The sequence below is a fragment of the Hetaerina americana genome, unplaced genomic scaffold, assembly GCF_022747635.1.
Source record: "Hetaerina americana unplaced genomic scaffold, ioHetAmer1.1.p SCAF_10, whole genome shotgun sequence".
NCBI lineage: Eukaryota > Metazoa > Arthropoda > Insecta > Odonata > Calopterygidae > Hetaerina > Hetaerina americana.
Genome location: NW_027286070.1, coordinates 72404998 through 72477086, shown reverse-complemented (window position 1 = coordinate 72477086; position 72089 = coordinate 72404998). Strand labels below are relative to the sequence as shown.

The 72089-nt window shown below is 38.4% G+C and overlaps 3 protein-coding genes across 4 annotated transcripts; 2 read left to right on the top strand and 1 right to left on the bottom strand.

Annotated features, from left to right (window-relative positions):
• Nucleotides 1–23809: 23809 nt before the first annotated feature.
• On the bottom strand, nucleotides 23810–40629 carry LOC139699123 (26S proteasome non-ATPase regulatory subunit 10-like). 2 transcript variants are annotated; one of them, XM_071598158.1, is made up of 5 exons: nucleotides 40384–40629; nucleotides 40216–40314; nucleotides 36853–36999; nucleotides 30479–30648; nucleotides 23810–24127 (listed from the first exon to the last, which is right to left on the bottom strand). In XM_071598158.1, the coding sequence occupies exons 1-5, from the start codon at nucleotides 40492–40494 to the stop codon at nucleotides 23950–23952; spliced, it is 705 nt and encodes a 234-aa protein (XP_071454259.1). In that variant the 5' UTR covers nucleotides 40495–40629; the 3' UTR covers nucleotides 23810–23949. The 2 variants fall into 2 exon arrangements, with proteins under 2 accessions (XP_071454259.1, XP_071454261.1); XM_071598160.1 differs by having other exon boundaries at nucleotides 23810–24044.
• Nucleotides 40630–46530: 5901 nt separating this feature from the next.
• On the top strand, nucleotides 46531–67337 carry Cda4 (chitin deacetylase Cda4). The gene is made up of 10 exons (XM_071598145.1): nucleotides 46531–46749; nucleotides 52972–53084; nucleotides 56402–56513; nucleotides 58266–58393; nucleotides 60660–60868; nucleotides 61790–61946; nucleotides 62497–62635; nucleotides 63696–63942; nucleotides 66207–66404; nucleotides 66978–67337. The coding sequence occupies exons 1-10, from the start codon at nucleotides 46683–46685 to the stop codon at nucleotides 67078–67080; spliced, it is 1473 nt and encodes a 490-aa protein (XP_071454246.1). The 5' UTR covers nucleotides 46531–46682; the 3' UTR covers nucleotides 67081–67337.
• A 2865-nt stretch (nucleotides 67338–70202) lies between these two features.
• Nucleotides 70203–70948, top strand: ND-B14.5B (NADH dehydrogenase (ubiquinone) B14.5 B subunit). The gene is made up of 3 exons (XM_071598133.1): nucleotides 70203–70461; nucleotides 70540–70683; nucleotides 70764–70948. The coding sequence occupies exons 1-3, from the start codon at nucleotides 70290–70292 to the stop codon at nucleotides 70811–70813; spliced, it is 366 nt and encodes a 121-aa protein (XP_071454234.1). The 5' UTR covers nucleotides 70203–70289; the 3' UTR covers nucleotides 70814–70948.
• The last annotated feature ends 1141 nt before the right edge of the window (nucleotides 70949–72089 follow it).

Here is a 72089-nt window from a genome sequence, read left to right as displayed (position 1 = left end):
ATATGACGCCTAGCAATTTCCACATTTTGGATGGTGAACTCCAATCTGTTGAAATGTCTCCACGCGACCTTTTACTGATGGCAGTAGGCTTTCAAGATATTTTTGTTCAAAAAAGCTGTTTTTATGTTAAAAGTCTTTGCGGAGTTAGTTAATTCCGATGGAGGCCTCCCCTGTGTGTTAAATGCGTCGCGAACACTGCTGTTCTGTGGAGTGAGATGTATCGATCTCTCTCGGGGCTAATTTTCTTTGTTTTCTTGTCAGCAGATCCTCTATGTTTTGTTCTGTGTAACCGTTAGCCACTGTCATTTTTTATGGTGGCTATTTCTTCCTCAAGCGCTATGGGTGTTAAGGGTACAGCCCGATGAATCATACCGTGGAAAGCTGCTTTTTTTGGGTTATGGCGTGCTTGGAAGTGGCGTGAATGACCTGACCCTTGCATGTGTGTTTACGGTAGATGGCGAAATTGTGTTGTCCGTTTTTTATGGAGATTTTTAGGTCCAGAAAATGTTGAGTTTCATTTTCTTGAGTTTCGCTGTTAACTTAATATTTTTGTGTAGTGTGTTGATTAGAGTTGAAAAATTGTTTATTTGTCTTTTCGTTCCTGACCATAGGCATAATATGTCGTCTAAATTTCGGAACCAATAGGACACGTTTTTAAGAGGGGGTTTTCACTCTTGAATAATCCTGTTTCTAAACTATTAAAGGACATTTCGGACAATGGGGGTGACAGCGGGGATCCCATGGCCAAGCCGTCCTTTTGTTGATAAAAGGTGCCATTGAACACGAAATGATTGTGGTTTGCACACACTTGAATGAGGGCCGTTAGTTCATCACTGATGTTCTTCGGTGCCATGGCATCGCCAATCACCCTGCCTCCGAAACTGACGCCGCAACTTTTCGTCTGCCTGTCGTAAGATCATGATTGACTCTTCTTTAATTCTCCAACTGCGAAAAAAAAGCGATAAATTGTGCTAGTTTCCATATTCGATTTATGAGTAAACGACAAATGGCAGAAGGACATTGTTTTCCAAAAATAATTACGTGACCAATCTCCGCATTCGATGAACCCCATCCCCAACCACGAGGGCTGCTCAATGACGGGTGATCATAAAAATTTTATTCGAATAATTTTTTGCGCAAAAATGAAATTTTATGTCGTATTTTTAGCTTCATTTGTAATGCATATGTGCTACAACAAGGGGGATCGAGATGCTGCAGTGGCTATCGTATTGGCTTCCCACCTAGAGGGCCCGGGTTCGAATCCCGGTGGTGTTGAATATTTTTCAGTGGTGTCCCGATTCCGACTTGAGGTGCTTTGTGGAGAGCACTTTGAGTAAGTCCGACGTCCGTCGGATGGGACGTTGACCCCTTGGCGCCTTTCGTAAAGAGTAGGCTAATGCCGACGCCGGGTTTCTCTCCACCCTTCATCCTTTCCTGTCCATCCCTAATGGCACAAATGACCTAAGCTGTCACGTACACTATGTCAGCACCACTACTACTGTGGTACAACTATCGCTGATTTGATCGACTTCAGCATAGCGCCAACGGCTGTCCTTTGGACCATTTTGAACATACTGATTGCTGTATGTCAGTGCGTTTGATATAGCAAAAATGGTTTGAAAATTTAATTTGAATTGATTTTTCTAAACAGTTGCAAATGGCATATTTCAAATGGATTATTAACTTTATAAAATCTTGATTAAAATTATTGACGTTGCGTAATTTTTTTACTGAAGTCTCCTTTTATATATTGGTACATATTTACGAGAAGCGAAAAAGTACGGGTTTTATTTAGAATCATCACACTTTTTTTACTCCGTATTTTCTACCTTCAACGCAATTTTTTTGTTTAAATCTTGTTTTAATTGTTTTTACCGAATATTTTACATTTTTGCATCAGGTGTGAATCCGATCGATCAGTACGCGTATGTAATTTCATTCACAGCATGGGCCATCGTTGAGCACACACATGGGAATGGATTTTCGGTCCTGTGTTACATTCCGAACACGCCCTGCAGTACAGGATATTAGTCGTTACTTTCAGTCTGAGGACCCGTAATGTAATTCCACCTGGCGCTATCACTGGCGTGGCGACCGTCAAGCTAAAGGCCACCCAGAGTCCACAGATCCGGTTTCGCACCTCGCTGGTGTCCACGTTTCTCCTCTTATTCTGAAGGCGTGACTATAAGAGAGATGGACACCCACCTCAAAAACTCCATTTCCACTTCCGGCATGGCACTCGTGAACAGCTTCAGGTAGTGTGACAGGCAAAGACGACCTTGGAAGCACCAAAGCGACTTTCATTAACATTGAGATTCCCGAATTCACGGCTGCGAATTCTTCGTGCACGTATCGTTCACGGCGCCGAAAATGATTTCCGTTACGGTTCTATTGGGGGAAGATGGAGAGAACCATGAGGGAAAATACCCACGCGTCTTCGGAGAATCAAAAGGTCGTCAGCCAAGGGCAGTGGGCTGAAGTGGAAAAACGTGGTCACTTGGGAAGGGGGCAACTGTACAAGGCCAACTAGTTTCGTATGACTTCCTTTTTAGTTTAGTTATGTTTTACAATCAGTGGAAGTATGTATTCCCCGTTTGGAGTTGGTGGTGATCCAATTGATGATTTCATTAAGTTTTAAAATTTCCATAACCCGAAAGTATTTTGACGACACATACAGAGTACCCACGGTTTGAAGTTGACATTAACCTCCGGGTTCCCCCGACGACCCAATTGGACCTGTCTGCTGAGTTGAGCCAACATCTTGTTTTGTTCACGGACTCGAAGATTATGATTCAATTTCGAAAACCCTCCCTTTCCCTACATTTCTTTTTCCTCGGCCTCAGATACTCTCCATTTACCGCTGACCTCGTACCTCACTTCACTGCATTCGTTGCCCCATGTCATCCTTTTGTTCAATGATCCTGAATCATCATTTAAACTTTTACATAATTGCACATGGAAACTCCTATCTACGGTAGACGCGATGGAAGACTGCATTACTTTATATGGTAGCATTTACTCCAGCATAGGAGCTCATTCTTCTGCCATTTCACGGTAAACACTCTCTCCATTACCCCGTATTTTTTTCGACTGTTTTTGAGAGCGGGAACAGAGGGTTTTTTTCTTCAGAGCGGGAACAGAGGGTAGTCCTTGATGGCGCTAGTTCCGACAGCGTTCGAGTCACGTCGGGGGTACCTCAGGGAAGTGTGATCGGGCCGTTGCTTTTCTTGATTTTTGTTAACGATTTGAACCGCGAAGTGAAAAGTAAAATTAGGATGTTCGCGGATGACACGGTGATCTATCGGGAGATATCTGGGGATGAGGATCGTTTTATTCTAGAGCAGGATTTAGATTGCATTACTAAATGGTGTTCTAACTGGGGATTGACTCTAAATTATAATAAATGTTCAGTGGTAAATTTCTTTAAAAGATCAACGGGATTTGCTTACAAATTAGCTGGAGGTGACCTAGCAGTAGTTGATACGGTAAAATACCTAGGTGTCACATTCACAAAAGACTTGACTTGGGGAACTCACATACGTAAAGTCTGCGGTCAAGCATATAAAAAATTGGGATTCATTCGACGCGTTGTCGGAAAAAGTGACTCGAAGGTCAAGGAACGTTGTTACCACGCTCTTGTAAGGCCTCATTTAGAATACGCATGCAGCGTGTGGGATCCGAGTGAAAAAGGTCTCATTCGGGAAATTGAGAAGGTTCAACGCCGGGCAGCCCGTTTTGTAAAAAATTCCTACGATAAAACGCAAAGCGTCACCGAAATGCTCATGGATTTGGGGTGGGAATCATTGGCTGAGAGACGATTCAATGCAAGATTGAAATTATTAAATAAATTTAGATCCGCATGTTTCAGCACCGAGGTCTCGCAAATTATTCGTACTCCTACATACATTAGTCGCTTGGATCATGCATATAAAATTCGGGAAATAGATGCCAGAACTAGGCGACTCAAGGACTCCTTCTTCCCACGGAAAATATGGGATAGCAACTGCAGGGTTATAGATAGCAAAAATTCCACTTGCCACCCTCAGCGTCTAAAAATTAATTAGTTGTATTTAAATGCATGCTCTTCCACTAACCTTATGTGGTTTGCTATAATAACCCATTCTTTCCGAATGACCTCATTCATGTTCTGTTCATCTGTTTTTAAGTTTCCCTTTTAATCCCTTGTCCCTCTCCGCGGGGGGAAATTCCTGCTACCTGCAACGTTGGGTCGCATTCCCTGCCTTTTAGAATCTCCTCGGGGGGTAGAGTGTTTCGTGGTGCATTTTCATGTGGTGTTTCAATTTCTTGCTTGTTGTGTCCTGGCTTGCGTGTTGTAGGATGTCTTTCGTGCTGCATCATGGGGTGCAGTTTTTTAGTGGTTTTGCGGTATGTGTTTGCATGAGTATTGGATGAAGGGATTTTTGCATGAGTGTGTGCGCTGCTGTGGGTGTAATTTTCCGTGTTTTTTTTTTGCATGTGGTATTTTTCTTTTTTACGGTTGGTGACCTAACACCCCCCGCCACACGCCCTTGCGGCGGCTTGCGGGGTATTATGTAGATGTAGATGTAGAAGAGCTTACTCTTTCCTTGAAGTACCTTTATAATACGAATTCCTATTTTAGTCCTGAGCCTTCAAGTGCTAACATGTTACCCTACCCCAGACTTTTAGATATACAAGTACGCCTTTCCAGTATTAATCTTAGATAACTTTCCAATTACCATACAACAAAATCAGAGTGTGGTTAGATCAGACCACAAAGATAAAATAAGGGAGATACGAGATTGTGCGCGTAGATTCCAGTAGAGATAAATAAAATACTCATTCTTTCCCCGAATAATCAGAAATCATAATAACAAGAAACCGAAACACTTCAGAGATATTAAAAACCGTGAATTTACAAGTCGGAACAAAATTAAACATTGCAAAGATACCAGGTATACTTGTAGGTGCATGTGTATGTTAGTTGGTAGTTTGTGTGTTTGCATGTGTGCGTTGGTTGTAAGGTTTTTTGCACGCCTGTGCATACTTTCAAGTCCATGAGGAATATTTAAAGAAATAAAAGTTCTTTGAATTTTTCAGCCACAGCATAGCCGGAAGTAAAAAAAAAGTAGCGAATGAATTTTTAAATCTTTCTGCTAAGAGAGATATTTTTTGGACGCCCGAAAAATGCATGGAACGGATTTGCTGAAGGAAATTTTATTTAGAGGGTAACCAGGAATCCTCTGGAATAATTCTTCCCTCACGACTGTAATAAGTACTAGTAATTTGCAAAAGTATTAGTACCAGGGTGATATCATTTCAAAGCTATATGAAGCCATCCAACCGAAACGAACTCGAGATTTTAAATTTTTCACGCTTAAAACAAATATTATGCATAAGAAAGTGGCATCAGCCGTTCTTTCAAGCCAACCAAAACTCTTTATTTATTTATTTATTTATTTATCTATTTGAAAACATTATTCACATAGAGCAGTAGTGCCAATTTACAGTGAAAAATATAACAGACATGCCAAGAGGACTAAATGCAATGACAACATAACAATAAACAACGAGAACCGAACATGGACAGGGGAAAAAATTTAATTTGTTGAGAGGTGGGATAAAGACTGGGTGATGAAATTGTTGCATGATAAAGAAAAAGGATGGACAGTGTGAGGGAGTTAATTTAGAAGGGAGGAGAGGCGAAATAAAGGTGAGCGCTCGGGGAGAACTATCCCAGGAATAGTGGTCAGATGGAGTAGGGAGTGGGTGCGGGTGGATCGAATTGGTATCCTGAAGTTGAAGAGAGAGAGCAGTTCAAAACTTATACTGTGAACAATAATATGAAGGCGTCCAAAGGATATGGGTACAGGAAACCTCTACGTTCGGGCGAGGAAATTGAAGAGATCTATTTATTCGCGGATGGAAGATGCAAAGACGAACGGGGATTGGCGGGCGCAACAATTATCTTTCCCTGTGGGCACTCGAAGCAACGGCCAGCTTCCGGCAATCGTGGTGGAGTTCAGAGAGGGGGAACATGATCATCAGTCCGTGGGAGTGAAGGAGAAACCCATGTAATGATCTGAACTCAATTTATTCAAAAGCACTTGTGAAATATGCACCAACTATTCAAACATGCAGTCATATGCAGCGTTTAATTCTGCCATCTCATCTCAAATTCGACGGAAACAACACTTGAATATCACTCAGTAAAAATGCATGTGAATACGCCGCAACTAGCCCTATATTTACGAGCTTCCTTAGTGGCCTAGATTGTGGGGCGCTTGTACAGTAATTGTACTAACGCCACGCAAGTATGTACGCACTCGGTTTATTTCAGGTAATAGTTAATTCACAATGCAATGGGGTAATCTAGAGCCAAGGAAGGCTAAGTGGAACATCGAAGTAGGACGGAATAAAACATAGCAAAGGGAAAGTTAACGCATTAGACAAGTATAATGGATGAAAGCGATACGAGTAGTGTGGGCACACGAGGGAGAAACGTAGAAATAAAGGACACTTAAAAAAGAAGGGTATTAACTTGGGTTCAATGCAAACATGAAGAAACAAAATGCACACATTACTATAATGTGACATAGTACGGTTTAAAACTTGGTCTTACGAGGAGGAGGAGTCTGAGCATAGACTGGATGATACTAAGTTTGACATTGGATGGAGAAAATAAGATGACGGAGGGGAAGGATAAAAGTGTGGGGCATTATGAAGGAAGAGCTGGAGGAATTGGGTAAATAAAGTAGAAAAAGTGGATGGATGGCATATTACGAGGAAATAGGAGTTTAAATGACGTAATAAAATAGCGTGCATGGGGATCTAGAAAGGAGAGAAAAACAAAATAATAATTAGTGAAATCGAACAGGTATTTACTTGGCACCATGCTTAAATAAACGTTTCATTTCATAGAAAACCGCCACATTGTGTTATAGAGTCCATCCATAACGTATGTCTGATATGAACGTTTGACTGAGTTCCTATGATAATATAATTCTATGCCGAGAGTACGTACATGAACTCAGTAATTAGAGTGATTTTCGGAGGGTGCGGGCGCTCCGTGGTAAGTACACATGCTGGCTGTGGAGGGGTGGCTTAATGTATCAACCCTCACGGGGTGTATTTTTGCTGCAGCAGGGCTTAAAGTAAAAAAATCCTCTTTATCAATAATGAATCTATTGTACAGTGGAGAGATTTCCATCCCCTCAATTCACGCGCGCTTTCGCATTGTGAGATAACCCTCAAGAAACTTCACAAGTACCAACGAAATGCTTTCAATGAGAGAAGCCAGGTTTTCCAAAAATTGAACCTTTCCCTGGCAGACTTCAAACATGCCATGATGTTTCTTTTGAGAGGTAAAACTGTGGGCTGTGTGAAACGGAGCAAAGCATGACTTCACATTCACTAAAGGCACGTATTATCACTCAAAAGAAAACCCACACAAGCCAGATGGGAATAGTGTGCCATGCGGTGCCATAAGGTATGGGTTTCACAGTTGAATACGATAACGGATAATTTAGGGCATACCTTACTAACCTTTTAATACTTCAAATACAGAGAGATTTACTATCAACACTCAGAGGCCTCAGAGACCATGAAATTACAAAGTTGTAAATGTAATTTACAAAGATAATAGAATATAACCTTAGAAATTTTCATGAATGGGTAAATAATGTGTCAGCACCAGAAAAGTGATGATTGCTACAACTTCTGAACGATATTCTCAGTCATGCAATGCGACTTCATCGCCAAATGAACGTTTGAATGTTTTTAATGTGTTTAAACGCCAAATTAGTCGCCGTAGATTGGAGACTTTCGTGAGGCATGTGGGAGGGGCAAAGAATGGAGGATATGGGTTGGACAGAAAGGAAGACAAACGCTGAAGTCTCTTCAATGCGGTGGAGGAAGAAGGAAGTTACCAGGGGAAAATACGAAAACATCAGACATATTTGAAAGAAGGCAGTGAGTGAGTGAGATGTTGAAGGTCGGGTTAGAAAGGAAGATATCGGGTGGGCTGAGTGGATGAAGGAAGAGGATCGGCTTCGTGGAGAGCAAAAAGGCAGGTGGAAGTTACGATGAAGTGAAGAAGGAGACATAGAGGGCAAACAAGAGAAGCTCCCGTGAAAAGGGGAAGATAAAAGTCGTTATGGACCATCCAAAAATAATAGAACACCTTGAAAGAGATAAAATAATTGAATGGGGCGACGTGCGCAACAAAGACAATAAAGTATTTTCTTTCGATTGACAGAATTATTTTTTACTTCTTAAAATTAGGGCAGCTATAAATCTGCACGGCGGAAAAAAGAAGTAACAGTGGATCCACGTAATTCGGTTCCATGAAGAAAACATCCCTGGTGCAAGTATGAACCTCACAATTTGAAAACTTCTCGAGCACAATTCTGTCAGTATTACAAGTATATATGCTGAGAGAACAATTTGAACGTTCCTACCTGAAGACATCCGGAACGCAAGATAACACTTTGCTTTGGAAGGTGTTAAGCGTAGAAGTCTTTTGGCTAGCTTCATTCGGCAGATAAAGTATGGCGACGCACACATCTTCTGTACGCCACCGAGATGGCCTATGAAATTTTTCTGGTATCCTAAGAAGATAACTTTAACACATTGCTAATGTTTACCGTGTCTTACACGAATAATTACATTCAAATAAATTAAGGGGAAGTAGTGAGTACCCTTAACTCTGGGTGTGCTTGGGCACAGAAATATACGAATGAGAAATTTCACGATTAACTATTGTAACCGTTTAAAATTTTTTTGTAAAAAATCCTCCGAGAAACATGAAGGGCAAAGAGCGCTAAACACTAACATTTTTTACAAGTCATGAAAAATATTCAGCCAAAAATTTCGAACTTCTTGAACCATTTTCTTCGGTCTACTGAATAAAATTCCATGGATTTTAATCCGTTCCTTTGTACTCCACCTCATTGGCGAACTAATTCGATACTTTCGATAGCCCATTCATTCCCGACGATTCCTCCGTACTTTACAGGAATGCCAAAAACACTCAGATAAATTGCGGGTGTCCTCATTAGGATGAAGGAAACACTCTGCATAGAGTTGCTCATCTTCTCCCTGTGTCCTGAATACGTCGGTGCTGGTGGCTACCCCCTGGTGTCATCGAATGGTGGAATATGGAAGAGTTAGAATCTTCAATTAACTTAAGCCACGAAGCTCCTCGGCATTTTCCAGCACCTTTTATAAAACCTCAGTGCGCGAATGCCGAGTTTTGTCTTGTAATTCAACAGAGATTGACCTCAAAAAGACAATAATTCACTAAAAGTGCATGAGAATGCTAAAATATTTTTGCCAGGGTCAAAAACTCTGGACAGGTGGCACAATAACATAATAACGTTGAGACAGCGAGAGCGCTGAATGCTAACATTCAGGAAAATGCGTCAACTGTCAAACTACCCACTTTTTGGCCGATTTTGACTTCCGCTTCCCACACCACACCTTTGTAATGACATCACAGCCCTCTCATGTCTTTTCTTGCGCTTGCTTACTGACCTAAACCAAAATCGTAACTATTTTAATCGATAGATGGAGATATGCGAAAGGAAGTAATCTTATCTTCTACCCTTTTCAAAAGAAAGCAGGTGCGATCCGTGAGAAGCCAATCTAGCTCTGATTTACACATCCCCAATGTCAAAACCTTACTTAACTTCCTTTCCCCATCTCCGAGATTAAAAGAATACATGAAAAACCCTTGAGGAAAATCTTCCGCAGCAGTTTAACACTTTTTGTTCACAGAAAACACCAGCAGTATATGTAACTGATTGAAGGTTGGAAGAGGAGAATGCTGAATCTTTGGGCAAAAATATCAACTCAGAAGTTAATACTTTGTGGCATATAATACAACATTTTTAAACGGTACTACAGGGTTTTGGCCACTGCATAACGATTCTTAAGAGTGTTTAGATGAAAATTTTTATATTTTGGAACATAACCGGAGATTATTTCCGTAATTCCTCCATCATATTATTAAATAATTACTCTACGCACTAAGCCTCTTGTCATATCCATTACGAAAGAAAGGAATTCGAATTTTTGTTTCGCCAATTGGGTAGTCACTTATTTGTACTTCATGGACGCTTGGTTATTGTGCGTGATTTCCGGGATTAAGTTTTGAGAATCTTCGTCTCCTCGGCAACAAAAATAACCTGTTTGCATTTTCGGTCACTCTATTAGCAGCTCATATTTTACGAGAAGCGTTGGCGTGGTCAAGATCATGGACTCTTAATAGTGCCTCAGCCTTCATCCAAAAATTATCGAAGGAAGTATCTCACCAATTAGCTCCCTCTACCTCTTTCTTTCACTTCCATTTTGCTTATTTTACCTAAGTTATTTCCGCTTGCGTGCAACCCTCTAGGAAGAGGTTCTACAGAAACTAATCCAGGATCGTAATCAATTCGTTATGACTTCGTTTCAATCGCACTTTCAAACGCGAAAACAGCGGAAATCTCAATCGGAGGAGGAGGGTGTCTTGGACGCATTTTTCTTCCGCGGCACTTATGTCGGGTGTCCCCCCAAGAAACAGAAGATTTCCATCGCAAGGGGTTTCCCGCGGGGAAAGCAACAACGCCCAACACCAATCCTAGGATAGAAAGCATTCTGCGTCACAATGCAAAAACCGGCAGTTTTTAGCAGGTGCCGCCGTTCATATTGTAGTCATTTGCCATGCAAAATCCAACTCGCAGAAGGTTAATATTTTCTAAAATAAGATTCTGAAAAAAGTCCCTTTAGTGGTAAGTAATACTCCACTTCCTCCCACCGTCGGTCAGTCAAACCCACCCTGATTTGCAGTCCCGATTCACGTTAATAATATGACCCATATGGGTTACCGTTGTCTAGCACACAATTTCATGCCTGTGCATCGACATATGAAACTGATAGTGCCCACCTCTCTTCTCAATCGCATTTTCCCTCCAACATTAATTTCCCACAGCAATATTTCTCGCCATTATTCCGGGAAAATAAGGGGATGACAGAACTTGCTAATTTTCAAGAGTTATAATTAGAGGCTACTTAAAAGATTTTTTAACCGCGAATAAAACGTGCAATGTGCTCTGTTGAATTTGGGTCATGGTTTCAATCTCCGTATTTCAACGAAAGGGACGATAGGCCAAAGGATCGAAGCGCGACACGACGATCACCCGCGGATGGAAGGTTTAACTCGGCCGACGAACGCCTTCCGGTATGGTGGCGGACAAATTCTGACCGACCGGTCTGACGACAAAGCGCGAATCGACTCCGTAGGAATCCGGGTCCCTCCCGTGTCAAGGTCAGGAGATACTACGAAAGAGGACTTGACCCATCGCTGTTTCGGTCTTGAAAGAGAGAAAAATTCAACTTGGTTACATTTTTCTAAAACCCTTTACTTAATTGCAGAAACTAATAGTTACTAGTGTATACAACTCAGTCAAACGAGAATACTAACGGAGAATGTTTAAGACTTTTTTTAATCGCATATTATAGACGTCCTCTCCAAGCGAGGAGATATAGGTTTTATGGAACGGCAATCCATCCTTTCGGAACGATCAGCAAGCACCATTGCAGCACCACATATTGCAATTACACAATTATAATTGCAGACTACAGCTTTCCCAAGTCAGGAAAAAGAATCATGGTCTCAAGGTAATAGTTGACAACGACACTGGCATTGTGTTGACCTTGATTAGCATCGGCCATAGAATTTAAAAATCCATTTAATTTGAATGGCACACTTCTTGCAGCAACAGTTCTGAAAGAGGGTGAGCAGTATTGTTCAATCAGTAAGAGTAGTTTTTTGAGAAAACTGCTTAAGAGGAGGGAAGGAATTTCCATTAATGTATATGGACTAAAGTAATGTTATGGCAAATACATGCAATATGCTGGACCACCTCTATGAGGAGAGGTGGCAACCGTTAACCTGTTCCAATTATGTATTACAACCTGGCAAAATCAGAGGTTAAAGGGCAGAGGGCAAAATTTAAAATAAATTTCAAACTTAAGAATATCGTCTATTCTACCACTTATCTATGCATTATGGGTATTTTGCTTACATTACGGTCAAAACCACATTGGCAAAAGAGCAGGGAAATTTTGAGAATTACCATTAAAGAAATTCACACAGGAAAGAGGCATTTATCAATTTCATTATAACGAATTCCATATTTGATGAACATAATTCGATAAAATTAGGCAGATTAAGGACTTAAAATGTCATAAGCTAAGACACATTATCTAAAGCACAAACCATTTGTGCCCTAGTACTAGAAAAATATTGCATGTATAAGTTCTGGGTGGAGGTTGTCCTGGTTCAAATCATTTGGATAGACTATTGCCAAATGTAATAATATTTATCAGCTATGTTAGTGACAACATTATGATGCTAGGAAAGTTTAACTGTTTTTCAATAAACATACTCTGATGAATCTCTCAAGAATAATAAAAAATAATGCAGTAATTTAGTTTGTGAAAACTACTTTAAATATTACCTTGGATTATTTGGTTTTGGTGATTATCATTGCAAGTATCACTACCTCAGTTCAAAATGATTATTTGACTACAGGGTTCAGCAATATTTTAATCATTTCCATTTGGTATTTTCAGCTTTTTAATAATGGTATTTTGCATTAATTTTTGTACTTCTTGGTACCCTGAAAGCCACCGATAGGGTGTGAGGCAGGGGGTGAGTATACTATACAATATACACCAGACTAATTTTGACCTGAATATTTTTATCCCCACCATGGTTGGACAATGTAATTCTGATCCCTTATCGTTCAATGAAAAATTGAATCCTTAAATCTATCTGTTTTACACTTAATCTCTCTCATTTTATTTGTATGGTCTCACCAACCGCAGTACCATGGGGGTTATATGACATTTTCAACATCATTACTACAGAGACATTCTTCTAATTTATGACAGAGGTTTGATCTGTAATTTAACCTTCGCTCCATGAGTGATTCCCAGGGAAGTGTTATTGGACCTCTTTTATTCCTACTTTACGTCAACGACATTGACTCTGTAGTCAATATTAAGATACATTTATTTGCTGACGACACAGTGGTTTACCATGATATCCTTGATCCTGATGACACAGAAGCTTTATTAGATCACCTTAATGCTATACATTGCTGGTGTAACACTTGGCATATTAGAATATAACTTAAAAAAATACCTAGTGATACTTTTTGGAAAAAGAGCAATGCCCTCCTGGATGCCTACTGTATCAGGAACACCAAAATTATACTTTAAAAATATATTATAAGAATTTGAAGTGATAAAATATAAATATGAAGGTACCAGTTACAAACATCAGGCCATTTTAGAGTTGTGAAAGACTAATTCTATAAGCAACTCCTGGCCAAATGTTTTAGAAAGACACTTTTTAAGAGACCACTGGAAGATGGTGGAAATTTCATCAATTATTTTAAATACATGGTAAAAGTTGGAAATCACCTTATCTCCTAAAGACAACTTCAAAGCATTCAACCAAGCATAACAATTATCTGGATCACCTCAACGTTTGCCTTCTTCTTAAAGATAAGGTGCTAAAATACAATCCAACCCCTGAAATTTCTCTGAGCAGTAGTCTCTGAGCATTAGAATACACCTCCTCCCTTCAGTTCCACTAGGATGAATGGTGTTGATAAATTACATATTACTCCACAGAACTTAGAATTTAAAAAGAGCTGTGGCAATTAAATAGAACGCTATACAAAGAGGGGAGCCCCACCTGTGGCTTCCCTCTATATAGCGTTCTCTAACTGCATAATTCTCACCATATGGCAGGGGAAGTACCTAAATTTCAAAACCAGTCAAGGTCAGTCAGTCCAAAAAAACAGTTCAACAGAATAATCCTAAAAAATAAGCAATAACTCAGAATAATTCTAAAAAAAAATAAGAAATAATTCAGAATAATTTGAAAAGAATAAGTCTATGATGGCAAACCCTTAACCTTATTTTTCATTGACCTTCTGTCATTTAAGGTAGGTTTTAGACACACAGACAGATAAATGATCAATTTCTTTACTCTTCCAAACAAAACACAACCTGACAACCAACAGTACAGAGGTTTTCATGAGATGATGACGACAGAAGCCTTGCTTCTACTGCTACCAGGTGTGACACACGGCCCTGTTGGCCTAATCTCACTACGGCCAAGACTCACACTCAAACCTATATCCAATCTGGCGTATAAATATTGCAATCATACTCAATATTCAGGTATAAAAACTGTGATTCTGACAATGAACATAATCCTGTCATCCCATCACTGAAAAAAAATGCTACACCATTGCAACCAGAAGATTAATACCAACTCCCCCATGACTGGAGACTCAATTAGAGAGGCTCTGAAGATTATTTAGTAAATTGTAATACAATACTAAAAAAACATGAAGAACTAAAGGCTAGGAATGACTTAGCAAGTATTTATAAAATGCCCCAAATTAGATACTTTGTAATGAATTCTCAAGGGAACATGTTAAAGTATCCAGGACATAGCTAAGTTTCATGTGGTGGTTCATTTGTTTGTGCGATTCGGGGGTGTGCCGTGAGGTGTCAGCCTAGGCACGACCCTCGAGGAGGCATCTTGACCCACGCGGAACCAGTGACCTGTCAACAACCAGCCGAGCGTTCATCCCTCGTGTGCACGATGTGCCCATGACATATATCTTACTGCGTTCATCTTGGTCTGTTATGCACAGCACACAAAATAAATCTGCTGTTCATTCAAACGCTTTAAATGTGATTTATTAGTATTTCCTAGCACCGGCCGCCCTAATATAATTTCCAGCAACCCCACATTTCACAATACCTTTAAAATGACTTGGGTATCAAATCTAGGATCCTTCCTGATCCCTCAAGTGTAATGTCTTCTTACAAGGAACCACTAAATCAAAAGCTCAGGAGGCACTTTCATGCTCAATGAGTCAAAATTGTCATCTTCATGGAAAGATTTCCTCCGATTGAACAGTGATGATTGCATTTCAGTATCATTACATCATGAAACTATGTAATTTTCTTCTTTTACATATTTCCTCAATCTATATTTGTTTGATTACACCAGTCATCCTGCTATTTCAACATGAACAGTTAATACTAACACCCATATGAACATACCAGTCCTCTTTGGCATGCATATGAGTCCCAAAATCCTGGACAAAAACTAATGGTTCTCCAACCTATAGAAAAGAGAAACCAATCCATGAAATCATCCTAATATTCCTCTTGTGGTGGATATTGAAAGATGACGGACAAATGCACAAAAACATCTCCTGCATTTACCTCAGAATGTTCAGAAAGCAAATCTGATGATAGAATCTTACAGCCCCATCTTCAGACTATGCACAGATAGACCACAGTCCAAAAGCCTCATTCAAGGTTTGTATATTAAGTATCGGGAACATTTTTTTCCTTGTTGATTATACACCCCAGGTTTCTTGCACTGCACAGGCTCAGTGGTGGGGGGTCTGACTTTCACCATACCCCAAGCGCCAATTGCCTGCGAGCATTTCTTCTTGTTAGATCATGTGTTTAGTGGACCCCTGACAAGTACGAGTGAAAAATGCAGTGAACGATTGAACAGCGGTAAGCCCTCAAATTTTGCTTTGGACTGGGGAAATCAGGTACAGAGACATTGACCATGATTCCCCAAGAGTTCAAGGATTAAACCATACCACAAACTACAGTTTTGAATTGGCACAGGCTCTTCAAAGATGACCGAGGGATTGTGGAGGATGAGGCCCACACTGTATGGCCATTGATGTCCAGAACGGACAACGACATTCAACATGGGCGTGAAGTGCTGAATTCAGACCATCATTTGAGTGTTTGCATGATTTCAGATCTTATTGGCACTGACAAAATGACAGTGCACACCATTATCACTGAAAATTTATTGATGCGAAATATCTGGGCAAAACTTGTCCCAAAGGTCTTTACAGATGACCTAAAGCAGAGCGGAGTGTCGGCTTTCAAAGACTTTCTGCAATGGGTTGAAGAAGACGGCGGGGACTTTTTCATCAGTCCCAACTTGGCACCAGCAGACTATTTTCTATTCCAAAAAGTGTAATTCTACTTCAAAGAACACCACCATGGGACCACCAAGCTTGAACCGCATACCCTTGAGGACCTCTATGAATTCACCGACCAGGGACCCTTCGAGTTGAGGAAAAGCTACTGGCAAAAGTGGGTCAACACTCAAGAGATGGACTTTGAAGAATTTTGATGCATGGTAGCTTTTTCTGAAATAAATTTATAATTCAGAAACCTTTTCCAGTACTATTTATACAACCCTTGCATTGGCATTTAGTAAAACAAAAATTCCTGGTTTTCAATCTAGTGCGCAGTGTTTTAATATGCTTCTTCTGAATTATTCCCTGCGTTAGCTTTTAAATAAACATTCTTCTAATTTAAGTTTTCTTTAAATTACAATACTGGAGTTTAAAAAATCCAAAATACTTTTCCCCATGAAATAATAATAGTTTAATGCTGATTAAATTTCCCTGATGCAGAGTAAAACAAAGTTCTAAAATGGTCACCATTTGATTCATATAACTCTAAAAGTGTTATGTCATATTTAAATAATTTTGGAGCCACTTAATAGCGCGATTTTTAACTAACTTTGGTGACTGTTCAATGTAAACATTTCTTGAGGACATGCAAATATTTTCAAACTCATTCTTCAGTTAACTTGTTAGAGAAAGAATTTAAAAAAATACTTTTTATTTAGGTAACTTTTTTACAAAGGCCTAATGTATCTAATCAAAAACAATGTGGTTTGGAGGAAGGATTCTTTGATGAGGTAGAGGAGTAGCGGTGTTTTCAGTTGATGATCTTGGAAGGTAAATATTTGTGATTCAACTAACATGTCCTCCCGCAAGATGTCTCTTCAATTTTCTACAATTTCCAAGTTTACTTTATTTAAAGACTGCCCAAAAGAACAATTAGAGGGCAGGCCCTTTGCTTGCACAATCAAAAAATGCCAAACTGCCTACTAAAGGTGGGCACTGAACCCAAAGAAATCAGGAGCGGGCAAGGGCAGCCCATGTGATGCCTTCTAAATGGATAGTTGAGGGCAGTGGTTCATTTCTTTGCACTTGACTTTTCAGGGAAACCACATTAAACATGAAACATCATTCCAAAGAAACTGCGGGAGATGCCGCAACAGTAACTTTTAACGGAGTCATCCGCTAATGTGCATTTCAATGCAACAATTTCAGAGCATAAAAATCATCCCAGTCAAGGCGAATGATTTTTACGCTCTGAAATTGTTGCAATGAAACATCATCTAAATTTAATTTTGTTTCATTAATCAGATTGAAAAATATATATTTCTAAAAAATTGGTTTAAAACCAAAATGGGAGACCTTAGCTCTCATTTCGATAAAATTACCAAATCTTGAAAAAACCTGTAAACTTGGACTAAATGAAATGAAAGACACTGGCTGCAGTGGTCTAATCTACAGTTCAATAGTGTTGAAAAGGGCCCACCGATCAGGAACTAATATCATACGAGTTAATATGAGAAAGACCTGTCAAGGTATTGTGGAAATGATCCTACTCTAACCTTGAAAATTCTCTTGATTTTTCCACTGCTGCACTTGATGGTGAATGGGGAAGACAGAGCTTCAGCCATATTTTACAACGTAATGTGGCAAAGGTGAGTAGCCACAGAGTGATAAGGGCCATGCTTTGCGAGTCAACGAGTATTGGGATGGTGATGTAGCTAACGTACTAGCTTCACACCCAGAGGACTCAGCTTTGAATCCCGACAGCTGCAGATGTTTTTCAGTGGTATCCCAATCCCTACTTGAAATTCTTTGTGGAGAGCACATAGAGAGAGTACGCCGTCCGTCGGATGGGACGTTACCCTGCAGACCCCTTGGCGCCTTTCATTAAGAGTAGGCTAATGCCGATGGCGGGTTCCTCTCTATCCTTAATCCTTTCCCTATCCATCCCTAATGGCACAAATGACCTCAGCTGTCAATGGCCTCCCCTAAAAACTGCTAATACTTGGCAAGTCAAGTTCCATATTCAGGATGAGACGAAATGGCATGTTAGGGTTAGTTTGCTATTCATTCCGAAATGATGGCTCTTTGAAATGTCAATCTCCCCAGAGGAACACAAAAAAACAGGAACTATCTCCAATTTTGAGGCATCCCAATGATAAATTAACAGCTCGACAAAAAATGAGAAATTCGAAAGACTTTTCCAAACAGTAATATGGGTGCCAGAGGTTTAAATACTGATTTGAATGAGCAGCCCTTGCCACTTGACTTTTTTTCATTATTTTAATGTTAATGACCGCGTGAGTCACATGAATGGGAAACAAATTCAACCATTGCTAATTATCACACAATACAGTACTTTCAAACAGAAAGCAAAATACCAATTAGAGTGCTAGTATGGTAATTAACAGGAGGGAATGGCCCAGGATATAAACCCCATCCAAAACTGGGAATCTCATGCCAAAAATGCAAATTATCATAGTATGTTTTGCAATTTATATTTTGAGTCTTGACAACACCAAGTGCTTTAGGCGCCATCTGACGTTTCCAACTAAAAGTTTGACCCTTTTAGCGCTAACTTTCCACAGAACATTTTTCTCTTTGATCATAACTTGTGTTGTTTACGGTGATTCGAAAATTTTGTCTCAGTGAAAATATGGGGTTAACTCGTGAACTCGTGTGATTGTTTGTAGTGTCGTCGCGCCAGCATGGAGCGCACCGTCGAGCAACGCTACGCTGTGAAGTTTTGCGTTAAACTCGGGAAATCCGCGTCGTAGACCTTTGAACTCATTTAACCGGCTTGTGGGGATGATGCCTTAAGCCGCACAAGAGTTTTTGAGTGGTACAAAATGTTTAAGGAAAGCCGGGAGTTCGTCGAAGACGAGGCGTCGGACGCCCGACGACCGCTCGAACCGATGCTCAGGTAGCCAAAGTGAAATATGTTTTGGACTTTGACTGGCGTTTAACCATCGCCCTTGTCAGTGAGGAGACCGGCCTTTCAGTCGGAACCGTCCACATCATTGTAACAGAGGATCCTGCGATGAGGAAAGTGCGCGCGAGGCTGGCGCCGAAAGTCTTGAGCGAGGAACAAAAACTGTCGCGGGTGGAAATTTCGCAAGAAATTTTGGACTGCGTCCAGGAAGATGAAGATTTTCTCGACAACGTCATTACCTCAAAGGATATCTCAAAAGGAGCTCAAAGGATATCGGTTCGACTCCATCGAGGCGGTTCAAGCGGCGACGGCAAAAGCTCTCAACAATATTCCGGAAACCGACTTCCAGCGGGATTTTGACGAGTGGCAGACGCACCGAACTAAGCATGTATCGATGCAGGAGGAATGTATTTTGGAGATTATTAAGTAATTGTGATGATAACTGCAATAAATTTAGATTTTTGGAACCAGTCCCGATACTTATTGTACGGACCCTGTTATATGTACGGTAGTTAATTTGGGAATCAATCACACCGAGACCAAATCACTCAGCTCTCTCAGCAAGTGCAGCAGGAAATACAGCCCGGACAGGCCTCCCCAGTGCCCCCGGAACTACGAACCTTCGCTTTCTTACGTCCAAGGCTCCGGCACAATACACCAAGGTTCCCGAAGACGATGATTGATTGCGATTGTTTCATTCATTTAAGAATGATAGAAATAGGGCTCAATTAATGCGACGTGATGTACAAGAATTGGCTAGGGATTCTCGCGATTCCACGGATTGGCTGACGAGTGTCGACCATATTGTGTACAACCGTCTTCGAGAATTGTCAACAGTGGAGTCCCATGGTTGGTAAGTGGCCTTGCGTTGATCGGACGCTTAGGGAGACCAACCCCTTTGTCTCTCTCCCAATGTAATACCGGCTCACGCACCCATGATCATTATTCAAAACTAGTCCCAGCAGCGGTTCCCAGCAAGCGGCGGACGCCATGGCAACACATCGAACTCATCTTTTTTCTATATAATCTCCCTTGACTTCGACACACTTGGTCCAGTGTTTCTCAAACATAAGTTCTTTCCCAGAAGTGAGAGTCTGGAAGGCTGTAGAAATATCCTTATCCTCTCCCCTGTCTTAACTTATTCATTGGACGCAAAGCGCTTCCCAGAAATGTATTCCAGTTTGGGATCAGATGGAAGTCTAAGGGTGCTAAAGGGGAGAAAAGGGGGGATAGCCGAGCAAATCGCACCCTAAATCCCGTAGTTTTCCCATCGCCACAACGCACCTTCGTGAGCAGGTGACACCAGGCTGTCCTGGTGAAAGGTGATTTTTTTTTCTTCTTCAAGCCAGGTCTCTTCTCGCGAAGTTTGGCATCCAGCCGGTCAAGAAGGTTGGAGTACCGTATTTCCCCATCGATAACACTCATCTTATGTATAACGCGCATCCAGAACTTGGTAGTTATCATGAATTTGGGTAGATTCCGCACGGCAAGGGCTTCATAGTTAGCTTGAACGTGTTTAGATGCCGCGAAACTGCACATGTATGTTTATTGTGTGCAAAAATACATCTATATCCACGTACTAATAAATGGTAACAACCAATGAATGCATGGAATCATCATTGCCTGCGGCTATATCTACCGTAGGTACACAGAAGATTAGAGCCAGGTGATTGTAATTAACTGCAAACTACAGAAGGATAAAAAATATACAATATTTACAAGCCAACACAATATACCACCTTATCGCTTGTTTGCTTTCGTAAGTCGAAACGAGACATAGGTTTGCACGCCCTTTCATTGCTACATAAATTAACTTTCAGCAAATCAAATATAAAACATAAGTGAATGAATGAAATAGATTTGTCTTGTTTCCTTCACTTCGCTTTGCTAGTATCGGCGCTCAATTCGAGTGATCTACCTGTGCTATCATACATATATTTATACGTCTAGTACGTGAATTACTGTGTGTTAGAAAAAATGAAGTACATAAATTATACGTGCCTTCTTTTTCTCATGGATTTATGAGATGAAATAACTGTAGCAGTAGCAGATCTATATAAAATAGAATAAAATTAGGAAGGCACGCTCCCAGGCTAATTTATTTTTGTGAGAATCCTCTTTAAAGCATTTTGTGCATAGGCGTGTGAATGTTTGGAGTTTTCAAGTTTCATTTTACGCGCATCGTCATTTTTTTCCATCATATGAACTTTTTTCAATCGATAACGCGCGCGTTATCGATGGAAAAATACGGTAATAATAACTCTATTTGTTCTACCTTATTCAAGGTATTCAGTTAACAGGATGCCTTTCGCATCCCGAAAAACACTGGCCATGATCTTTCCGGCATATGCGATCGACTTCGCTTTTTTTGACGCTGAACCACCAGCTTCCACCCACTTGCTTTGACTGCTGTTTCGTTTCTGCCGTGTAGAGGTCATGCCATGTCTTATCCATGGTGATAAATCGACGCACAAAATCGGTCGTATCGATTCAAACATTGTTGCTAAAATCGTTCTTGCATATGCTTTTAATCGGCATTCAGCAAATGGGCATTCACCTTGCGCATTCCTAATTCTTTGTGCAAGATGTTTCGCTTCCTTTCTTCCGATATCCCCCCACGGTCTTGGCCATGTCCCCAATCAACTTCACTTGCCTATCGTCCGACGCGATATCGTGCACCTTTTCGATGGCTTCCGGTTTTTGGCCATCCTTCTTCACATGGATCATCTTCGAGGGATGTGCGACTACGCTCATTCATTCCGCTGCCCACTTTTTAACGGTTGATATTCAAGCAGCAGACTCCCCGTACACTTTTGTCAACACCGGATGAATTTCCATCCAAAACGAAGACCGTACGAAATTCAACTTTTTCCAGTTTAACGAAAAACACGAAAGACGTCTACCGCAACAATACATGTACACAAACTACTTGAGAGAAAAAGTTGAAACCCAGTCTTACGAACTGATGACGCGTACATCCGGGCAGGAATCATAAATTTTCGCTGATTGGAACACTATCTTCTGTGTCAGGCCGAGAACTCTTCACCTTACGCTTGTACATGGTATTGTCACCGGCAGCCAGATGTGTGTATACAAGCGTGTCAGTTACAGAGGTCTTTCAGGATGGAGCCAATATAACCAAGCTTCCGAAAGTTCTACATACCTTGCCACCTCCAAGATCGATTCCCCTACTGATAAAAAATGGGTGGATTATCCACTGCAGGGCCACGTACTTGCCATGGCCACACCAGTTTGTGCATTTCCCTTGGCAGCTATCCCAAAAACCATTGGTGGTCAATGTAATATTTAGGATTTGTCTTCCTGGACCAAATTCTTTTGCAAACCCACAATTTTACTTAAAGAATGTGGCAGGGCTTTAAAAACAATCCCCCCAGGATCATATTTGGGTAAAAGGTTGATTTACAGGATGCCTTTCGGCCGATTCCCATTCAAATGCTTCATAGAAAATTCTATGGTATCTTGCGCACATACATAAATACAATCATTAAAGTTGGAATCGGTTGCCCACGGGGGAATGGTTCTGGCTACTACCATCATGCAAAGGTGGGCCAAAGCTGTGCGTGACCAAGTCTGCAATTATTCAATGTCCAAATTATTGCTTATTTAGGTGATTGGTTGCTTGCATTGTCTTCATATTAGACAGTGTATGTATGTATTGTTTCTTTCTTAATTTATTAAGAGAGAAACCATTTCATTGATAAAATGGACAGGACTTGGGTATTACAAGTAATGAAAAGAAAAACATTTTAGTACAGACTAGGCAAATGCATTACTTAGGTGTTAAGATTAACACAATTCTTGTGGAGTTAGATCATAGTACTCCCTCAAGAATGTGCATTACATCATCTCAGTCATTACGCAAATTTGACAGCAGGGCATTCCCAAGGCTATCGGATTCATCTCGTGGTGTGTACTCATCATGGCCTTACCTTATTTTGTCAGCAGAGAGATCTTGCTCAGCGCCAAGTGAAATGGGCCCACGAATTGTGCGATGAGTAATTGAGGCACGGCCCTAGGATTCTCCTTCACCATAGATGTCTACTCTAATGAAACACCGCTCCAGGTAGCGTGGGTAATTCCAGCAATGGATATTATGGAAATATGGGGATTACACGAGGAGAAGCACATCTTTAGGACAGAAGCGTTGGCAGCTTTGACAGTAGGGACACCTGCACTGGCAGTGCCTCTGGAATACACTGAGTTAATGGTATTTTGTGATAAGCAGTGTACACTCTTTGTCAAAAAACCTTCATTTCATTTTCCTGATGTAAAAACGCCTGTATCTTGATATACTAAGGGATATGTCCCACAATGCAACCTGGTGGTGGTACATCTCTTCCTCCCTGAATCCATCCCTCCTGGACCGTTCTCCCTCCCTTTGCCAGCTTGGCCTCTCATTTGTCAGCGACCGGGTCGGTATATAGGTGGGACGAAAGCCGAGTCAGCAATCACTCGAATTAGCATAAGAGGTGTGCCACCGGCTCTCTCTCTCTCTCAAGTAAGGGCTTTTAAATTTTGCATCAACAGGGTGAGAATTCACAAAGTAACATATGCTAGGTGTGACGTCAACCGAATCTATGGAGGAATGCTGACTAAGATAACTGCAGTTAAAGAAAAAAATGTAGATAGCCATTCTACGCCACAGCCATTTTTTTTAACAAGTCTGTCTAAAAAGCACGACTGTCAAACTTTGTGGTCTAGCTGAATATTAAATAACTGATTCAAATACGGTTACCAAGACAGCCTAGACGTACTCATATTGGCCAAATACATCAAGGCATGCTTACTTAAGGTTTATTCTCAAATGCACACAACAATTTTTTACTCTCTTTGTGAATAATTAATGTGGTATGGAAAAAGATATTTTTTAATTTCTCAAGACTATTTGAACAATATAAATATAAGAAACATGCGCTGTTTGAAAGACTGATGGCTAAATTTCCATTCCTTTCCTAGAAAAATCAGGATTGACAGAGGGTTTCGGGAAAGTCACCCGGATGAGAACAACGGCTGCCTGGACTCGATCGCCTCCTTCAATCTCTTGGCCAAGGGGCGACTTGCTAGCTGCAGGGGCGTCAGCTTCTCTTTGTTGACAGCATCAACGACAGCACCGTGCGAAACAAGGAAAAGCGCTGCCTCAGTGCGATCTTCCTCGCAAGCAAGGTGCCTTTTGCGGATTCAAGACATAGAAACAATGCAAAGATTAAACGTAGTCTTGGGGGAAATCAACTTTAAACCCATTCACAAGTTATAAATCAAGGTATTGGCACGCAACCATTACATTAGTGCCATGCCGTATAAGGGTGCCGCTCCTGGGATAGGACATTAGCAGAATGGTACAGTGCAATATTTCAAACGCACAATTTTCATGACAGAGAAACCTATCCTAATATGTGACCGTCAGTATCAGAAAGAATTCACTATTTGCCTTAAGCCAATCATGTGAAGTGGAACAGATGACACTAATTGTTATACGCCATGTGTTTTACAACAAAAGTGAATTTGAATTTAAGAAAGGCGTGAAGGATATTTCTAATGGAAATTATGTCATTAGTTTCCAGTCCAGACACATTTTCTCGCATCTAAAACACCTTCTCTTGAAAGGCCTTGATAACCAAAGCATGCTCCATTAGAGTGTACCATAGAAGGGTCCTCTACCCGATTTACAGGTTTAAAACTTCTAGTGTAAAACTTCTATTGTCTAAAACTTCTACTGTATTGCTTGTGAGCAATATTCGATTTTTCTCATAGGGAGAGAGTACAAAATATTCCAGCCCTACGTTCATATGTGCACCAGATATGAAGACAAATGGACCAAAATTGCATTAATTACACCCAAGCACACGTCGGATTGCTTTGATTTGGACAAGACAGAGAAACAACCGTTATCTTGGTACACTCATCGATTCAAGGGAACGATCGAACCAGTTATTTCATTTCTCTCACATAATAACAGTTAACTTTCAACCAGAGTTGATTGCAACCTCGAGTTCTTTGAAGTTTATTTGCTGAAATTTGACCACAAGGATTCCTGTTGAGCTGGTGAGAATGTAATAATCCTATTTCTTATAGTTATGAAGCTCATTGATAATCAACCCGCAAAAATATGACGTGAACGCTGAATCCATCAATGGTCTCAGAATTTGAGAATACCATGAATATTTGAAGGGAATTAGGGCATTGGAAAAATCAGCTTAGTCATGCTGATAGACCTTAAGACAAATGCTATATCATTGGAGAAATGAATGAAAAAGGGAACTTGGAACCTGCGTGAAGCAGGACGTGCTGTGTAGGGCTGAGAATTTCTGAGCATAAAGTTTTTCTCACTAATTTTCTCAGAAACCAGTTTTGCATGTGTGAGATATATACCTTGACATGCTCATAGTATTCCAATACTCTTGAATATGTAACCACATATAGAACGAAAAATGTGACAGGTGTACATAAAATTAACTGAAGAGTTTCGAGGAAAAAAAGCATAAAAACTTAGGCATATAATACTAACTCAGAATTGAAAGAATGGCACCACTATTATACAAGTCTGAAGAAAATCATGATTGCATTTCGGAAAAGGTTTGCTTTACCTGAAAATACATATGCATATGGCACTAGACTAAACTTTTCTTATGCCAGGTCGGTTCAAATGGTGGATATGGCAAGCCACTTGAAGCCTTGAAGAGTCATACTTAGCAGCTAAGGCATGACAAGACTTGAAATTTTGAATCTGGCCCAGTCTGACTTAGAAGTTGGGTGCGCTGGACACCAAGCCAATGATTTCCAACGCAGGACATTGCTATGAAGTATTATGACAAATATTATAGAGTACAGGGTTCGTCCGGAAAATAAGTGTACTGACTCCTGGGCTGGGCACGCCGCTCCAGGCGCACCCAGCACCGCTCTGACGGGCTGCGATTGGAGGGGGGTATGTTGGCAAGCGACGCTGAAAAAGGCAGTCGGCTCTGAGCTCTGTGGTGTAGTGAGGAGCTCTGTTAACGCGAACCTCCACGCTTCGACCCACATCACGGAACGCGATGCCGAAGTTTTTGGAGCAGCGTTATTCCATCAAATTTGCGGTAAAGCTTGGGAAATCGTCTACCGAAACTGTCGGTATGATTAACCAGGCTTACGGGGAGTCAGCCATGTCCAGAAACATGATCTTTCGGTGGCACAAGATGTTCGTGGAGGGCAGAGAAGAGGTCGACGACGAGTCTTCGAGAGGTTCCCGATGATGCCTTCGCGGGAGCGTTCCAGGAATGGGAACGCCGCTGGAACAAGTGTATCGACTCACAAGGGTCCTATTTTGAGGAATATTAGCTTAAGATATGTGAGTGTAATAAATTTTTTTTCCTGAGCTCAGTACACTTATTTTCTGGACGAACCCTGTATATACCAAGGAGATATTTTCCACCACAATCAAACTATTGCAAAGTGAAAGTTAATTGTATTTCTTCCAGTTTCCAACAGAGATCCATCATTTCATCAATGAAAAAGTATCCAATAATAATAATAATTCGATCAAGTCGATTCCTGGGCAAATACAATATGCTGTCTCGAAGTCACAGCTGGTTAACATGAGAATAAATGCTGCTCTAAAAAATACATAAAGCAGGGCTTAGTATATTCCAGATGAGCTGTAGTACATAACGACATATTGAAAAACAAAAGATTGTAAATTAGCTTTTATTTATTATGATTTTGTGGCCCATTCAACTTAAGCATGCATTTAACAATGCAACAATCAGCTATTTTTTATTCACTTACTCCAATCAAGGTGATCTAGACAACATTTTCAAATATAACTGATAAATTGAGCATCAAACCCCAAGTAAACTACTCCAATGAATTAGACAGGGCTGGAAAGAGTTCGATTTGGAAAAACATAAAATAAATATACCTTCTAAGTTAGTGAATAGCTGTATTCATGAACGGAAATGAAATAATACTACTACCTCAAAGGAATAATTACACTTACAATATAAAAATATCCCCCATTAATTGATTATTTCGAAATAAGATTGTATGCATTCACAGAAACTTGCTGACCAAATTGATACTAATATAATTCAACCATTTATGGAAAAAAGATATGATAAATAATTTATAAATACTAGGATTTTTTAAATGAAATGGTTCATGAAAACATAAAATAAGTGAAAATGTAAATAGCGTTTTATAATAAAACACAATTCATAATCAATTATCTCTCGACTGTAACTTTGCTGATCACTTTCAACCCTCTATTGCTAAGCAGAGCAACTCTCCTAATTTAGAAGCCATTGCTGCTACCCACTCGAAGTCCCTATTTCTCTATCCCCTCACAAAATCTGAACTAAAAAATATAGTGAAGAATCTAGGTACAAAACGAAGCTCTGGTTTTGATGGAATTCCCAGTTACATTATCATGCAATCTATCGACTTCATCATGCAGCCTCTTCATTTTCTCTTGAATCAATCTTTCCGATTAGGAGTGTTTCCATCTCCTCTGAAGGTGTCCAAAGTCATCCCACTTTATAGAAACAAGGGCGATAGACATGACATTAACTCCTACCATCCAATTTCTCTGCTGCACCGATTCAGCAAAATATTTCAGAAGGCTTTCTACGTTAGGTTAATTTCTTACCAAGAGATTTCCAATCTCCTTACACCATCTAAGCATGGTTTTAGGGAGCATAAATCTACATCTTCTGCCAACTATCAGTCAATAACCCAGACTTTAAATGCTCAAGATAAAAAAATGGAAGTCCCTGCAATGTTTTTTTATTTCTCGAAAGCTTTCCATTGTGTTGACCACCAGTTACTTCTCAAGAAACTCCAAAGGATGGGTATTCGTGGCATACCTCGTGCTTGGATTAAATCCTACCTATTTGATAGAATACAACACGTGGTTGTTTCTCAAAATGGTACATCTTTTGTTTCCCCAAGTAAGGTCCTTAACCCTCTTAGGGCGGCGGGCCGATATATCGGCTCTTGCGTAAGCTATAGTTTAAATTGCTGTAATTTATGGTTTTTTCTTTAATAATTTATGGTTTTTGTGCTATCGATAGGCTGAATTCCATACAATTACATAAATAATTTTTTAATTTCTTATTAGCAATTTTAAATGCTTTTCAAAAAGTATAATTCTTACTATAATTTTTCGTTCAGTTTTGTACATGTCGGGAAGCTCAGCCTAATAGTTTGCTCGTTTTTTTTCTGAGTGGTCTTTCCATAATGAAAAGCCACTGAAAGGCTACTAATCTGTTTTCATCTGTAATCTCTTGAATGTGTTATGGTATCTTGGTGTTAATATATCACCGCTTATTTAGACTTTGTTGATACGATGGAAATGAGAGCACTGCTTTGTAATCATTTTGGTTTCTCTTTCCGTCCATCCTATCTAATCATTTGCGCCCTGTGTATTGGATTACATTGCCAGCAGTTCTCTGTGAGTTAGAACTTGTTTTTTTTTGCCTTTAGATTGTAAGCACATTGCCGCAGTCTCAAGGAAAGAGGAAAAGTCCCAATTTGACTAAGGTGAGATCAGCCTTTTTCAACCAAATCGAACTATGCAGAGGCTGACAAAAAATTTTGCAATTCACTGGTTTTTCTTTATTTATTTATAATATTTTCTACATGTCTTTTTGACTCGATATTTTATTTAAATATCGTAGTTTTATTGAAAAATGTTTGAAAAAAAATATCAGTATTGAGTCTAAAAATCGAAATATTATTGCTAAAAAAATATTCTTTAAATTTATAATACTGTAATAATTACATTTATTTTTCAGATGATGTAAATGTATTACATCATTATTAACTACAATATTTTATTTTAAAATAAAAAAACTGCATATGGATATCTAAACAAATAACTTCATAATGTATTTTTTTCCTAAGGTGATACATTTTCTTAAATTACCCTTCGCACTTCTCACTAGTACCCCTGGAATCCCCACCGCACTAAGAGGGTTAATCGAGGTGTTCCTCAAGGCTCTGTTCTAGGGCCTGTCTTGTTTCTTTCTTATATAAATGACCTTGTTGATATTTTTCAACATATAAAACGGTGCTACCCCCTTGTTATATGCTGATGACACCAACATTATTCTTGTATTGCCTACTTTTGATGAATTGATAGTTAAGTGTAAACAGGTTAGTCACACCTTACTCTCTTGGTGCCATAATAATTTCCTAGATTTGAATATAGAAAAGTCTCACCCAATATATTTTGCAAATAAAAATAAAGCAAGCAAAGTACTTTCTATTGAAGTTGATGGGAAGGTGATCCCACAAGTACAAAATACCAAATTTTTGGGTTTCCACATAAATTCTCAAATCTCTTCGGATGAACACATAAGTACTTTAACCAGTAAGTTAAGCTCGGCCTGCCTTTTAATAAGGTCCATTTGATCCACCGTTTCAGTGGCTGTTCTCTGTGCACTATACTATGGTGAATTTTATTCTCACATAGCCTATAGTATCCTTTACTGGTGGGTTCATCATCTAAGGCCTTGCCTATTTTCAGTGTCCAAAAAAGAGCCTTTTGGCTAATGAGTTTTGCAAAACACAGTGCCCCCTGCCATCCCCTGTTCAAAAAATTGGATGTACTGCCACTGCCATGTATTTATATTTTTCATGGATTAGTACATACAAAAAGAAATCTATCCGAGTATGTGAAACATTGTGATATCCACAAATATTCTACGAGGCAGAATGAGCAGCTGCATGTTTTATATGTGCCAAATTATATGGGCCTTCAACTTCATAATGAACTCCCAGCTGAGATTAAGGCCCAAAAAAGTGTGGCTGCATTTGAAGTCAATCTACTTAGGTTCTTAAAATTAAAAATGTTTCATTCAATTGCTGAATTTCTTGATAATGCCTGATATGTCTTGTATCCTCGATAAAATTGTATTTTGTCACTTTCCCCTGACGTATCATATATCAAGTGTAACAGATATAACTACTTGATCACTGGACAAATAAAATGTATTATTATTATTAATACAAGTCTCGATTCCAGGCGCAAATTTCATCAAATGTTAGCCAACATGTTAATGAAAGCAATATTAGGACATGCATAACTTCTGTATCTAATGATATAACCTGAAACCCTTAAGTAATACAAAGGCTAAGGTTCTCCCAATCAAAAGAGAAAAAATATGTTCTGCAAACCACATTAAGAGGAATGGGAAAATGGATAGCTTAAGGCATTTGAAACTCACTTTAGAAGGCAATACAAATCTGTCAATAAATGTCTTTAATTTAGGATGAATCCAATATTAGATTTAGTAAGAGGATCAATACAATGTTCATTTGAGCAAATTTTATGAATTTAATTTCTCGTTCAATGCTAGCCATTAATATGTCGCAATTTTATACCATCAGGGCAAACTATTTAAGATGAGCAATTGAAAAGCTGTGCTATTAATAATCATATCCTCATAAACTTCGACTTGATTCAACTTATAAATTCTATTATGCAACACAAAAGAAGGATAATGAACTTTGAAATTAATCAATATCATTTGAATACACTTACAAAGGTGTGTTTCCATATGAATCAGCAACGTTTATGTTGGCATCGCCTTTGAGCACCAAGGACTCCATCACTGAGATGATTCCCTTTGATGCAGCTCGGTGGAGAGGTGTAGCCCCTCTCTCATCTCGGGCGTTGGCATCGGCACCTTGGTTCAGCAACAAGTCCACAATCTTCAAACAAATTACACAATGAGCAACAAGTATGCCATCTTCCTTGCGTAATTATTTCATCACGCTAGTCAAATATAAGTCAATCTGACAACCATTAGCCTATCTCTCGGAGATAGAAAAATGACTGCATCTGGACATTATTATATCTTCTATGAGTATCACAATTATAATGTACTGGCCCAAGGATTTCACAGCAGTAAATTACAAAACAAACCAAATTCCAACATGAGACAAAAAAAATGAACATAGGGTAGTTGGCTGTTTTGGAAGACTTATGGAAAGTCCTTTATCCGAGAGCAGCGTTTGTCAAACAGAAAATGCATTCACTTACTTTAACAGTTTTACTTGGAAGGGGCATTTTTTATACCCATGGATAGCATTTTCATGACTGCTGTGGGTCAAATGGAAAACCAGTGAGACCAACCAGGGCTTGCTGATGAATGGAAACATTTGAAGGACTACATGCATGTAATTTTTGTTACCACAATATCCCATAGATAGTGCACACCTAATATTTTTTAACACTAGAGAAAATGCAATGTCAGCACACGCCTATTAGGTACAAGGTGCCTTTTAATGATCAACACTCATTGAAATGTATTGATAGCCACTAGTGCACTTCTAGTTTAATAGAAGGTAGTTATCAGATAAATGAATGGTCATAAGAAACAGACGAGTGTTTAAGTACGTGCCATTAATAGTTACTATCAATATTTGATCCCAAGTAAAGCTATATGTTTTCATTTATTATTCTTTGTGTTTTAACCTTTTGCACTCGGATGTTGAGTGTGACTCGACACGGTTAGCAACGGCAGCAGCTCGTATGTCGAGCCACACTCGACACGGAGTTTCACCACGAGGGGAATTGGGATTTTTGTCTATTTTTCCAATAACTTTTCTTGTAATCATCTGCATGAAAGGAAAAGGAAACTTAAAGCTTAATTAATGGCATGGCTTGTTTTATAAATGAATGGTATCGACCCATGATGTCGTCGTCGACATAAATGCCGTCTCCCGAAGGATGCCACCACCTGCGCAGATGTTTTTTTGTTATCTATTTACTGTGTCGTAAGTTCCTTTTCATTTGCATTGTTTGCTTTTCTTTACTTGGAAGTCAGCTAAATGTAGAGCAATGTCTTTTAGAGATTATCGGCATCCGAAAAAAGATCGCCAGAATGTTAAGTTACCTCAGTCAGCTGATCCTTAGTTCATTGCTTTCTAGTTTTGACTCTTTATTTTCCTTTTCTTCCTAGTTTCCGCTGTCTCATCAAACATTCTGCCAGCTCTTTTTCTATCTATTGCATAGTCAGGAATCTTGAGTAGGAGGGTCCAAGATATTATCTATTGTATTTATAGTAAAACACAAACCTTAGGCCTTTTCCTGGAGTCTACCTTTTTTGAGGTTGCATCATCGTTGTTTGAGGAGTGTCCGAGACATGAGTCATTGATTCACAGTAACTCAAACCCTAGTACTTTTCCTTTGTCGTGCTTTTTTGAGGTTGCATCATCCTCCTGTGGTAAAAAACCTTCCTAATCTTAGTCTCCAAGGTTTACTTACGTTTCTAGAAGCATAACGTAGGTGTTTTCCCTGATGACAGAGGGTTCTCTTACAACAGATGCTTTCCCTTTAGTTGGACAAATGCTTTGCCCGCTAGTAGTTGCTCATTCCAGAAGAATTTCACCTCCTCACGATGGATAAGTATTCCAAAGAATTAGAAAGCAGCGACGAAGAATTTTACATTGAAACTGACGAATTTATTAACAAATATAATAGTGACAAAAGTGAGTTGTGAAATGAAATGTTAGGAAACTAGTACACGATCTCGTCGGAGAATTCTGAGATGGTACACAAACTTCCAAGGTTATATTACCATCCACAAGCATAGAGCAACGTTTAGATGGAAAACTCCATATAATCACGCTTCACCCCAACAAAAAACATACAGATTGCACGGTTTGCTCTGATGGAAAAATCAAAGGAGGAAGAAGAGAGACGATATATATTTGTGAGACGTGTGAATGTAAACCAGGTCTTCATGTTGGCGAATGCTTCCAAAAATATCATACCATGAAAAATTATAGTTTAAATTATGGTTTATCAATAAATTTATCAATAATTATGTCAAAAAATCCAAATAAATAAGTTTGTATGAAAAGAAACTCCAGTTTTTCATTCTAGTACCATGCTTAGCTAATTTGGGGTATTTAAAAAATTGAATCCCGAGTAGACTATGGCAATCGAGAAAAAAGCACCCGAGTGCAAAGGGTTAATTCTTATTTCTTTCTCTTATTTTTTCATTAAATTACATGATTGAATATGACCTTATCAATTGCAAAAGAAAAGGAATCAATCATGGTTACCATCTTCCGGCCTGTAAGCACGTGAATTCTTCTAGCATTTAATTTTGGACACAGACTCCTCTGAAGAAATTACCAATGGAGAACAAAATCACCAAGCAGAGAATATCTTATATAGCGTTATTTAGCCTGGAAGCCATTAGTTTAACTTAAGGAAGATAGAATACTGAGGCAGCATCAACATCTAGAATTTCGTACTGCAGTTGCAGAAGGCTTGCTCCAAGCTGCAAACAATGACCAAGGTTTTCTAAGAAAGTTCATAACTGGAGATGAGCCACGGGTCCATGACGGCTATGACCCTGAAACAAAAGCCCAATCTTCCCAAAAGTCAGTTGCAAAACGTCAAATTCCAAATTTGGGCTCCGACAATTGTTTTGAAAATTGGAAGAGATGCTGGGATGAGTGTGTGAGGTCTCAAGGGGAGTAATTCAAAGGGGACATCCAAGGCCTCATTGTCCTAGGTGGGTTAGTTTTTTGAAAATATTGGATCAATTTTCTCAATATTTGGATCCTTTTCAGGCAAGACCTCATATTTTTTGTACGACTTCACAAAAATATAAAAAGAAATGAGACAATGAAATCACGATTTTGAACTAATTCATTTATACAATATAATGCTTGAAACTCATAGGTATTCTTATTTGCATATTTTGATTAATTGGGATTTTTTGTTCATCATTGTTCAACGTTATTTCTCATTTCATTTAAATTTTTTACATGAAAAACATACAATATATATGAGAAACTACAATATAACAAAAAAGCAGGGATTATCCGCTTCTAACTGAAATGGTGTTTCTTTTTTAAGATAAATTATCATTTGTAATGATTAGTAGGGCTTCTAATTAGCCTATTAATGCCAATTCCAGGGAATATCAGATATAAAAAAGTGGGCCAATCAGGGAACTTTATTACCAAGTTTAAGAATTATAACCAAACTAAAATGTTAAAAATTAGGTATAGTCAAACAGTACTGTATCCAAGAGTTTAGGCTGCCCATCATTCACAGTGAACAATATCAATACATTAGTGTAGAATCATCCTTGAAAATGAAGTCCCACACACAAAAATGACACACATTTACAGAGCAGTTTCACAGATAACAAAATACAAGCATCGCACGAGGGGGAAAAAATCCTAAAAATTAGAATATTTTTTTTTCTTCAATTTTATATTGAATTGTGAAAAATTTAGTGCAGCTCAACTTAAAAAATGAAACACAGCATGCATCACGAATAAATAAAGCATACAAAGTAAGTGAAACAATGGTTGACGCAAAGTAACTCAGGCAGAGAATGACGGAGTAGAGAGAGAGAGAGAGAGGGGGGAAGGGCACGGTGCTGGGCCAGAAACAACTGATACGTGAGTACAAATGACCTCTAATCAAGGTTAAGGACCATACTGGAGAAAAACAAAAGCAACACACGGCAGTATAGCCGAACCCAGCCAACATCACAATTCAAGAGATACTCAAAGTGCAATAAACTGAGACCAGCACCAAAAAGAAAGCAGAGAGAAAAGGGAGCAGGAAGTTTTTATGCAAGACAGGTTACCACAGGAGATAATAATTTGTACACGGATCTTTTATGACTTGAGTATCTCTACACATATTTTACAATCACGACAGTAATACAATACACCGAACTGAACCAGGCCACAGCAAAATGTTGAGCAAATAGCTAATAATTTGAATTTTTATAATAGGTCTACTGGGAGTAGTGTTAGGCAATGTAACAAGCTAGTTTCATTCAGTTTGAATTAGAAAGTCCAAGGGTGGCACTGATGCATGAATGTCATTGCATCTGGGAAATTTGCTTGCACATCTTCAACCACCTTTACATACTTGCTTCCTAGAAATGGCATTTTATCCAGGAACTTTAACCTGAACTGGCCGTCAGATCATACATAATTTTCAATAAATTGCTCCTATTTCTGCAATTAAATGTAAAATTCCAATTCGAAGAATACCATTTTTATCTTCTTTCGCACTACGACTGCCGTTAGAATTTCAACCTGATAATATCAACATGTTTCAATTATTTTTTGTCAAAGGCAATATTTTCCAAACTTAATCATTGGTGCACCATAGTCATGATGTACTATAGTCATTCCCATTCACATAATTATTAACTTAACAATTTGCATTTAATGAATGCCTCACATAGTATAGATTCATAGAAATACCAAATTTTTTCATTGATAATGCGCACCTTATGTATAACGTGCACCCAGAACTTTGTAGTTATCATGAATTTGTATAGACACCATGCGCCCAGGGCTTCATAGTTACCTTGAACAAGTATAAATGCTGCACCTCTGTACATGCGCATAAAAATTATAAATATTGTGCATATCCATATGCTAATAGATGGTAACCACCAACGAATACATGAAATCATTATTGCCTGTGCCTATATCTAACGTAAGTATACAGGAAATTGGCGCTCAGCTGTTCTAGACACCCTCCAAGTTCTATGAAAGTGCCGCCTGCACGGGGATTGTTTCAAACCTGAACTGTGATAAGCTTTTGTAATTTAGAATTTCCTCAAGAAAATTAACCATGGAGAAGAAATTCTTATACAGCAATGTTTAAGCTAGAAGCCATCAATTTCTCGAAAGAAAAAGGAAATCGCGAGGCTGCCAGGATTTATCCATTAATAAATCTTTTTAATCAAATTTACGTTTTAGTTGGGAAAAGTGGATAATGCCTGGTATGAAAGACTATACGGTATCGGGGAGGATTAAAAGAGTGTCTGATGAAGAAATGAGCCGGTGGATCCCGGCAATTTTGCAGGGTGTCAGAGTGACTAGTGTAAAAAATGGATTCGAAAAAGCTACAGGCAATATTTCAACGCCAGTGCTAGAAGATGAGGAAGAGTTAAATTAGGAGAGTGAACTCGGTGATATGCCTGAGGAGATAACAAAAGTACTTTGTTCATTTAATTGTGATTCAGGAGAAGAATTTCTTGGATTGGAGCGAATTAACTATCGTATCCCGTATTAATAAGGCGTTATGTGGAGTATTAGAATAAAGAAGTAACTCGTGATAGAATTAATGAAGTATAGAAATTGTATGTTTATTGTTTTTCTCATGGATTTATGACATTAAATAATTGCAAAAGTATCAGATCTGTATAAACTGGAATGCAATTAGAAAGGCATGCTCGCAGACCAATTTAGTTTTGCGAGACTCTTCTTTAAATAAAACAGTTTCTGCCGTTACTTGGTGGAAATTCTTCATATTGAACTTAAACTTAAACCACTGGGCTTAATTTTAAACACCATTTCTATTTGGGAAAGCCAAGTGGTTAAATTTTAATTTAATTATTGGGTACATAAGTTTGTAAAGCTTTAAAGACTTGATGTGAAATGGCTTAACCAAATGAAATATGAATGACCTGATGAGAGGCTCTTCTCATAAATAATTCAACAAAATTACTGTGCACATCGGTGTGTAAATGTTTGGATTTTTCAATTTTCATTGTGCATAACATTCATCACCACTTTTTGCGATCTTATAAACATCCATGTATCAATAACGCATGAGTTATCGAAGGGAAAATATGGTAACATCAGCAAGTAAATAACCATTCATGACTTCAACTAAACGTTCTGATCAGTAATACTATTACAAGATAAATGCTAACCTTTACATCATATTGCAAGATCTTTCACTCCACTAACTACCAGATGTAGAATGCGTGGAGTTGGTCAAACAACTTCAAATGAACATTTGACATCTTTGGAAAATATGACAACCGCAGTATATTTATATCCTGAATTACAACTAACTCTTTTTCGTTATAGTGTTGGGACGCCAACACAGCTGCCAAAATAAAATCTTACCTCTAGCCAGCCTTTGGACGAAGCATATTGAAGTGCAGAGTGTTTCCCACTGTTGCTGGCAGACGGATTGGCACCTCGCGAGAGAAGTATGCGAACTACGGCAACTTTCCCTGCCGAAGATGCCAGCAACAAAGGTGTTGCACCATTCTGTAAAAAACCATTCCAATAATTCACCTTTCATTCCAGTAGAATTGTGATTTGGCAATTGGGATGATGATAGTAAAATTTGGCCAAAAACTAAGGGCCCAGTATCTGTTTCAACACTGGTAACAACTTAAGTGTATTTCCTTAAAAATCATGGAAACTTCATAATATTTTCATTTATCAACACATCACAAGTTTCAACATTTAAAACATCAAGTGCGGAGCACTTTCAAAACACGGTCCAAGTCCATGCATGGTAAATGATGGGCATGGGTCAACGTGGGGTGTGGTGAAGAGGTGGAGCCGGAGTGGTTGGGAGAGGACAGCTATGAAGTAGGCGAGAGCTGGGGGCGATACGAGGGAGCTACAAGATAGGTATGACAGGGCTTTGTCTTGCACAAGTTACGCACTAGGAGATGACGGAGGGTGGGCCGTGAGAGGGATGGGCAGGGGAGGAGTGGATGCAGGCAGATAGACATCAGCAGGGGTGAATTTTGGCTGAAAACGTACTCATTGACGATAGAGACAGATGGGTGCTTCGCAGCATTGCTAAAGGGCACATATCATAAAACAAACCTTTAGTTCAATAGTTTCAGCCTCAACTTTGTGGAAGTTCATTTTAATAAATGAAAAAGAAACACTTTGTTCCAATCCACCACTTTATTTCAGGTACGACTAGTTTCGACGCTACGGCGTCATCCTCAGGTACAAAGATTAAAGTCTGTTTAAACTTTGTACCTGAGGATGACGCCGTAGCGTCGAAACTAGTCGTACCTGTAATAAAGTGGTGGATTGGAACAAAGTGTTTCTTTTTCATTTATTAAAACAAACCTTTATTCATTAGGTTCTTGCATTTAGTTCTGAAATTGTATTATAGCCAGAATCTTTGTATTCCTAACAAAAAATGAAGTCCAGAATAAAGACCAACTACAAGGTTCTTAATCAAAACCATTGGGTGAGTGCAAATGATTTCACATTATTTATAAAGATTGCACTCAAACAAAATATTAGATTGGCATGTAGAATTATACTGAAGAATAAATTACCATTATGAATGAATGATGTCACACTCCAGATCAAACTTGGGACATTAGGGAAAATACATATTGGAAAGTTAAGAACAAGCCCACCATAAAAATCATCTTAAAGTATTAAACTATGAAAAGATACTTACAGCAAAGTCCATGGTCCTTAGCTTTTAAAGCCCTCCTCAAATAAAATCGTTGGCACCCACAGTCCCCAAATAAAAGGCAACTAATTTGCCTTAACTAAGAATGTGACTACTTGGGGAGTTTTTCTGGCATTTATAACTCATTTAGCCTCCTATGCATTGGTAATTTGCTGAAACTCACAATTAGTAGTACCCATTACACTCAATACGTAAGTCTTTGATGGATAAATTTAGTGATTTGTAATGTATTTTAATCTCTAGGAATGAAGGACCCATGAGAACTGAAGAGCTTCAGTCCCTGAATGTTTTTATTTTTCCCTGTGCTCCAAATACATATAAGGTTAACTCTTCCAGCAAAGAGGTGTTCCAAGTGATGCATATATCTGGCCTAGAGGTACTACTCCCTACCACCTCCACGTTGAAATGCAGACTGCCAAGGCTTGACTTAAATAGGAACCATATGATATGAATATCATAAATGAACATAATATTACATTGATCTTGAAATTGTGATTGTCATTTCTTCGAATGTCTGATTGCTCGTAAATAATTTGAAGAGAACAAAAGAGTGAAAATAACTGATTGGGAAATACAACCTAAGAGGTTGTATATTACAGATTATTTTTAACTTTTAAGTCTTTCTACAGACTATAATAGAAAGTGATGAATCCAAACAAGAAGGTGATTTTATAAGATCTGACTTTTCCACAATTACTTGAATGTGTGCAGCCTGCCTTGTAGTTTGCACCTAAACTGATATTGCTGAGTGCCCAGTCAATTGATAACGTGTTATACTATTAAGAGCTGGATGGTTATAAAACATCTAAAATTTCTTAAAGGAAGCAAAGGAATGTATTAATATTTGATGTGTAATAGAGATATCCAAGGGGGGATCGAGATGGTGCGGTGGCTATCGTATCGGCTTCCCACCCAGAAGGCCCAGGTTCAGTTCCCGGCGCTGTTGAATATTTTTCGGTGGTATCTCGATCCCTACTTGAGGTGCTTTGTGGAGGACACTTTGAGTGAGTACGCCATCCGTCGGATGGGACGTTAAGCTGTGGACCCCTTGGCGCCTTTCGTGAAGAGTAGGCTAATGCCGACGCCGGGTTTCTCTCCACCCATCATCCCTAATGGCACAAATGACCTCAGCTGTCGGTCGCCTCCCCTAAACACTACTACTAACTATCTAAGGCGTCTGATTTCATTGATGCAGGCTGATTAAATCATGCGATGGACATAATAAACCTTTACTGAATGTTAATTATCTTTACAACTCTCTCAGGAATCTTTAATTTCTCAGGGGGAGTGGACATAATTAACATTCTTCTCATAAAACATGAGAGTACAACTCACGGCACTCATTAAACGCAAGAATAAAGCAATATTTTTATTATAACTTTACACTTGAATTGCTCGTGAAGGAATCAATAACTACATGACTTGACGACAATAGTACATTCACCAAGATGGCCAGTAACTTTGTGTGACACAAACGAACAAACCACTACTATGTATTTTACCGCTTTTCTCAAAACACGATGAGAGCAAGAAAGTTGGTGTCCAATAATTTCAATATGGGAGATATGACTACATACGAATTGACAAAAGTTCAGAATATGTAAAGCATGGGATTGAAACTGACAAAGGACTGAAATTAACTGTTTATATTTCAGGCAATATTATTCGCTATTCACACATTTTCCTAAATATTTATCTCATGCTTCACATTATTGATTCAAACTCAAAAATGGACTCCGGCACTCACCAACCAAAGCATTTAGAATATAAAAATATATGGTATTTGATGTCATTGACTAGAACAATACTTCCAATATATTTGTTACTCAACTAAGGAAATTTACAAGGCAATGTCTCATTTTGACTAAAATAAATGTGACACGGGTAAAAATGGTAAAACGACCCATGCACGTTCCAGGTGTGTAATAAATATGTTGACGGCATGATAATTTGGAAGATTAGCAGAGGGAGATACCATAATTATCATTTAATTCATATAAAGGATTAACTTACAACCACTCTACACTCACATCGTCCAGAGGATCAACGGGAGAGCCCAACTCTAGGAGATATTCAACAATTTCTGGATGCCCTCCCAGAGCTGCCCAATGAATCAGCATTCTTTCGTTCTGAAAATAAAAGTTTCATTTAACCATTTCAACACTATTGATACAAATTCAAAGATATGAAACACTTACTCCATCTCGCTTATTAGCATTTGCCTGATCTTGACTTATTTTAAACTTCAGGATGCCAATGTTCCCTAAATACGCCAGATCATGCACAGTATCGTGATTTTTGCTAGCCATTATTTGATTTGATTCCTAAACGAAATTATAATCTATACTGTAATGATGAGAGCTGATACGTCACAATAAATAAAACTGCCCGCGCTAAAATTCCGATCCCAAAATCCTTAGACACAAACTACGTTTTGAAGAGTCGGTCTGCACTAAAGATCGATACGATAGCTAACTCGCAGCGATCTATCGAATATTGATGTCGAAATGATGACAACTGATTTTAAATCCGTCGGCGAAAGATTCACTTTTTGTAAAATCCAAACAGTATAAATATATATTGTCATTGTTTGGGTAAATTTTTGCCAAATTAATTTAAAATTTTGTTCTTAAATAGAATAATACCAAATAAATTTCCAAATAGTCCTTACACAGCTATTTCAATTCTTAAAACGCATTAAATGGGCTGTAAAATGTTGTGGAGGGAGGAAACAGAATGGGCATAAACATCTGGAATACTCCTCCCGAACCTTCCTCGGTGTTAAGGCGGAGTGAAGAAGGGAAGTTGGGCGGGGAAAAAGAAACGAAGGCGAATTTAATGGTTGAGCTGCGTAATGAATGTGTAAATGAAATAATGAAACGCGACGATTTAAGGCAGTGATGTAATTGTAGTGGCGGACGCATTGCTATTGGTATGCTATGAAAATCATTAAGACCAGGGTGGCTTAAGGTTTTTTAAGGTACAGTTGCCAGTTCTAAAATGTGGATTTATTTGAGCGGCGTCTTAGCGGGTAGAGAATGCATGACTGTATTCACCAAAATGCAGGGCACTCGCTGCATCGCACGAGAAGCATCATAATGGATGTACTTATATGAAGCGTTTGGGCTACAGAAATTGAGCATAAGACAAAAAATTGGACAAGCTTTCCATCTCATTCAAATCAATTAACACCAAGGACAGGTAAGTTGCTGCAGGTGAGGTATCGGTGGCATTTCTCCATGTAATCGGGCTGAGAACGCTGCGCACGTTGTACGGGAGTTTGTAGCGCGTGGAAGGACGCGTGTATTTAGACGCTGTACATTTGTTTTATGTTATAAATGGGAAAAGGTCATTTAGAATGTCATTATACATTTTAATCCTGAGGGAGAAAGTTGTGTACTGGTTAGGTCGTCATTTTTGATTTTTCTGATGAGTGGGAAGCATTAAGCGGATAATGGATGTAGGGTGTGTACTCTGAGATTTAGTTCAGAGTAGTTTCTATCGGCGGGGAAGACAGGTATTTTTGAGAAAATTCAAATTTCTTTCGAATCTGCGAACTGAAAGGTGCGAACAAGTCCCCGATCAGCATCTTGAGCATCCTCGGTCAAAGAATCTAAATAAGATTCAACGACTTATTAGGTTCGAAGTTTTTATGATGCATAATTTTAAGTGTGTTCAATTCAGTATTAAGTTTAAGTCAGAAACTACTATGAATATATATATTTTAAGTTAATGAATTTTACATCAAACCAGAATAGATTATAAAACAATTTCGTTGAAATCTATTCTAGATATCACCGAGTCAGAAAACTCCAACTTTTCGGTGTCAAACTCATCCATCTACTACCTGATGACGGATGAAATCGAAACGTCGGCCAAAATGAAATTCCTGTTCCAGTGAAAATCTCGAGATATTTTATCGAGTTCATGTATTGGAAACGAACCTTATCATTCATCAAATCAGAATTTCATTGTCTGTCATAGTTTGGCAAGCGCTCAGTAATTTATTTCTATTTAAGGAGTAGTATCACTCTACACTTTAGTTAATTTGACCGAATTTGGGATGACGGAAATAATAACAGTCGTTATTATTAATGCATATTTTTTAATTTTTTCGTATTAGAATCAATGAATACGCATACCTTTTATCATTAAAATTTAAGTAACTATCAGTTCAGCGGAGTTTATTAAATGTTCAAACGTGACCTAAACTAAAACTACAAAGTGAATGGTGTAACCGTCCAGTTAAACCACTCACTTCGTAGTTCACTGGAGTATCACTTTCTTATCAACAATTTTTAGTGGGATATCTGGCGAATACGGAACAATACGAAGTCATGGCCGTATAGTTCCAATTATATAAGTTTTCCCAAGCAATGTTTAATACTTTTTATAACGTACCTAAGCTACCCACATCCTTTCTATGCCAAAACCATAGAATGATGGCAGTTAGGAAAATTCCGGAATTCGGGGCGAAAATGTGATTCAAATGAAAAAATTGAGTTTATTATTGAAAATTAGGTAACGTGCCGATGAAGACGATTTTTTATACAAAGGAGGCAACTCGTCCCCAAAAATGATTATTTCATACAAGATTTCCTGTACGTGTTGTACTGATCCCATTAGTACCTCCTCAGGTATCCATTGACTAGAATAATGGTAAATCATCAAGTCCAAGTTAGAAAAAGGTTTTGGAGCGCGCCACTTTTGAAAATGCGCTTTCTATATTGTCAGACTGAATCTGGGACGAGAATCGGTTAAACCCAAAGGAGCTCAGGGAACGCTGTTTCACTTAAGAAAGCCAAAACCACCAATATTCTTCATCAGAAAAATTACATGATACATTCAATAAAATCAATTGAATTCTCATTGATCGATAAATCATTGTCAAGTCAATCATTTTGGCGTTATTACCTTAGGTAGGCAGACATAAAAATCTATAAAAACCATTCATTTGCATACAAATACTGTTTATATCTCAGATATATAATTGTATACTTAACTCTCAAACTCTTTAAAACATATTTTTATAATTCAATAAGAATTTGCTTTGTGCTGATTATGTGGTTCGCAGATAATGGCTAGAATTTAGTTACGTGTTTTAGTCAAAATAAGCCCTCTTAAATACTTTGAAAGTTAAAAATAATCCTAGAGTGGAATACACGTCATGTGAAAGTTAAATGTTTGAAACTGCGAAATTAATGATAAATAGTCAGCAAAGTTATGTGGTTTTGTGATGTGGTTGTGCCTCAGGACAGACGTGGGCAACCTATTTTTCAATGTGGCCACAAGCATGGCGAATGAGAAGTGAAATTCGCTATGCCTTGAAAAAAGTCATGTGAAATTTTATTTTTGGGCAATAGCAATATAACGAACTCAAATTCGCCACACTTTCATGGTCGATTTGCCGCTCATGGCGATGGCAACAGGGTCCTCACCAACCTGCCTCAGGACTTCTCATAACCTCAACTACATTTCTACACACACGTGCACGCTCGTTCTTCAACCACATCAATAACTGGCCAAAAATGCCTAGATCACGCACGTGAGGAGCATGGCTGCCTGACTTGGTCCAACCGGAACATGGCGTTGGGCGCGATCAAATGATCTGGAGTATGACGTTAGGCTATGGTTTACTAGATCAGATGGTAGGAGACGAAGAGAGAATATTCACCGAATTCTAATATCAAACCAATTGCATTGACCCGATGGCGGCGGGGCAGTCAATACAGAAAACGTCCTCGCCTGCCAACTCAAAGAGGTCGCGGGTTCGATCCCCGCCTAGGTTTTTCTCCATCTAGGGCTCGGTTGTTTGTAATTGTGTCTATTGTTAAACATATGTTATTGTTAAAAGACCGATGTAAAGGTCTAAGTGCTGTTTGCAGATTAATGTGAAATAAAAAAGATACTCACGAGGTCGAGCACTGATTACGAACTACACATCAGAGATGTTAGAGGGTACTCCATTATCTGATCAGCCGATTAAGCGAATGAATTCAACGAGAATCAACGAAGAACATCAGTTACAAGTGTTATAGACCTTAATATTTTGGGCCAATGGAATTGCAAAATTCGTTGAATTCATAATGTTAATGAATCTGAAATTATGTCGTGGAGCATCTGTCGAAAGCAGAAGTAGAGGTTATTAACTCGTGGCTACACGACTTCCATCATGTAATTATATCCCTAGCACAATTCACCCCTTAATAAACAAAATCTCCATTAATGCCAAACGTCCCATTCACGAAAAAAATGAAGCCAATAGTTAAGTTTCAGCTGTAGCCATTGTTGAGACACAATGGGAATGAAAAGCGAATTTGCTGAGCCACAAGTCAGTTCGATCCCGTTCATGACAGTCCGCGATTACGATACAGTGAAAAAGGAAGTAAAGGGAAGAGAGTAGGAGGAGCGAAACACGACTGCGTTAGGATTTCTATGAACAAAAGGCTGCGGGAGAACTGCGTCTTAGGTCGTTCGTATTCGCGGACCTGTCTCCATGGTCTCAATTTGCCGACGGCTGGGCCCAACCTACAGAAATATCTGGTCGACCACAAAACATGCCATCTGCATTTCTTTCTCCTTTCGGCCCTTCTGGTCATCTCGTAGGTTCATATTTATCTCCCCACATTTATGCATCGCGACTATTTAAATTTATTCGGCGCGAATGTGATATCTCCTTATGCTAAAGTAAACTCATTCGGGCCACGGCGGTAAGGTAATGGGAGTCGACTGTGAACGCCGGCCCGGGAGGTCTTAGGAGGAGGGGACTCAAATTCGGTCCGGGACAGTGTCATAAGAAGACAGTAGCATTGGAGTGCATTTGACCCTCACTAAAATTGGAACCACTCCAGAAATATCGAATAAACAATAGAGTCAGGTATTGATAAACACATAATTCGATTTCAAAGAAACTGCGGGAGATGCCGCAACAGTAACTTTTAACGGAGTCATCCGCTAATGTGCATTTCAATGCAACAATTTCAGAGGGTAAAAATCATTCGCCTTGACTGGGATTCGAACCCAGATTCCTCAGTATCTGGTCGAGTGCTTTAGCCATTTAAGCTACCGAGGCGTCCTCTTAAACTCTGAAATTTTGGGGCTACTCTGAAATTGTTGCATTGAAATGCACATTAGCGGATGACTCCGTTAAAAGTTACTGTTGCGGCATCTCTCGCAGTTTCTTTGGAATTTGTCAAATTATAAACGGCCCAAGTATTTAAAAGTTGGCTTTAACCTCGTGGACTGTGGCGCTTCTCGCACGACTACGAATGCCTGTGACATTGTATGTACGGCATTTCGTCACAACATCTTGTTCCTTTAAAAGCCCCAAAATTTCAGGGCTTAAGAGGACGCCTCGGTAGCTTAAGTGGCTAAAGCACTCGACCGGATATTGAGGGATCTGGGTTCGAATCCCAGTCAAGGCGAATGATTTTTACACTCTGAAATTGTTGCATTGACATAATTCGATGTAGATTTATTTTCCTGTGCTTCTTGGCCGCAAAGCAGTCAGAAACCATCACTAATGTGTAAAGCGAACATTGCAATTACGTATAAATAGGTCTGTACCACTGGTTCGAAATATCACTCAGATCCCTTCGTCCCCCCCCCCCCTAAAATTGAAGTTGCGACTTGAAAATTCCTCAATTTCAGAATTCCACAAATGACTCGCGTGTAATAGATGTCAGAGCCTCAAATTCTCCCCAACACAGACGATCATCAATCTGCATATCCGATTGTGATGTCCGATATCGTCGTCCATGCCCAATGTCCCCATCGATCCGAAATAAACAGTTTTGTCCGCGAGTTTATGCATAAGTTAGTTCTCGGTTGAGAGAAGTACCGCTGAGTAAGTCTCGCATCCCCTCGGAGGTCGTGGAGGGAACGACGCTTACCATTCGGAGCATGCATCACGACCGCCACCGCCGTAGCTCGTTGCCCCGCGAGTGTGGGCGACATTCGCTGCATTACACCGCCGTTGGGGGAGGGAATTCGCGGAGGGTAAAAATATACCTCAGAAGGAGCGAGCGTCGGATATTTTACATAAGGGCGGGGTGAAAGCTTGCGGATTATGAGTGGTTTTGCCCTCCCCCCCCCCTACGGAAGGCACCACTTCAAAAAGCGTCCTCCCGCGACACCGCAGAAGCATTGCGGGAAACGCCACCTGAATGGGGAGGCGAGAACTACCGAAGCCGGGTGGCGTTTCGGTCGGGTCGCGCGTGCGAGGGAGGGGGACAAAGAGGGGGGGAGGAGAGGGCGGGGAGGAGAGAGATTGAGAGAGAAAGAGGGAGATGCGGAGGGGGCGGAGAGAGAGAGAAGGTAGTGGCGCGGACGTCGGACAGCACGACCACTGCAGAGTTGTTTTATCAAAGGGAGGAAGGAGTCTGGAAGACAGCGCGTGCCTCAAGGTTTTTCGTTCTCCAACAGAGGATCGGCAGTCTTCTTAAAAGTTCAACATCGTGTTGGGACTCCTGAAGGATTCCACAGCCAGAGGGATATCATGAAAAATCGCAAACTCTTGGTGCTGCTGGTGCATCTGTTGGAGTTCTTCAGTGTCTTCAGTGCTGGTAGGTTTTCTCACAAAACATTTTCTATTCCGCATTTAAACCTCAAGGACCGACACTCCGCCGCTTTGATCCCCCTGGGATACTCCCGCTGAATGGTTCGATTCGGAGATTCAGTGTGGTTAGCTCGGGATCTGAACGCGAGAGCCCTGCGAGGCCGCCCGCCGCTGCGGCTTGGTACATATGTTGCGAGGTGGCATTCGGCGGAGGAGAGAAATTGCTGGCGAGATTTGGCGAGTGCGTTGCGGTGCATTGCGTGATCATGCGTCGAGGGGCGAATTCGGGAGCCAGATAGAACGTCCCCGTTCGAAAACCGATCAAGGCGATGTCTGTGGCGAGGTGGAGTCCCCCAATTAAAAAGGCATTTTGAGATGAGAACCGGTGCTGGCCTGTTTTTATTAAGTGAAAGTTTTCGAAGTAGTTCATTGCCATATTTTCTCTCTCTCTCTCTCTATCTCTCTCTCCCTCGAAGATGTGGAACTTGCTCTTGACTAAAGGGACTTAAATTCTGCTTTCTTTTTTTCATATTTTTCCATGGTACGATTTTTAGCAATTTTTCGAGGAACTCGAATGTAAATGTTTTAGCTTTCGCCGACGATTCTCGATGGCAAATCTCGCAGCTTCCTTCCTGGAAAGCATAAATGTTACTTTCTAAAAAGGATAATTTGATTTCATGTAACGGGGACTGTCACCTTGGTATTTAAACGCGAAGGTGACCAAGTAAGGAGATCTTTTTTCTCGATAATTTCAGGAGGTCGAAATTGAAGGAAATTCCCAATGCAGAATATTCACAAGGGGGTGAGGTTAAGAGCATTGTCCGGAAAGTTTTCGATTTAAAGAATGATTTCTCGATAACCTTGCCTGACGCGATATATCTCGGGAGATAATCGCCCCGGGGACTTCAACGACTGCATCGAACATCGTGACCGATCTCTGAGAATAACGCGGGGAAGGATGAGCCGGATGGGGGTTGATTCGTGACGAGCATCGAAGAAAGCCTTCGATGCACGGAGATGTCAAGTGAAAAAGAAGCAAACCTTCTCTTTGTTTTTTTTTAAGTAGAACCGATTGCTCGAACGACGAGGAGTGTTAATGTTCTCTCTATCGGGAAAAAACGACGCTAGAACAGATGGAGATTCTAGCGAAACAAACACAAGGGATCTAGAGGGCCGAGGTAGAGATCGGAAGCAAAAGGGGGAAGTGACGTACGCTCTCGCGAAAGAGGGAGGGAAAGCGAGGAGGTAGGGTGGGGGGTGAGGGAGTGGGAGGGGAGGAAGGAGACGGGAGAGTGGGAATGAGGGCGCAGGTGAGGAAGGCACGGCGGAATGCGGGAGAAGCAGACGCCGCGGCTGAGGGGGAGGGGAAAGGGTTGAGAGGGGCGGAGGGGGGGAGGGCCGGTCGGTCAGTGGGGCAGCATTGGGTGCATGTCTGGAGAGCCCAACTCTTTTCGATGAAGGAGAAAGATTTTTTCGGACAATCCTCGACGCGGGAGGTCGGCGGGTTTTCGGTCGTCGGAGGCAAACGAAAAAAATATACATATATATGTACATAAAAAGACAAGGAGTGCGCTGGCACGGACGGTGCGACCTTTATATCAATTGGCACCGATGCAGCGAATCAGAGCTCACGAGAGCACGTGAATGGTCGGGAATTGAACGGGCGAAAAAGGGACCCGCCTTTTGATATCTAGACCAAAAGCATAAAATTGTTATCTTGTCCCTTATGTCGAGAGAGTTGAAAAATCATGATTTAGAAACTTTCAATTCATTGAATATTACATGGAATACAGTACATACTGCATATATTCTCCTTTAATGCGTAAAATTCTATAAAATATATTTAAGAGCACAAAGATCTTCCAGGATAAAAATTGAACACGTTACCAAAATGTGGCGAGAATATCCCTTCTGTTGTCCCAGCAACTCGTTAATTTCTTTTCATCATTAATTTAGTTCTGATGATAACTAATGCTTCTCGCTATTTTTTATAATTTTCCTTTTAGTGTTAAAAATATTAATTTGAAGAAAGTCCCAACTGCAAGATTTTTCATTCATAAATTTCCTCAGAATGGAGTTCATGTCCGCCAGTTCGCCCCTGCGCAGATCCTCTTCAATGACTGGGTAAAAGATCGCACCGTCCGTCGAATATGCTCTCTATTCCTAACTCGCTCAAAGGTTCGTGCATTTAATTTTAGCTGAAGCGAACGAGTCCGCTTCTCGTGTCCCGGAAAAGACAATTCTTAGCGTCTCGTAAGACTAAACACGGCGATGACGCGAGGATGGAGAAAGTGAAAATTGAAACGGCTGTTTTTATTGAAAATCACGGAAATTTAAGAGGGATTCGTGAGAAACTATCCGAAGCGAAACCTTCGCGCCAACTCTGAAGGATGAAGATTAAAAAGGAAAACTTGATTCCGAAATTTCTTTTTACTTTTTTCCGTCAAATATATACTCTTAATATGGAGATAGTGACCTATCACGTGACTGAGCCACTAATTCATTCTCGGAATGATCTAGACCTTGATGAGAAGAGGAGGGGTCGACGAAATAATCATTTTTCTCGTGGGCCCTCTCTTCCAATTGGCCAGGCAAAATATCGGCGGCGACACAAGGAAAAGTCGGAATATTTTACGACGCTCGAGACGAAAATCTCGAATAAAAATCACAAGGCTTATTTAAGGAGAAATCAGAAAGGGCATTACCAAAAGAGGAACGACACAGGAAGCCAACGGAACGGTCTCCAGAATAACCTAAAGCGAACGAGGGAAATACTCCCGCTGAAGTTCAGCTTAGTAATATATTCTACCGACGTTTTGGCAACTGTTTATATGTAATGACCGACAGCAATTACATTCAAAATTCAACAGTAATTTCGCTTTATGGCCAACTTTTCTGAAATTAAATTGCGAATGAAGTTGAACTTAACATAAAAGTAAGATAAAAATAGGTTTACAGTCATCAGCAAAAATACCATTTTAAATAATATTCGCTTTGGAAATGAGTGAAAAATATGCATAATTTAATTCTGGAGCAATATAAAGTACTTGATGCCCCGCGCAGGTACCTACAACTCATACATCATATTTATATGTTTTAAAAGTATAAATATTTACTCGGTTATTTCCTTTTTGTCCCAACATGAGGATATGGTGCAATAGTAGACTGAAATAAGAAAATAAGAGGTGCAAGTCCCCTGTGTGGAATCATATAAGGACTGTATTACGAGGCAATATACATCAATGAAAGGCATAGTAGGATCATGAACTAGATTGATAGCAACTAACCCTTATACAAAGCAGATGTCACCAGTGGCGAGTAAACTGCCAAAATTTAGTGTGCATATACATGTCTGGAGTGACCCTTTCCTTCCATAAAATAAGTCCCCCATCTTTCTCCCATACTTATCACTGGTACACAAGCTATGTGGCCAACACAAGGGAGAGGAGAGAATGGGCAAAATGCAAATTAAAACCCATGAAAGATAATACAATCAACTCAACAAAAAGAGGCAAGCTTTACCTTTTTCCCTAAGAAGTAAACTTAAATGGTTGATTCAACTTTTCACAAAGATTTTCATTAACTTCCATGAATGGCTAAAAAATTGAGAAAAAAATGAATATGCTGTCATTATTTAAATGAACTAATTATTTCATCCCAAGTTGATACTTCAAAAGATCCAAAGGCCAGTTCGAGTTGCTGTTGCTGAATCCTAAAACATGTTTCTGACAAAAACTAAGCACTTATGTCAACCCCAGCCACTTCTATTTATTCCTAAGAAATTTTCAGTATCATTTTAATATGCTGGCTTTTATAATTTCAATATTTCCTTTCTCTGACATCATACGTAATTATGTCGGTGATCATGTGGGTACTTCTAATCTGTTCTCAATCAATCTCTTCCCACTATCTAACTTCTTTTTCTAGTTGAGTGCAAAAATGAGTTCAAGAAGTGGAGACACACCCTATGGATGGGAGAACAGTGCCTTTCCCAATAATTACGTACCAAGCTATATAATCCTTAAGTATAGGGAATCAATGCTTAAATTAATCTTAATTGATGCAAAACTCCTAAAACAAAGTCGAGGAGTCAGTGACGGCCAATTGAGTCAGTGTTTTTACGTGATTTTCACCTCCCTCTTCTACCAAATGGTTCACCGTAAATGACATGTCGCCATTGATTTCATGTCTCCTTTGTAGAAAAATATATTTCTCAACCTATGTGTCTCTTGTATCCTCATTTACTCTTTTTAAAAGTTTAAATTATGGACATTCCTATTGTCAGCACATTAGAATTATTTATAAATAATCACTGCATGACTTTGTGAAACTCTAACTGCAAAAATTACAACCTGTAGTAACATTTTTCCATTGATTCCCATCAAGCATCCTCCCTTGTCCACATTCTAAGGGAAATAATGAAGTACATTCAATATATTAGATATGGAACAGAAGAAAATGTGTTGAGAAAGAATCTATTATACCACAAATATGAAACTATTATGTTAGTTATAATTAAAACATGCATCGAAAGGAGAACGATGGACCATGTCAGAAATAATTATCTTTTACCATTCATCATGTTGCAACAATAAGCTCATCGAAATGTGTTTTTTTTCAACAAGAGAACTTAATCACATTGGTTGTTAACATTCTTCTACGTAAAAGTGTATTTCACTTGGAATATTATTTGGAACACTAACAACAGTTTAAAATGTGTACACAAACAAAATATAAAATTTGATTTATTCAAATTTATAGGACCACTCTGGATTGAAAATGGCCATAGATGCGTAACACTAACAGAGTTTATGGAGGGAGAAGTTTTCTTAAATAGATAGTTATTAACATCTGCCAAATATCAGGGAGGAGCAGCAGGAGAAAGTGTTTTATTTTAGGATTGAAAGTTTTCTCTCAATAGTTAGAAAATTCCAATTTCTAATCTATTTTAAATTGTGTGCTAATGAAGAGGCAGGCCACTTGATTGTATTTTGAAAGATAAATGACCACATTTATCCTTTGTCCTTACTTGTGCTGTATCAGGAATCAGTAAAAGAAAGGGCGATATAAGATACTGTGTACCACAATACATCACAATTTTTGCTGTTAGATGTGATTCTTACACAATCTATGAAGTCTTCCGTGGATGTATATTGTGAACAGTCTACTTACAATTTAAATCTAATTTCATGGCTTGTTGAATAAAACTCTTGCAACTTGAAAACTGATGTTCCACTAGTATGACATGACAAATTAATCTTTTTCCTTGTTTTCTGAATGTCTCTGGTGTCTTATCTGCCATCTGGTTTCTTATCTGCATCTATCATCCCAACGAGTCACTCCTAGCTTGTCACGAGGGTTCCCAGTGCCTAAAACCACCAGACTAGATGCAAAACCTATGCCCTGTTCTTCCTTGTTTTGTGATGAGACTAATTTAGAGCAACTAAATCTTGTATTTTTACAGTTATCTGTTTTCAGTTTCCTAATATAAAAACTCTTGAGTTGAAAGAAGCAATTGACTTTATTTTACACACCTCTTCTGAGAGCTGACATCTGACACAGAGTAGTTTGTTTGTAAAAAAATAAATCACACCAGATATGAAAATTGATTGAACATTTGCTAGGCCAGAAATTCTTGAAAAAGTTTAAATCTGATCAATTGACTGTGGAATGAATCTCCTGAATGTTTACAGGCATGATTTTTTGTCATCAGGGCTAATTTTAGTTGAACATGGCCTAAAATACTCAAATCAATAGTCTGATCAAGACAAAAATTAAAAATGGGATTAAACAGATGACCAATGCAAAACTTACAAATTTTTGATGAACTTAATGGAGTGTTATGATCTTTGGTTTTTCTTACGAGAAAAATTCACAAATTGTTCATCATGTTTCTCTATGACCATGGAAAGTGGGTTTCATATTAAGCTCTTGATGTGTATTTATGGGTCAATATGTTTCGCAAGATTTTTTTGCTACAAAGGATATTTTAGCAGTAGTTCTAATTTTGAGTAGTGATGCCACAATTTGATCAATGCCAAATGTGGCTTATCAGTTGAAATAGCAGGGCTTTGATGTAAAGGACCACTCTTTTTCCTGGGAAACTACTTTAAATTACTTCTATTTCCAGAACAATGGCCAAACTTTCTCCTAAAATGATCCTCTTCACCCACTTCTCATAGAGGTTTGAAAATACTTTCTCATAAATTTATTTTTGGCTTGTTTTTAGTTCATGGACAATCTGGGACCAACAAAGGAAAACCAGAGGAGGAATACACTTGCCCTGAGGATGCAGGCAATGGAAACTATGCAGATCCAGTTACCTGCCGAAGATTTTATCAGGTGTGCATCTCATACAGATAGAATGCATTCAGGAAAAAGTCACTTTTTTCCTACTGGGCCAATGGTAGTTTTTTATAAGACAATCAATGAACATGAAATTATGTGATTATTTCGATTGGTTGAACAATATTTTGAATGAATACTTGAAGCCAAAATATTTTTTATGGATTTTGTACCTAAGGATATCCCATTACTTGCATATATCACGATGAAGTAATAGGTTTTATCTACAAGGGCTTGGAATACTTTTTAAATACAAAGGAAAACTACAATTTGAATATTAAGTCAGTTTGGTAACTCATCTGAAAAATGATATAACGTGAATGCATAAGAAAATGATATTCGTGGAATTTAAAAATCTGTGATATCCATTTCATTGAGGGATATGTTGCACATTATTAAAAGGAATTTTCATAATATTTCAGACCAGTGAACTGTAGGATTAGTAATGACAATGTAGATTTATGGGAAAAAAAACTAATTTTATATTATAAAATTGAAATCCTAACATTGATAAATAAGAATCCCTTCATATGATGTTTTCCTAGCTTTGTGCGTTGGTCTCCTACTGGCAGTGCTTGTAGTCCATTACGACTTTAACTGAGTTATTCAAGAATCTCTTACATTTGTAAGTATTAAATCGCTTAAAATGAAGATCTTTAAATATAACGAGTGCAGTGGAACCTTAAGGATGAAATGAGTCCTCCATTTTATTTTTAAGCGATAATAATAAAAGTTACCGTATTTTCCCATTGATAACGCGCATCTCATGTATAACGCGCACCCAGAACTTTGTAGTTATCATGAATTTGTATTGATACCGCGCGCCCAGGGTTTTATGGTTATCAAGAACGTGTATAGATTCCACGCATCTGTAAATATATATGCGCGTAAATATTATTTATGCGCTTAAAAATTATATATATTGGGTGTAAAAATAGGTCTATATCCATATACTAATAGATGGTAACAACCAATGAATACATGAAATCATAACTGCCTGTGGCTATATCTACCGTAAGTATACAGGAGATTAGAGCCAGGTGATTTATACATTCCAAATAACTGAAGGATAAAAAAAATAAACAATATTTACAAGCCTACACAATACGCCGCCTTATTGCTTTATCGCTATGATTCGTAAGTCGAAACGAGACATAGGTTTGTGTGCCCTTTCATGTGCTATATTAATTAACTTTCAGCAAATCAAATATAAAAAATAAGAGAGTGAATGAAATAGAATATACTTGTTATGTTTCCTTCACTTGGCTTTGTTAGGATTGGCGCCCAGCTGTTCTAGACACCCTCCAAGTTCTATGAAAGTGCCGCCTGCACGGTGATTGTTTCAAACCTCAACTGTGATAAGCTTTTGTAATTTAGAATTTCCTCAAGAAAATTAACCATGGAGAAGAAATTCTTATACAGCGATGTTTAAGCTAGAAGCCATCAATTTCTCGAAAGAAAAAGGAAATCGCGAGGCTGCCAGGATTTATCCATTAGTAAATCTTTTTAATCAAATTATGTTTTAGTTGGGAAAAGTGGATAATGCCTGGTATGAAAGACTACACAGTATCGGGGAGGATTAAAAGAGTGTCTGATGAGGAAATGAGCCGGTGGATCTCGGCAGTTTTGCAGGAAGTCAGAGTGACTAGTGTAAAAAATGGATTCGAAAAAGCTACAGGCAATATTTCAACGCCAGTGCTAGAAGATGAGGAAGAGTTAAATTAGGAGAGTGAACTCGGTGATATGCCTGAGGAGATAACAAAAGTACTTTGTTCATTTAATTGTGATTCAGGAGAAGAATTTCTTGGATTGGAGTGAGTTAACTATCCTATCCCGTATTATTAGGGCGTTATGTGTAGTATTAGAATAAAGAAGTAACACGTGATAGAATTAATGAAGTATAGAAATTGTATGTTTCTTGATTTTATCATGGATTTATGACATTAAATAATTGCAAAAGTAGCAGATCTGTATAAAATGGAATGCAATTAGAAAGGCATGCTCGCAGACCAATTTAGTTTTGCGAGACTCTTCTTTAAATAAAACAGTTTCTGCCGTTACTTGGTGGAAATTCTTCATATTGAACTTAAACTTAAAACACTGGGCTTAATTTAAAACACCATTTCTATTTGGGAAAGCCAAGTGGTTAAATTTTAATTTAATTATTGTGTACATAAGTTTGTAAAGTTTTAAAGACTTGATGAGAAATGGCTTAACCAAATGAAATATGAATGACCTTGTTACTGCCAATTGACAGACAATTAGAATTATGAAATCAGACCTATAAACTTTTATGAGCATAATAACCTGACCAGGAGAGGTGAATCACTCTTTTATGAACGTATAAAAAGGGGGCATTCTTATAATGCACACATAGTAACAGCAGAAGCGGGAAGAAAGAGGAATGGCTAGGGTGGAAATTAGGAGAAGAGAGGCAACGGAAAAAGAAAAATTGATGTTAAGTGTGGCTTATGATAGGTAAGAACAATAAAACACGATATATTCTATTGATTTCTTAATGATCTCTTGGCTCCCTAGGCCAAAATAAAAAAAAACATAAGTAACCACTGTAGCAAGGTGTCTAGAACTTCCTCAGAGTTATCAGAGATGTTGATTGTTTGAGATACCAAGTGTGATCAGGCACTTTATAATACTGAAGACACTCTGAAGATAGAATGCCAGTTGAATAAAATCGAATCATCTGTGCATCAGTACCATCCACCACCACAGCTCTTCCATACCCATCATGTACCTAAAACATTTTTTTAATGACCTGAACGGTTCCTAAGTATCTATTTAAAATGTATTCTACTTTAATATTAAATTTTGAGAAATGGAAAGGATGAAACCAACAATTGGGTAGGTTAAATATGATAAGAAGAGGGCTTAATACCAAATAAATTTTGGACCAATAATTTACTTTTGTGATTTTGTAAATCTGGATATGTACAATTCATTTATGCAAATATACTTTATTTTAAAAACCTGGCATCAACATTAAAATGCCATCAACAAGCATTGCCATTGACAAGACATTGTCATTTTGAAACCATGTGGTGGAAATACCCAAAGAAATGAATATTATCAAGATATATTATTATTAACAGTTAATTATTTCCCGGGAGTTACAGTTGTCAACCTTCCCCAGTGCTATCCAAATCAGATTATTCCCTCATCTACAACGCATTCCTAAATGTCTCATTCCAATGGGTACATTTCTATTTTTAGTATATTACTTAAGTATGCTTTTTGTTCAATTTGCATATATTTACAAAAATTACATCCGTCACCATAATTTGCTATTTATTTTTCAGTGTGTTGATGGCTATCCATACTTGAACCGATGCCCTTCAGGACTTTATTTTGATGACATAAGTAAGCTGTGTACCTTCAAAAATGAAGCAAGGTGTGGGCCAATTAATACAAGTGAGTATGGTCAACTTATCATCATTCAAAGCCGTATAATTCTTCTTTTGAACTGTGTGGGTGAGTTCATAGAAACAAGACAGGTGTGAGGTGGATGCATCAACAACATACTGCTGCTTATACTCTTGTGGGTACATTACCTCTAGCCTTTGTACAGTTATTAGCATTTTGCTTGGACATGTTAGTAGGAACTCATAATTTTATTCAAAATGAAAATTGGATCATGATGGTATTGCCGTCTTCCCCTCATCCTGGTGGTCAAAGTTAAAACCAGCTTGCGATTGTATCCATTTACATATATTCCCATCACTGCAGGAGGGTCCCATAGAGAGAAATCCAAAATCCTTCATGTCTTTCATTAAAAATAGTCTAATATTTGAGCTGGGTTTCTTTCTTCCCTTCCACTTTTTTCTGTCAACTAAATCAATGCACTATGTAATATTGAGCCAGCTTACTTGCTATCACACTTATCCTATAATTGGACAGACTCTAACTACCCTGAAACCTCCTTCCTTAATGGGCTCTAAAACCTATGAACTTCCATATCCAGAGTCTGAAATTCCTCAAGGCCACAATCACTGAAACCACAATATACTGAATATATAACTACAGGCAAAAACGTCAATACTTACCCTTATTGGAGCATGTTTCTTACATATTGTGATGTAAATAGTTCTTACCATATTAAGCAGGTGATTTCTCCACCATGTAAACTTTGTGGATATTCCACAAAAAATTGCCAACTGAATTATGGCTTAAATTGCAGGATAGAATTAATTGGTTATGAATAAAATTTAGTATGTCTTACTGCTTTATACCTGAAATTTTAAATGCCTTGACCAATAAAAACATTGAAAAATGTTTAGTCTCTTTGAATTTTCATAATTAAAACGGTATATTTTGTAAATATTACCCATAATTCATTGCAACAAGTTTTAAAACCAGGAAATAATATTAAAAAAATCGTTACAGGGTTAGATTTTTTTAAATGACAAGACAAGTACATCTTTGTAATTTGCAACAACATAGATTCGCAACATAGGTATTATTAAAAGCGGCAATAAAGGAAAGCAGTAGACATTACAAGAATAGGGTGACTGAATTAAAATGACTCATCCAACACAGTGAGATCAATTTGGGAAGTGATTATCAACAACGCTAACTCTGTTAAGCATAAAGTAAGCTCAGATAATGTCCTCTTTGGCGACAAGATAGTCATTGAACCCAGATCCAAATGATCAAGAATAAATTCAATGCTCTCTTCTATCCAGATGCATTTTGTACATGCTTCAACAAGAGTTGAAGATTTCACAGATCAGATCGGGTTTACACAGATTGGATTACAGACTAAATAATCATCTGAAGGGAGTGTACAATACCATCTCAGCAACTCGGGACAAACATCCATCCTTTGTGAAATCCTCTCTTTTCCACTGCACCCATCTTTAAAAATAGATAATTAAAGGGGCAAAACTCCTGGAGTAAAACTTAAATGCTTTACAAGACTATCTATTCATGTTCATTATACATTTCAGTGTGCCATGCAATTTCTTTTGTTCCTATTGATTTGTTAATATTAATTTGATTTGTCCATGTTTTGACCGTAGAAGAATATGAATATATTATTTCCTGTAAATATTATGCATAACTAATTAATGGCTTTCATGAAAATTTTATAGAAAATAAATGCAACTTAGATATGACAGAAGGTTCGAAAAAAATCTCATAAAAAATTTTCTCTTCACCCCATAGCTCCAGCCCCATCAACAGAACCTCCTCTGGACTTAGCAAAAAAATGTGATACAGCAGCTTGTAGCCTTCCATATTGTTTCTGCTCCAAAGATGGAACAAAAATTCCAGGTGGACTTCATCCAGAAGATGTGAGTACCATTATACTTCTTTAATACGTATTTTTTCAATTTTTCATGCAATGAATTCTTGCTCTGTGATTATACATGTTGTTTCACGTATCAGTATACAGTGTACTTACACAAGTGAGTAATTGGTGTAACAAGTATATATATTGCTTTGAAATTCCAAAGGCCATGCTATAATTTTCATTCAAATGCGTGCCAAATTTTCTATTTTTAAGGCCTTCCCAATGCTTCTTTAGCATTGTAAGCTTTTCATTGAGCTTCATCACTGCATCTAAATATTTGGTAAAATTTAATCTCCTGGAAAATAAATAAGAGGTATTACTTTTAAAGGTGAAAAATAATTTGATTTTACCCCAGGTTATTTGACTCGAGGTTTATTTTGGTTGTTACCAATAGCATTTCAGCTTCAAATTCGAGTGCATTCACACTCCATCAAATAAATCCGTGCTACATACTGAATTTGAAACTGTGAAGATTTTAGAGGCATCATATAATTAAAGCTGCCCTACCTAGAATTAATAAAGTCATGGAGAATTATTTACAATCACTCATGTAATTTACGTAATGTGTAGAAAAACTATAAAAATGTAAAAACATTTCAACTAGTAGAAATCATCAATACATAAACTATGAAAAATACTAGCTCTTGGGCAAAAGATGTAAAGTCTGTGAGGTTCTTAAGACGCAAAATCAACTATGTATCGTGGCAGTTGGATATACATGGAGAGAACATTGAATAATTTGCCTATTTGGAGAGGATATTCCGTGAAACATTGGAATAATCATTTAAAGAGTTGCTTCACCAGATCATTCCAATGAAGTAGAAATAGATTGCAGAGACAATGAGAAGAGAGAGAAAATTTTATCTGTTTATAGGAAACCATAGTGTATTTCTATTTATACATATATATGTACATTCTCCTCCTCTTACTCTACATGTTCATGGCTGAATGGGAAGAATATATAATTGAGGCTTTTGAGGTGTCCATTTCTTTTAGGATTGGATGAGTGAGGTTTTTTTAAGGGAGAAAGACAAATGAGGAATTATGAAAAACTGTTGATTTCACCAAACCTTATCACAGTACGACTCCTTTTATAACATATGTGACATCTTCGGGTACAGGAATTGATTCAATACAGAGGATAGAGAGGAGGGGTGGGGAGGAGCGGAGGTATTGGTGGTTGTTAAGGAGAGGGGGGTGCAGCTTCCTCCCCCTCCCCACATCAGGGGTCCAAATTCCTTCTGCTGCATACACAACCCCCCGCGGATTGTGCTATGCTCAACACAATAGCTCCCCCTACTACCTCATTTCTACATAATACAAACAGGGTGAGGCAGAATGGACTCTCCAATTTGATGGGTGACTTGTAGAAAAATGAACCAAGATATTTGAAAAATATTTTTATTTCTGAAAACGAAATTCAATATCATTTTTATTTCATTAGGTTTTGAACATTATTTCATCTAGGTGACGACCTTGATGAGGCATGTTTAGTCATTCAAAAACGTTTTCCAGAACTCTTCTCGGCGTATCTTGCATTATTCCCGCGATGACATCTGTAATTGCCTCCTTGTAAGAGCTTCCAAGGTCCTTGGTCGAACTTCATACACCTCAGCTTTGAGATATCCCCAAAGAATTAAATCACTTTGGCTCAAATCCAGGGAGCGAGGGGGCCACGGAACATCCCCTCCTCGTAAGGAGATCAGGCGGCCGGGAAATTTTTCTTGCAGGATTTGGCATGAACGACCAACGGTATGAGCCGTGGCACCATCCTGTTGAAACCAAAAGGCTTCCATGTGTCATATTTCTTGCCATACTCTTCCATTTTGGGGAGCATAAAGTTCTCCTGTATCTTAAAATACAAAAGCACGCAGAGTTCACAGTAACATTTGAACCTCGAGATTCAAAATGTGAGGCCCAATAATGTCTATGGAGGACACAGCGCACCAAACTGTCATTTTGGGGCTTAAAAGAGATCTTGGGTGAAGTTCGCTAGGGTTGTCAGTCGCCCAGTAACAAAAACTTTGCATTTATATGTATGTAAGTATATATTTATGCATATATATATATACTCGTGTATATAGAAATAATATTTTCCTAATTCTATTTCCATGTTAATGTGTATACATATGTTCCTCATATGGCTGGTTTTTGTGTTTGTATATATATATATATACATATACAAAAAATTATGCAATACTAATTGATACATTCTTGATTGACAAAGTCCACGCTTCTCCACAGCCAATAATGTTATCTTTTTCCAGACTCCCCAGATGATACTCCTGACATTTGATGGTGCTATCAACCACAACAACTTTGATTTGTACCAAAAAGTCTTCCTGAGGGATGGCCGAGAAAATCCAAATGGTTGCAGGATTCGTGGAACATTTTTCATCGCTCATGAGTACAACAACTATCACATGGTTCAGCAGCTTGCACATGAGGGCCATGAAATAGCAACAGAAACTATTTCGTGAGAAATCGTTCCAAGGTTACTTATAATTTATAGCGAGCACATTTCTGTTATCAACCACTTATTGAGGTCCTGTTTTTCATTCTGGTGCTTGACTTTGGGAGAGCATTGGCTCAAGTCCTACAGCCCACTGGAGTCGAGTGAAAACAATCAGTGGCAGGGATATTGATTTCCTCATGGAAGATAGTTTAGTCGGACGGAATAAGTATTTTGCCATTGACTATTTGGCATTATCAAAATAAATGTTGCCTAATATTTTGACAGAGGAAAACCAATGGCTATTGGCCTATAGCTCTTTGTTCTGCCCTGCAATGATGCCATGATATAATTTTCCTTCTGATGATAACTTTTACAGGCCTATCATTTTACATCATTCCAACATTACCCCTTATCTGTCAACCAATGCGTTTATGCCTCAAACCAAAATGCTTCCCTGTAGCATTGCCATTGTTATTTTGATTTTTCTAGGCTAAAAATAATTCCTTACCCCTGAATAACAATGGTGATAATGTTTAAGCACATTAAAGAAATAAGCACAAATTTCTGGGCAATGTTATCGATAATCACCTTTCAATAAAAAAATATATCACCACATTTTATTGGAAAGTCCTATTTATCCCATACTGATACAGAGGCATTAAACAATTGAAGAGTAAAAAAATATATTCATAAATATTAATAAATGTTTCAATATTGTTCAAAATAGGTGTCTGAAATTCTCTAGGTTCTTATTTAATGATATAAGGTAACTTACTTCAATTTAATCTGGTGAGTTAAGCTTTCTACTGTCTTGAGTTCTTAAAAATCAAATGGCTCAATCTCAGGAGTTGCTTAATCTTTTACAGGAAGTGAAGTACCTTTTTCCTTAGTCAAAATAACCATGAACCCATGATGTAGGTTGTGTAATGCTAATTCTTTCAGTTTACAGCGAGGGCTTGAGGACAAAGGGTATGAGGAGTGGGTTGGAGAGATGATTGGCATGAGGGAGATCCTGCATCATTTTGCCAATGTTACTCGGAGTGATGTCGTCGGAATGAGGGCACCTTTCCTGAAACCAGGACGGAACACACAGTATGAGGTGGGTGAACTACTGAATGTAACCAAATGCAAACCCTGGCAGCCAAGAGTGATGTATTTTTCAATTCCTCCTTGTGGACGAAAAAATGTTTTATACTTGTTAAAAAAAATACAATTTATATTGTATATACCGGAAAAATTTCATAAACTGAAACATTTTTTATATCTGAGTCATTTAAGAGTCACTTCTGAATTTAAAAATTTCACAAACCTCAAGCAGTTTGAATTTTTATTGGTTCATTTTGCTGTGGAGAGGGTCGCGAACCAAATAACCATGGATTCATTTGGGCTGAAACTTACTCCAGCTTTGATAATACTCAAAACTGATGGCTGAAAAACCTTAAAATAAACAATCTCTATCTGAGAACAACCAAAGCTCCATGCCCTAGGTAAAACCTAGTCTGGACTTCAATATTTTGGCTCCTAAATATTTACAAGTTAGGGAGTTTTCCCTTCTCCTTCCCATGAGTCATGAATATAATTTTAAAACTGTTATGTATGATGATTAATGAATTGGAAAGTTTTTATTACTCTTAATAATGATGTTATAGGTACTCCAAGATTTTGGTTACATATATGACAGCTCCATGGGGGTACCGCCATCTCGTGTACCAATTTGGCCATACACACTGGACTACAAGATACCACATGAGTGCCGTTCAGACACCTGCCCTTCGAGATCATTCCCAGGTTTGTTTTTTAAAGTGACAGCCCTTATATATATATATATATATATATATATATATATATATATATATATATATATATATATATATATATATGTATGTATAGCACTAGGAAACAAAAACACAGAAAAACACAAAAAAGAAAAGAAACTCACATGTTTTCGAATTTTTGGTGGTCAAGCTACCTTTCTCAAGGGAGAAGATGAAGGAACTGAAGAGAAGGTTTTAACGGAAGGGCCTGGAGATGCTGGATGAAAGGGGAAGGTGGGGAAAGGTTTTGTGAGGGGAAGAGTTGGGAAGGGAATTTTTAGAAGTCTAGGAATAATATGGAAGGTTTTGGGAGTGAAGTGGGAAGAAAATATCTGAAGATTGGGGTAATTAATGTCTAATATTAATGCCTGGTTCATTCCAGGACTCAAGGAGCCTGATAAATGCCTGCTCTATTGTTTTGAGTACTGCATACTATATTAATTACTGGTTATACATACATGAACAGTATAGTAGTCTTTTTGGGAGGCGACCAACAGCTAAGGTCATTTGCACCATTACGGATGGATGGGAAAGGAAGGGAGGAGAGAAACCTAAAGTCGGCATTAGCCTACTCTTGTCGAAAGGCACCAAGGGATCTGCAGTTTAACGTCCCACCCGATGGATGTTATTCTCACTCAAAGTGTTCTCCACAAAGCACCTCAAGTAGGGATTGGGATACCACTGAAAAATATTTGATGTCTCCTGGATTTGAACCCGGGCCCTCGTGGTGGGAAGCCTGTTAGCCACTGCACCCTCTCAATCTCCCATATGTATATGTACATATATATGTATGTACATATATGCACATAGAGGAGGAGTCAGAGGGAATGGGGTGAAGATGCACTTTGGAACCGCCTTTCTATTTATTTCCCATTTTAGTAGTGCCAGGATATTACAGTGTTATCCCCATCCCTACTTTGGGTTCTGTCGGAAGAGCACTTCCATTAGAGTATACTTAGACTTATTTGGATTGTGAATTTCTGGGAGAAAATTTTCAATTCTTGTTAACTAAAAATGCAATCTCTTACTTTCAGGTGTCTGGGAAGTACCTTTGAATGCTCACTATGTGGAGAGTTATGAAGGAGGGCATTGTCCATTCCTTGACCAATGTGTTCTGCATAGTCATGATGCCAATGAGGTGTTTGAATGGCTTCGTGAAGATTTTTCTCGACACAGAGATCAAAATCGTGCACCGTACATGATGCCATTCCATACCAATTGGTTCCAAATCAAGGAGCTGGAGCAAGGACTTCATAAATTCCTTGATTGGTCCCTAACGTTGTGAGTACATACATACATATGCATGAACTCCCCTCAATAAGACCAATGGCTGACCTAGGCATCATTTCCTGGAAGCTACGCGTGTTCAGCAAGTACAAAGAGGCCAGTTCGTAAAGCAACAGGATGTATGTAGAGTAATGCAAAAATGCTTCTAGTTACTCGTTACTTTGCATATTTGGTTCTATTACACCTCTGCTCCAGGAGGGGAGGGAAGAGGGAAAAACAGGGTGATGTTGGGTTCCTACAAAATTTTGAGTATCTTTCCCTACTCAGTCAAGTCCTCTGATATTTATTTAGTCATGGAAAATCCAAAAGTTGTCCTTAAAAAGTGTTTTTTATTACTTTAAAGAGGTAGATTTTTTATATGTATTTATGTTATCAATGTGATAATTTGAAAAATCTATTTCATGGCTATTCAAAGATTTATCTATAACTTGGGGATACCTATTGCTTGTACTTCTTTTAAACTTTATGAAATGGTGGTAACCGGTAGTAGTAGTTTTGAGGGGAGGCGACCGACAGCTAAGGTCATTTGCGCCATAGGGGAAGGACAGGAAAGGATGAAGGGTGGAGAGAAACCCGGCGTCGGCATTAGCCTACTCTTTACGAAAGGCGCCAAGGGGTCCGCGGCTTAACGTCCCATCCGACGGACGGCGTACTCACTCAAAGTGCCCTCCACAAAGCACCGCAAGTAGGGATCGAGATACCTCTGAAAAATATTCAACACCGCCGGGATTTGAACCCGCGCCCTCAGGGTGGGAAGCCAGTACGTTAGCCCCCGCACCATCTCGATCCCCTGGTAACCGGTAGCAGCTTAAATAATCATTATTATAAATGAGGAAATCGGACTATCTTATTAGCAATTCCGAGGTTCATGCCATTGATCTAGCACTAGATGTACCAAATGAATTCCACAGATAGCAGACTTAATGGAAGGAAACTGATTTTCGAGAAGTCATTTCTTACTCGATATGGCTTTGCAAAGTGTTTACCAGTCCAGAAAATTTCCATTAGTTTTTTATTCATTTGTTAGATGAGCTGAGACTAGCAGACTAGCCGTGAAGGGGAATATTCAAACTAATTGAGATTGAGATAATGTCAGTCGAGTCTGAGAGATGTTTTGCAGAGCTCTAATATACATGGTATTCATTCCCCAGGTACCTTGTGCTTTTCTATGTCTTTCAACCTTTACTTCATGATCACATTGAGGAAATTTGACATGAAATTCGGTGAAATCTTAAAACTTTCAAGCATATTTCAAGCATATTTGCCCAGTGAGTGCCTCAAGTATAAGCTTAGTAGTCCTGAGTTTTACATGTAACATTCGAATTTCCTTTGAATTGATAGCATATAAAAGAGTTCTCTATCACAAAGAGATTTTAATGCAGATAACATGTGGAGAAAAAAACTTGGGTACTTGGGTTTTGTTTCCCAGTTGGTTAGAAAATATAAAGCAAAAAACTGTGTTAGGAATATATATGATACAGGTCATGAATGAGAACAGGTATCTGTAAAATTTAAAAAAATATAATATTTAATGTGAAGAGTGAAGATTAGAATTAAGTGGAGAGGAATTTGAATTTAAGACAATAAAATCAAAATTAATCATAAGAGTGATGGAGTATGAAAGGTGTATATTCTACCCACTTATTAATTGAGTGTAGTAAACTTGGTAAAACAATATATTGTTTCAGTAAGTCTATGACTGATGAAAGAATTTGATGAAGGGCCCAAGGGATAAGGCTCTGGAAGAAGAAGTCTGTGGTTGGTTGACTGTTGTTTGTCGCTTAAACCCTGACATTATTCCATTGATCAGCATCAATGCTTCAATGGCAGACTTAGCATCAAAATGCAGTGCTCGCCAATGCTACTATTCAGTGGGAAACGTGAAAACTTCACCTCGAGGCCCTTTTATGTGAAATCAGGATAATTTACGTCTTGCATCACATAAAATACTCACTTTGAAGTTAGGCATAATTACATTCACAGCCTTCTCTAACAAGCTAAGAAATGTATTCCTGCGGGTCAGTTTTTGGCAAAAGCAATATTTTTCAGTGTCTAATTTTCGATTTTAAATGAATTTCCAGTAACAATTTACTTAACATATCAGTTTTTTGATGTAAAATCTAATCTTAAAAAATGAATGCAAAAATTTCAGAGTGTTAAAATCATTTGCCTTGACCGTGATTGATTGAATGATTTTAACACTCTGAAATTGTTGCATTGAAATCCATATCAACAACAACTTTTTTGATTTATTGCAGGCCCGATGTGTGGTATGTAACAATTACTCAGGCTCTGGTATGGATGACTGACCCTAGGTCTATAAAAGAAGTCGGCTCTGGATATGATGCATGGAAATGTGAGCGGAAGCCAGAAGATATACCGCCACCAGCTTGCAACCTCCCTAATAAATGTGCTCTCTCATTCAGGCCCGCAGAAGCTAATTTCTCCACAACAAGGTAATAACATTAAATTGAACCGAGGGACATATTTCAAAATTCAGTGAAAGAGTGTCTTGAATGAGTGCATGATATAGTTATGAAAATGCTTCAGAGCTTTCACTCGATTCTCAATTACACTTCATAGCCAACTTTTAAGCTTATTCAAATTCAGTACTTCTTTCATTTCTATTGGACAATGTATATTTGGTGCAATTCTATTCTTTAATGCTTTTTGAGGACAGAAGCTCTCTTCTTACTTTATTAACATAGATATGAAGACATTCATTTTTTACATGTTCAACCTCTACCATCATATTTTGACACATGCAATCACTTTACAGTAATACTGTTGGCTGAATAGGGTATTTAGTTAACATTATTAGTTGAGTCAAAGGACAATTTGGAAATATATGTTTCAATAGCTCAAATAAGTGCTGTAATTGGTCATATGTCATTTTTTATAAAAATCTACTCTTCAATAGGTTTTACTAACACAATCATCTTTCACTTTCACATGTATTTCAGCCATTTATTTTCAAATCTATTGCTATAAAATGTTCCAGCAATTTACATGGATTAACTCTTTTACAGGTATTTGACCACTTGCAGGGAATGCCCAAATAAATACCCATGGTTGGGTGACTCAGAAGGAACAGGAATTGCAGGACGTGATGTTTATAACCCAGAAAATTAAGTCATCCAACTTTGGATATGTTAAGAGTTAGCTTTTATAAGAAAATTCACTTACCTGTAGAGTAAAATTTTGGAACTGAGTGGTTTAAAAGGAAAAAACCAGAGAAACAGTACACTATTATGATTGCGTGAGCACCTTGAAAAGGCATTATTAAAAAATATTTGTTGTAAATATTGACAGGTGTAAATGTTTGTGAAATTTTAAATTGAATGTTGTCTTTAAACAGAAATGTATGAGGAAAATATTTGTATATTTTTAAGGGAAAATAAAGAGTTAATTTTGTAAAACTTCCAATACATTTAAGGCCAACCAAGATCTTCAAAGGGTCTTCAATCGTGCTTTTTTTTTAATGACAAAGTGTAATGGCAAATATTAGCCAAAGCATCATTAACCATCATCCCAGGCAAATTAAATGACGGCCAAAGGAGTAAGGATAACAGAAGAAGAATTGCATGAGGCAAAGAAGATTTCAATAGAAGGATGGCTCTGATGACATGGATGTTGATGAGTAAGGATGTTCAGAAGAGATTATTATTATTATTACTATTATTTATTTGCCCAGAGGACACAATATATCATGATACAATCATTATACATGTATATAGAGCACGTCATAGAAAAGAAAACAATTTCACAAAAAAAAGAGATGACAATATCACAAAAGAAATGCTATAACCCACAGCTCAGATACTCATTTACACTGTAAAAACCCTTGTCTATTAAGAATGCTAATATGGTTTTTTTAAAAAGATATAAATTTTCTATATTTTTAATATCTGCGGGTAAGTTATTGTACAATTTTGAACACATGACCTCAGGCCCTCTGGGGATGCCAGTGAGAGGCTTGTTATTTTAACATGAATATCCTTACATCTCCTGGTTTCATGTGTATGAAAGCTATTGTTCCTAATAAATAGATTAGTGGAAGCTTTGATATGGAGTATGGTTCTGTATGGTGTGAAAATAAGGCCATTGAAACAAGATAATAGGTGCTGATTGGAGGCTTTTGATAAGTGGCGATTGATGGAAATGATAATGATATATGGACATAAAATAAAACTATGAAGAAATGCTAGTTATGGTGGGTGCTGAGGGTGTGTTGCTGGAAGAGGTCCAAGGGATGCAGAGAATTTTGTTTGATGAGCTTACTTTAAAGGCTGTGATACTGTATGAATAATAGGCCAGTAAGGAAGGGGAAGGAATAGGATAGGCAAATTGGATGAAATTAAAGGAGAAAGGAAGTCTTACCAATTGTCTAATCAAAATATGTGAATATGTATGAAGTATACGGTAATTTTTATTGAATTCATTTACCATTTTACCATTTCATGTATTTACCTCAGGTACATAAATAACTCATTTAACCTTTCTATGAAGACATAACTTGTCAATACTAATATCATCCTATGAACAGACTTTAATGTTTTTACAGTATTTGGATGTGTATTTTAGAATATCAAACACAACTGCCAACTTTAAGGAATTAATTACCGTATTTTCCCATTGATAACGAGCACCTTATGTTTAACGCGCACCCAGAACTTGGTGGTTATCATGAATTTGTATAGATACCCAGGGCTTCATAGTTATCTAGAACGTGTATAGATGCCGCGCATCTGTATTTGTATAAAGTGCCCCGATTCTTTGGCCAAGAAATGGCGTCAGGGGGCTGTTTCACCCACCAAAGGAGAAATAGACCACACACTAGAGGAAAGGACATTGGGTTAGATTTCATGCAACATCATACAGGAAAGGAACAGCGCGTTTCATCGCACACATGGCCAGAAGAGAGATATGAGCCACATTGGCCAAATACACATTCAAACACGCAATCTCGCCATACGGTGAAAAAATATTCATTCACATGGAAATAGATGTAAGGAAAATGGATAGAAACACATATAGAGGATGGACACAGTAGAGGTGGGGAAGGCGAAATCGAATTGGTCACAAGATAAAATATTCTGGCCCTGTGTGCCATGCAACGCATTGTTCCTTACCTGTACGATGTTGTATGAAATCTAACCCACTGTCCCTTCCTCTTGTGTGTTGTTTATTTCACCTTTGGTGGGTGAGACAGCCCCCTGAAGCCATCTCTTGCCCAAAGAATAGGAGCACTTGGCGACATATTAAACCTACGGATCTCAGAGGAAATTACTTTCCCTTGACAGCTCAATCGGTAAGAAAATCCGCCCGGCAAGCGGAAAGATCCGAAGTTCCGAGTCCCGGTCAAGGAAATATTTTCCCTCATGTGATCCGTTCGATTTCGCCTTCACCACCTCTTCTGTGTTCGTCCTTTATATGTGTTCCTATCCGTTTTCCTTATATCTATTACCATGGGAATGAGTATTTGTTCGCCAAATAGCGGGATTTCGTGTTTGAATGTAGGTATGTGTATATAATATATATACATACGCGTAAAAATTACATATTAGTGTGTGTAAAAATACGTCTATGCTTTGATTTTTTCAATTTTCATTGCAGAACGCACATCGTCATTTTTTCGATAATCTGAAAATATTTGTATAGATAACGCACGCATTATCGATGGGAATATACGGTAATTCATACATCCTGACACAAAAGACCTCAATTTCCACAAACCTTACTCTGGGCATGACTTCAAATTTGTCGCAACTTAATGTAGCTTTTTGCATCAAATGAAGGAACATGATTTTCACTGTTTGTATCAATGAAATATTTTTTATGGCTTCGATGCTCATCTGAAAGAACAGTTAGGTCAAATTTTAAGTTGTTACCGTGGAAATAATACATAAAAATTAACAAAGTAACACCGGGCCATTTTTATGACCAGTGTATTGTTATTTTTTAAAAGGGCCTTAAAATGCTATATCAAAAGGGGGTATGATCCTGATATTTTTCTCTACCCACGCATTGGCGTTTTATGTATCCAAATAATTACACTGATCAAGTTAAAAATATTACGAAGGACCGCAGGTTTCCACACAATGACATCCTTGTCTCGTCATTAGCCCGAAAAACATTATTATTATTTCTAACCCACCAAAAGCAAAAATTGAAAACGCGCGGACTATTGGCGCGATGTCGATAGTGCTGCAATCTGGAGGCATTACTATGTATTAAAATGAATAACTAAAAAACATCAAATCCGTTCCATACTTTCTGATCGGAGGCCGTGGACAGGGTCGAGAGTTCGAAGGAGTCGGTAAGGCGAATTAAGTGTGGAAATGGACATCCTTCCCGAGCAGCCCAAGAAGCTAACAGCTTATGAGCTGTTAGGTTCGGAGCCACGTCCATACCCTTTTCTATCCCAGCATTTTAATCCCTTCTTTTTTGGCTTTCTGGGAGTATCGTCTGGCTTTCTATATAATTTCCTTGGCAAAAGACCTTTGATCAGTGGTAAGTTAATCTTTTGTCTTTTATATTACGTTTTTTGTAAATATTGATTGGTTTTAATGACTATCCTTATTATTTCAGGAATGCAGAGGCAAATAGGTTTGGGTGCAGTTGGCTTTATCATTGGGAAAGTACTCGACGACCGAAGAAGTAAAGGCCTGGCCAGGAGGGATGCTGTTTTGAGGCATTACATTGAACTTCATCCCGAAGATTTTCCAGAACCAGGTATTAATGGTGTTATTACATTTCCTTGCCAAGATTTATGGCAAAATGGTCTTGTTATGAGATTTTTCTTTTTTTTTCAGAGAGGAAGAAGTTCAAAGATATTTTATTACGCTGGGTTCCTGTACGTTAAAATTCTTAGTGGTGCATAATTGTTTTCGTCAATCACTCCTAAGCAGTAGCAGATGTGTGGACTGTAAGTCAGAGAGGATTTAGTACCTGTAAATAATAATGTTGTGTTAATAAAATTTCCTTTTGACAATTTTAAGGATATTGGCGTTTAATCATCCGTGGAGGTCGTATTCAAAGTTAGTATTTAATTTTGAATTTGTCCTCGAATTCCATTTATCAGTTTTGTACATGTTTCCCCGTAAATTTTCCTCGTAGGAACTTCCGTCCGTCCTTGTCAACAAAAAAACAAATTATTCATAATTTGTAAACATTAATTCTCAACTTCCAAGGTACTCTTGTTAGCTACAGTAGGTGTTCCACCACTAACAATTTTCGTAAGGCCTTTTAATTATAGTGAACACCCCGTTATGCTACCAAAAGTACTTGACAGGACGTACATGCCCTGACCGTCTGGTGATTACATTTTTTGAGAAACATATCCAGAACCACTGTACAGAAATTTGTGCCGCAAATGATGGGATGTTTCACTTTGATAAAATAGGGTTTTTAAATTATGTGAGGGTAGAATTTAAATCGAGGTACTCTCGTTATTTTTTTATTGTTCCTGGAGGTATGAACTCTAGATGTGGAGTTTCAAGTCGAAGTTTTGTAAGTTATTTTAAGTTTCGTATAACTTTCTAGATTGACATGCTTGTTCGCTTCAAACCTGGGGAGTTTGACAACCCAACTGCTTACATCTGAATATCTTCGCCTAATAGTTTAAAACAAACTTTGTATAGGTCCTTTGACGGCCATTAAATACTGTCATGAGCACTTCATCCAGTGATCCAGAATATGGGTTACCTTAATTATGTGATGATTGCTGCTTTCTATGTTCTGACATTTCAAACTCATAACGATGTCTTAAAAGAACCAAATATTGTGGCAAATGAATTAAAATTTGGTCAGCCCCCATTTAAATCAACTAGGCAAGTTTGTCTCAGATACATAATCCCCACAGTAATCAACCTGAAGGTTGGTTTGATGGGTCGGGTCCATCAGCCTGTGGAGGCCACACATCAGGACAAGGAAACCCTGTGCATCCTGTCATTTCCCAGGAAGATCTGGTGTCCAAGGACATTGCCTTCAATCCAACCCTGCCAGCACTCGACCCACTAGACTTCTATTTCCCCTTGAATATTTTTTTTGTGCGATTCATAAGAAATCTGTCCTTGTACATGATAAATATTTTGGTAAATAATATGAAAATCGCCAAAACAAGGTAAGTATAATGAGTA

Bases quoted from the DNA above. Each gene is read 5' to 3' on its own strand.
- LOC139699123 (XM_071598158.1), bottom strand. From the start codon at position 40,494: ATGGCTAGCAAAAATCACGATACTGTGCATGATCTGGCGTATTTAGGG. The intron at 37,000-40,215 runs GTGAGTGTAGAG...GGTTTTTTACAG, and splicing joins CCGTTGATCCTCTGGACGAT to AATGGTGCAACACCTTTGTT. The intron at 24,128-30,478 runs GTAAGTGTATTC...AATCCGCAAAAG, and splicing joins TCATATGGAAACACACCTTT to GCACCTTGCTTGCGAGGAAG.
- Cda4 (XM_071598145.1), top strand. From the start codon at position 46,683: ATGAAAAATCGCAAACTCTTGGTGCTGCTGGTGCATCTGTTGGAGTTC. The intron at 58,394-60,659 runs GTGAGTACCATT...ATCTTTTTCCAG, and splicing joins GTGGACTTCATCCAGAAGAT to ACTCCCCAGATGATACTCCT. The intron at 63,943-66,206 runs GTGAGTACATAC...GATTTATTGCAG, and splicing joins CTTGATTGGTCCCTAACGTT to GCCCGATGTGTGGTATGTAA.
- ND-B14.5B (XM_071598133.1), top strand. From the start codon at position 70,290: ATGGACATCCTTCCCGAGCAGCCCAAGAAGCTAACAGCTTATGAGCTG. The intron at 70,462-70,539 runs GTAAGTTAATCT...TTATTATTTCAG, and splicing joins CAAAAGACCTTTGATCAGTG to GAATGCAGAGGCAAATAGGT. The intron at 70,684-70,763 runs GTATTAATGGTG...TTTTTTTTTCAG, and splicing joins CGAAGATTTTCCAGAACCAG to AGAGGAAGAAGTTCAAAGAT.